The sequence below is a fragment of the Gossypium arboreum genome, chromosome 6 (assembly GCF_025698485.1).
Source record: "Gossypium arboreum isolate Shixiya-1 chromosome 6, ASM2569848v2, whole genome shotgun sequence".
NCBI classification, from domain to species: domain Eukaryota; kingdom Viridiplantae; phylum Streptophyta; class Magnoliopsida; order Malvales; family Malvaceae; genus Gossypium; species Gossypium arboreum.
The window spans coordinates 125,045,742-125,117,830 of NC_069075.1; the positions used below are offsets into that span (position 1 = coordinate 125,045,742).

General features: G+C 35.5%; 1 protein-coding gene and 1 non-coding gene across 2 annotated transcripts; one reads left to right on the plus strand and one right to left on the minus strand.

The window, feature by feature from the left end:
* Window positions 1-1,443: 1,443 nt before the first annotated feature.
* LOC108485526 (uncharacterized) lies at window positions 1,444-3,330 on the plus strand. The gene is made up of 2 exons (XM_017789376.2): window positions 1,444-1,926; window positions 2,027-3,330. The coding sequence occupies exons 1-2, from the start codon at window positions 1,610-1,612 to the stop codon at window positions 3,315-3,317; spliced, it is 1,608 nt and encodes a 535-aa protein (XP_017644865.1). The 5' UTR covers window positions 1,444-1,609; the 3' UTR covers window positions 3,318-3,330.
* A 29,059-nt stretch (window positions 3,331-32,389) lies between these two features.
* Window positions 32,390-32,495, minus strand: LOC128294526 (small nucleolar RNA R71). The gene has a single exon (XR_008284835.1). It is a non-coding gene; the product is annotated as a small nucleolar RNA R71 (small nucleolar RNA).
* Between the last annotated feature and the right edge of the window lie 39,594 nt (window positions 32,496-72,089).

A 72,089-nucleotide genomic window follows, 5' to 3' on the forward strand; every position in this document is an offset into this window, starting at 1 on the left:
ATGGTTTATATGGCATCTATAGGGTTGATTTGGAAATTAAATAGTTTTAGACATGGTTGTGAGTGATATATGCTTGTATGTATGTAATTAGTAGTAGATTTTGATAAATAAATGAGATGGATTAAATAAGTAAGTTTAAGTATTTGAGTATTTGTGATGTTATGTCATGCTTAAAACATGATTTTGGCTTGTGTTGATTGCTTGTTTGGGATGTATTGATATATTAAAATGTTGTGTATAGGTTGACATCAAAATGGGTGAGAAAAGTGGCCATGAAATGGCCTATTTTCATCCACACAGGTAGAGACACGGGCGTGTCTCAGCCGTGTTTGAAACACGACCTAACACATGGCGTGAGTTCCCGCCGTGTGTCCCCTACATCTTTAAAATTGAGAAACAAAATGTCCAGGTTTTTGCACTCGGTCTAGCACATGGGCGTGTGGTTTGGCTATGTGACCCGTGCACCTTAATTCTACAAGTTAGTATGTTCACATGGCCTAGCACACTGGCGTGTGGCTTGGCCGTGTGACCCAAGTTAGAGAGTTACACGAGCTGGGACACGACTGTGTGCCTCACATCAAATGCCCACACGGCCTAAGACACATGCCATCACTGACAATGGATAAGGGTTAAGGGTGTTACATACCATCACTGAATAATAATATGACATTTCATCGTTAAATAAAATAAAAAAATAATTGAAGACTTATAAATAAACACGAATAACTTTATCTAAACATTATTAAATAATTAATTATAAATAAATACTAACACTCGAATCGAAGACCTTAAACCTTATACACGACTCTAAATCTTAATCCCTTAAATTCAAGATCTTAAATTTGAGAGTTATTAATATTTATTTATAATAATTATATTTAATATTTAATTATATTTAAATAAAATTTTTAGTATTTATTTATATATTTTATATTTTATTTAATTTCTTGATAATGTATTATATTATTTATTGATGGTGAACACTTACGTCAAACAGTTTTTGCGTAGATATTAACAATCTTTTCTATTTTCCATGTTAATGTCAAGTAAAGTTGAAATTTGTAACTCAAATTAAATTTGTTCAAAGCGGTTAATCGAATATTTTAATCATTTAACAATTAACTGAATTAAAAAATTTTAAAATAAAATTAATCGAATCGAAATTTATATGTTTTTACTTTTTTAGTTAAAATAAGTATAAAACATATAAAATATATATTCATTTAACTGAATTAACCAAATTAAAACTACATATAATTTGTATTATTAATTATTAAATTTGGTTAATTCAATTAATTTGATTAATTATCCGATTTGAATTGAATTATCCAATAACTAAAATTTAAAAAATTATTAACCGACTTTCAACCGAATTAAAATAATTAACAAACTAATTAACTAAATTAAATTAATTCAATTGATTAATTCAATCTTTACCGAAATTTACTCAAACCCACCATTCATGAAAGGTTAGCGTATAGCACATGCTTCGCATTTGTGCTTTCGAGTCTCTTCCCATGGCGTCGCCATGTGACCTGTTGCCTTTGGGTCTCAGTCCACGCCTACAAAAAGGAAAAGCCCACCCGGCCTGCATGTACCCAGTTACTCTATGCCACGTCTCATACACTTTCTATCTATTTTATTTTCAGATGAAACCAGAAGAGGTTTTCCCGCGCTTTCCCTCCTAGAAGACGGAGGAAGCCAGCAAAAAATGGAGGCATGGGTTCCGTTGTTCGACATTTTCATGAATAGCCCTACACCTGAAATCGAAGCATCTCTTTGGCTGCAACAATGTTTCAATGCGACAACATTATCATCTTCAACAACAACTCCAATCACCGCAAGCTCTTTCCTTTCTTTGCTTACCAAACCCTGCAATCTCTTTGTCGATGACTCATCTTTTTCTTCACCTCTCACACCAAAAAGGTAAACCCATAAACTTAAGGCAGGAAAGAAACTTTCTTTGTTTTTTTCTTTTCAGATTTAGTGACTGATGAGTTTGATATTTTTTTTTATTTTGCTTAAGGATAATGTTTATAGAGACTCTACCAGGTATGGTTCAGTCAAGGGTACTTTCATTTCTTGCTTTGGAGAATGAGAGGTTTAATGGGAAGGAATTATCTAAGCTCGCACGCAGTTTGTTGACTGAAAGTCAAGGGCTTGATTTTTGGGTCAAGAAAGCAGCACGGGATCTGCTCGACAGAGTGTCTGAACCAAATCATGTTAATAAGTGGATTTCTGGTTTTAGTCTGGAATCTGGCGAAGAAGTAATCGGCCAAGAGTTTGAGTCCTTACCGGATTGGCTCAAGGACGTGGCTGCTGGTAATGATCCACTTCTCTATTGGCTTCCTTTATCTGCAGCTGATTGTGGTCCTCGTTTTTATGATGATAGCTTGGAAAATGATGAGAGTTTGTTCAGTCAAGTTGAGGAAAATGGAGAAAATGGTTTGAAAGAAGTTGGGGACGAAATTGAGATGGATCGGGTTCTGAATGTGCCTTTAGAACCTGAAATTGAAAATATGGCTGCTAGTTTGAGAGACAGGGTTATAAACTTAGAATCTAGTTTCAAAGCTGTAGCATTAGCAAATGAAATTCGTGAACTTTGCTTGGATAAAGGAATGGATCCTTTTCAAGTTCTGTGTCTGATTGAGCCTTGGAAAGCCGAGGATGAGGCTGCTTCGGTGCTAATTTCTCATCTTTCAAGTGGGGATGAAGATGAGCTTGCTTGGCCAAGTCAGGTTCTCTGCTCAATTGTGCTTCCTAAGTTCTTGGTTCTAGAAGAGCCAGCCTCACGTCTGCTACTGACTTCAACGATTGAGTACTGCAAGCTCCATCAGAGGGCTGCGGTGCACGCATTATTGTTTCCACTTGTACTACGAAAGGAAGGTATCAATAACCCCATCTGTGATGTGATTACTAGGATTCTGAGGGAATGCCTGCACCCGGCTCATGTTTCTGCCTTCTGCCAGACACTTCTTTGCGGAGGAGAGGAGGAGAAGAGATTCATTTTACTCCCATGTCATGAATACCATGTCTCGAAGGAATTGGTATGGACGGATTCATTGTTTAACCTCTTCCACAACATTTTAAATCATAATGTTCATTTAACTCAGGAGTCAGTTGATCGTCTTGTGTACCATGTTAGGAACATAGCCGAAAGATTTTCCAAATCTTTGAAATTTGGAAACTTCGTGTTATATCTGGTCACTAAATGTTCTTCACAACTTAATTCACATAAGAACGTACTGACTGAAGCGGTTGAGTCCACGAATACTCTTGTTACGAAATCCATTTTATTAAGAATAGCTAGCTTATAATTATTGTGTTTAATCTCTCTTTTTAATGTTTATTCTAGCTGAAATTTGAAATATTGATCGATACAAGCTGAACTTTTCTAATAGTATGTATAGATATAATTATTAGTTCATGAACTTTCTTTATAATTTGTAGTATATATCTTAATGGCTTGTTTGGCGTACTGATACATCTATCATTATTAAACTGCAATGGTGCTGACATCTAGAAAACTGCTTGAAATGAGAAAAACCAAAGAATGAAGCATTGGTTTATGTTTTCTTCTTCTAATGGAATTATAAAACCAGAATCTTCTTTGCTTGCAGGAGAAAAAGAAAGTAATAGCATGTTCTAATGTACGAAACATAGTAACAAAACACAAAATATAAACCACTTTTGAGCAGTACAGTGTAAGCCCAGGTATTTGATAGTTTTAGACATGGAGATTATGATGCCTATTAGCCATTGTCTTGGTGGAAATAATAGAATCAGCAGCAGGATGGAAAGTCTGCAATTCCTTTATTTTCTGCTATGCAGAACACTTTTATACCTTCCATTGCTCAATGCCTCCACTTGGTCAGAGAGAGTGGTGGTGTTGGATGGAGGACTGTTTATCTGTTCTCAATCTTTCAGGAATTCAAGGCTAGGGACCTGGTCATAGTGCAGCATGAGTACCACTACTATCCCTCCCCCGTTGATGTGCCTCTAATAAGCTCTGGATTAGGACATTGAGGGTCTTTTGCCTCTTTTGTCCCCACAGAAGGGTCTCCCGTCCTGATCCTTACGTCTAGGGGTGACCGTTCAATCGAACTGAATCGAATGAAGAAATTTTGAGTTAATCGAGTTGAAGAATCTTATTCTATTATCCTAACTCGATTTAAAATTTTCTCGAATCGAGTTGAGTGAGATAGGATTCAAATCGAATCAAACATATTTGTTTGAGTTAAATTAAAAAAATGACTATGGTCCTTATGGCTACTATCATCTACCGTAATCAAATTTGCCCATTGTGATTAAATTTGTTATTAACTTTAATCCTTTTATAATTTGTTTATTAATATTTTATATACAGGTTTGCGATTTTTTAATAAAAGTTATTTTAAAAATAATGTGAAATTGAAACCAATAGAAAATTTTAACACGAATATTTGATGGCATCATCAATAATTCAATTTTAAGAGAAATTGATAAAGATTTAGTATGATTGAACAAAATAAATATTACAAAATGTGAAATTAATTCAACAATATAAATATAAATAGTAGACATAAATTTGGGAAAAAATTTGGGGTTTAGAAGGAAGTAAAAGTTTAGGGAAAAACAAAAGGAAAAAAATTTTGGGGAGATTGGGAGAAGTAAAAGTTTTTGGGGAAAACTAAAAGGAAAAAAAAGTTTGGGGGTTTGTGGGGAAGTAAAATTGTTGAGCTAAAAGTAAAAGGGTTTGGGAGAAAGAAAGTTTAACTCGATTTGAACTCAAAAAAAAAAAATTGAATTGATTTAATTAACTCATTTAACTTAATTAATTCAATTCAAATAATTGTGAATTTTATTTTATTTTTTCGAGTAGAATCGAATTTTGTTTATCCTTACTTACGTTCTATTAAATTACTTAATGGTATTATTCCGACAACATATCACTGAAGAGAGTGTTGGCATGCTTTGAACACCTGCTAGATTCTTGTGGTGACAAAGTTTTTGAGGTTATGTTGAATATGAATTCTCCTCTTAGATTGGCTTTAAAGGAGATAGTCTCTCGATGAGCAGTGCTAAACATTTTTTACTTCCATGGTCCACGGCTCTCACCATTCATGATATTAAATAAAAACATGAACCGAAAAAAGAAAAAAAAAGAAAAGAAAAGAAAAAGAAACCCTTCATATATTAAATAAAAACAAAGTAGTTTTCGTTTATGGGAGAGGTTGGATTTATGCATAGTATTAATATCATATATAATTGTTTAGGTTTGACATGATTTAAAATAAAGTTTCAAATTTTATTCAACTTAAGTCTTATTTTTAAATGATTAACCTAGACTTATATATTTATTAAAATATCTATTAGTTTATTTAATATTTTCTTTTAATAAATTCTTAAATATAAATAACATACTTTTTAATATTTATTTTATAATCTAATAAATTTTTTATATGATATAAGTTACATAATATATTTGAAATAAAAAAATATTACAAACTTGAAAATGAATTAGACTAGATTAAATTTGGACTTTGAACATTTGAGTTAAATTTACTCAAATCCTTTTTCTAGACCTAATATTTTTGTCTCAACACTCTAAAAATTAGACGGAGTTTAAGGTTAGGTGAATAGTTTATTTGTTATTAATAGCATCAACCTCTTAAATACACGTGTTAATAATTGTTAAAAGAATGTAATTTAAGAAAATTGGCCAATTAAGACATTTTAATTTGTGACCTAACTTTGTACGGAACATGAAAGATTTAACAACCCATCAACAAAGAAGATTGGTCATGGGATATCAAAGCTCTATTTTAACGGTTGAAAGAGGGGAATGCTGATTTCTGAAATAAATATTCATTAAATTATCACTCTTTTGGTAGGTAACTATTAGAAAAATTCAACTAGTAGATATTATTTAGTATCAAACAGATTCAGATATACATATTCACACTTTTTAGACAGCCACTTGTTTCGTTTACAAGTGAACCCACCAAACCTATAATGCTACTTTCTATGGCCTATATAACCATAAGCCAATAGCTTTTTTTTTTTTTCCAATAGTTTCTTAATTTGATCACCCTCTTTTTACCTAAGTCATGTTAGGTCTATAATTATAGTATTTTCTTTTTGCACATTAGTTTCATTATTGGTCTTTAGGGGTTCATGTATGTCATTATAGGTCCATTGCTCATTTATTAAACATTTTCTCAAAGGAATGAGACACAAGTAGCGTCAACTAGTGGAACTAATTTCAGGCAGTTTTCTATGTTTGAAGGGTGGGTGGATTTTATATGGATTAGTAGTAAAGAATTCAGTCTTTGATCATTCAATAGTAGTTTTTAAACTTAGAATTGGGTGGTCAAAGTCTATTTTAGGATTTTGCATTACTCGAGTTATAAGTTTAAACAACAACAATAATAAATTTATAATTTTTTATAAGTTTAAGATTTTCAATTTCAAAAATAATATTAAATTTTAGTTACTCTAAAGTAGAATGAGTCGGATTTCAAATAAAAAGAAAAACTCATAATACTTATTTTTCCTTTCACAATATATTCAAAACCCTCATTAAAAATATCAATTTACTTATGTTTGGATAGATGAATATATATATATATATATATGTATAAAATAAAATAAAAACTTATTTTGATGGGGAGATATGATTCTTGGATAATGTTATGCAATTAATATTTTTAAATAAGAGTATATGATTAATTTATTATTGTTGAATTATTATAACTCTCATAGTTAAAATAGAGTGGTTGAAATTGAGGCACAAATTAGATCACTCCCTGGAAATGATGCATCCCCTCTTAATGATAATAACTGGTGCAAAGACGTTTTATTGTATGGCATCCAGTGTAGTCATCCAATGTACGCGTTGTTAAAATGCAGAGGCTTCACCAAAATTGAAACTTTCTTCACCTAATTTAATTAACAGTCTTAAAACTTAGGAAGACTTGTTTTTGCTTTAGAAATGGATACTCTTCTTATCAATGTATGAATCCTATTTATAGTATTGGATTGCAATAGAAAAGATAACAAACTTTGGTAACATTTATTAGTAGTAATGGTTAGTTCACGTGAAACAATAAATAAACATTAGCAAGCATTAAATATAACAATATTTAAGATAAATTTTATATATTTTATTCTTAATTCATTTGGTGATAATAAAAATTTCATATACATTTCCAAAGCCTTAAAATACTCAAATGTATATTCCAAATATTTTGAGACAATTTCAAGTCGTTTTAAAATGTTCAAAATGTTTTTAAACAGATTTGGTGCCTAAGTATCGATACCATGGGTTAAGGTACCGATGCATTGAAAGTTAGTAGTCACAGAACGATCTAGAGGGGCATTGCACCGATACTTGTTCATGAGATATTGATACATGCTCTAGAGGTATTTATACATGCCTCAAGGTATTGATACCTAGGTCTTCATAAGTATCATCTAACAACTACTTTTTTAAAATGTATCAATACATTCTTTGGAGATATTAATAGCTGTGTTGTAAGGTGATAACTCTCATATTTAAAGTTATGTTAGTATAGTTTTTATAGTAACTTATAAGGTAATTTTAAAATTTAAGTTAGTTTTATTACATTTTATAATTTTTCAGATTAATTATATTTTATTTGTTCTTTTTATCATTTTGAAAGTTAGTTCAGATTTACTTGCATTTTTCCTCTCTATATCGTAGGTTTCAAATAAAGAATAGAAGGCTTGGAGCATGGAGTAAAGTGTACTGAAGAGTGTTGGAAAAATTCGGTTAAGAAAATAATTTTCAGTTACAGTGGAAGTTTAAAATTTTTGAAAACTGAGCCGACTTGTGATATTTATAGCAATAAACTTTTCCCTGAAAATACTTATGCTTTGAGCTAGGCGGATTTAAATTGTTCCTACTTTCAATTGGACGATCTTCTCCTCTATCATCATACCTTGAACTGCTTCAAGTGTGGGCTTGAGCAACATGAACCTCCATAGAAGTTAAGAGAAACACACAAAAACACCATAGTTTTCTCCATTGTCAAGCTTTCAGGTTTTTTTGAGTTTTCGATCAAATGTTTAGATTTTCATATTCTAAGGTAACGATTCAACTTCTAATTAGTTTTTAATGTTAATTAGTCTGTAAAACTGATTATTAGCCATTAAATTACATGTTTTGATTAAAAGCCGGAAATAGAGTCGTCAATGGTGAATTTCGGGATTTTGAGTACAAATATGGTTTCAAAGTATTTTTCAATTAGTTTTGACATAATTAAGAGATTTTTAAACTTGTTTTAAAGTTTTGTTAAATATTTCTCGAGTTTTAATGAACTTTTTGGAAAATAACCATAAAACATGTCAAAAAAGTCAATACTATGAATTGGGTATTTTAGTGTAGTTTAAAGGTTGGGAATTAGTCGTAGGTGAATTATAAGATGAATAAAATTGGTTTTAGGCAAAAAGACTGAGTATAGATTGAGATATTCGAATTTAAAGCTTGCTATGTTAAATGTTTTGATTACATGTTAGGCTTATGTTTTTGATTGCTTGTGGTGAGTCATTGGTTGATTTTTGAATGTATTGTTGTGTGAACTTATTGTGTTAAAGCTTCGGATTCACTAGGATCATCTACGAGTTAGGAAAGGCTAGATTAAGCTTTCGGCTTTTTGGTGAAAGCGTATTGGTGAGTGTTTGAAATAATTTCTTGTGGAGATGATTCGATATGTTATTTGGGAATTTAGTTGTAGCCTAAACCCCTACTCTAAATTCCAACTGCAAGCTTTCTCGTACCCATGTTATCTTGTGAAATATGTGCTTGTGTTATTATAAAAATGTGAATTGAGATGAGAAGCAATTACATGTGACATGTGTTCATGATTATTGTTGTGAAAGTGCATATGTAGGCATGTCAAACATGCCAAGTGACAGTGATAATTATGCAATGATAGTGAACAGTAAATCGGTAAGTAATATATGTATGCTTAATGAAAGATATTTTGGCCTTTTGATTCTTGAAACTGCTGGATATAGCTGGTACGCTATAGAATTTTGAGTCCTCACTTATATGTAGGCATGTCAAACATGCCAAGTGACAGTGATAATTATGCAGTGATAGTGAATGCTAAATCGGTAAGTAATATATGTGTGTTTAATGACAGATATTTTGGCCTTGTGATTCTTGAAACTGTTGGATATAGTTGGCACGCTATAGGATTGTGAGTTCTTACTTATATGTTATATGATTTGGGCGTTAAGCCCCGAGGACATGTCGAAGGTATAAGGGAATGTGAGCAAAGCTCCATTCAACGAAACATGTGAGGGGAAATAATGAGATTATTAGTTTTATACTTCACTTTTTGGACATGTCTGACTCTGTAAATCTATGTGGTGTGTTGGAAATCCGTGTATCCGATGAGTGGTGATAGTACCCACTTTTACATTTCATAGCTCAACTACCAATTTATCTATAAACATGACTTTGAGTATTGTGATATATGCTTGAATGTTATGTGATTATATGAGTGTTATGATATATACTTGAATGTTATGTGATTATATGAATGTTGTGATATATTCTTGAATGTTATGTGATTATATGAGTATTGTGATATATGCTTAAATGTTACGTAGTTATATGTGTAATGTGACATATGCTTAAAAGTGAATATGATTACCGTGTAAATGAACTAGTAAATAATGCACAAGTATAATATGACACTAGAGTTGGAACTATTGAATTTGTGCTATATGGTTGTTTTGTTAATGCTTGATAGTTGTTCTAGGCATGCACTAATCTTGTTAAGCTCACCCACTCCTTTTAACCCTTGTAGAGTAGTTAAGTGTCGGTGTGAGCGGTATGGTTCCAAGGGGTGATCCAAGCAAGTCCATTTCTCTTTTCATAGGTGTTATTTTATTTTTTTTCATTTTGGGAATAAGGAAATGTGGTAGATTTTTACTGATATTTGCCATCATATTTTGGATGTATCCATAGCTTATTTGTTCCTACGTTTATGAGATTTGTTTCATATTATGTTGATTATTGCTTTAACTTATTCTTGATGCTTTAAACTATTACTATATTTTTTTTTGATGTTTATTTGATATGGTAAATGATGCATGATGATTAGACTTAAGTTGGAATGAATTATATGCTTTTATTTAATGTATTTTGTGGTATGTAGTAGAGGTATCAAAATTCAGGTTCTAAAAATGATACCTCCACGATTTTTTGATGTGCAGGAAGTCAGTATTGTAATTTTGTATCAATACCCTATCATAAGTATCGATACTCGGGGTAATTTTATTGATACCTACCTAATTGTCTTAGAGATTTTGCTAAGTGATCCTAATGCATGTTCAATTATTACTATAAGTTTATTTAAAGTAAGTTTGGCATGTTCTAATGATGATTGATATATGTTTGACAAAAAAATTTATAAGATCACTAATAAAGAGGATGATTTCTTAATAATGTGACAATTTACTATGAGTATGACATGAGATAGTAGTGTGACATCCTGATATTCGGGCTTGTTGACCAAGTCGGGTATAGGGTGTTACACTATTAATTATAAACTTATTTAGTCACGAAATCATTCTACTATAGTATCGTGACTAAGCTCTCATTAATTACATATCATTATGAAAGCTACTCAATCAGTGTTCGTCCAATGACCTTGTTATAAATGTGTTACCCTTATAGGATATCCTTAATCTCTTTGTGATAAATCTATTCTCCCAATATGATCTTATTTTATCTCATGGTAACAATTACATCTTCCTTCATGAAAAGTCAATTACTATCGAATAGTAATCAAGTCATTTATCACAAATACAAACAACTTGTGGCCATGTTTACTTTTCATTTATCATGTAATACCAATAAGAAGATATCATTTAATCATTAGTTGGGCTATGAATTCCACTATTGTGAATGATACTACATACTATAGAATTAGTATACCCAACACACTGATTTTCAATTCCTTATCTATTTGAACTCAAGTTTTTACTTACATAAAAGTGTATGAGTCACACATGCATAGTTCATCATTCGCTCAGGATTAAGATATACCACACTATGAATATCACAAGTGAATAAATTAATAAATGGGTCTAGGACCTATTTTACTCATGCCCGATGTACTATCATTCCAGTCAGTCACATCAAGGCAAATAATCTCTCCAATCGAACTTGATAGACAAAATATTAGTCTTTCAATCAGTTTGCTCATTTCTGATTAGTCTGAGGACATGTTTATGTTTATCTACTGATACAAGTTGTCTTTTCACATTACGAATCAACTACGTCATACCGCTTAGTATTAGTTAAACGTCAGATAACTAGTGAGCCAATATTTGTTTCCATTTTGACTTGTGTGCAATAACATTGAGGAAAATATACAAAGGGTATTAATGTAATTAATTGATATTTTTATTAAACCAATTTGTTCAAAAAAATACAAGTATACTTAGACAAAAATACTATATTAAAGGCACTAGATCCCGATAAAGAGAAGTATTTCACTTTATTAGACTTGATTTAGTGTTGTGGAGTACAATCTTCAATTTAGAATTTTAGGTAGCAAGTAGTCTGCTTGATTGCAATTTCTACGTTCGATCGAGTAGAACGATTAATACTCTAAAAAAATAAGGATGGCATGATTAAAAAGGAAAAAAAAATGGGAAAAAGAGGGAGAGAGCAAGTTGAAGGCTAATAAAGAATTCTCTGCCACCAAGGGGAACTTCAAGCTTTCAATGACAAGAAGAAAAAGAGACTCGAAACATTCAACATTAGTTTGATAATTATTTTTATCTCTAGATTATTTCTTTTCACTTTTTCTTAATGCGAGTTAGTTCTAAATTTCTTCTTGTGATGCTTTCTCAACTCAACATGAAATAAACTCGATTTTCTTGGAATAATGATGAATCCTATTTTTAGTTAGTTAATTAATTTTATCTTCAATTGTTTCAATCTTTGTTAATTATTTTATTTAGTCCTGTGCTTATTTAATATGCTTATTTGGCCATCAAGTTGTATTAATTTGATAATCTTGATTTGTCTTGGAAGAGAGAGATAAGGTTTATATCTCGACTGAATAGATTAAGATTAACTTTAATAGCTCCAACGAACGAGTTAATTTTTGGCTAGGATAGGAATATACCTGATGGTATAATAAATTCAATAGGTTTGTTTGTAGTGACTTCGCCCAACTTGTCTAGCATAGGAATATAGTTAGTGGTGAAGGAGGATTAATTAACTAGATACTAGAAGGGTCTAGTTAATGCCATTTAATCTTGGGTTAATAATTATTAGATTGAACAATTGAATGAGACAGTGCAACGGCTCAATTTCCAGTGATGTCGAAAACTACAATTTCGAGACTCCATTTCTGTAAATCAAGCTCATAAATATTTACGTAGTTACTATATATGTGAATTGAATCTTGGATAAATAATTTCACCGAAATTTTGTTTAATTAGTGCCTAGGGACTAAATTGTAAAATTGAATTGTTATGTATTTTTTATTAAAAAATGGCTTGAGGACCTAAATTGCAATTAACCCAAGGTTTAAAACAGCAGTTAGACTACACAAATACATATATATACTATTGGACGGTAAGAAACAAATGCTTATTAAATTGAATAAAAATTAAATTTAGTTTAATTACAATTAAAGTAAATAAACTAATATTATATATATATATAAAAGAAAGTGGAAGAAAGAGATGAACTTCATCTTCTTCTTCCTTTAAATACCAAAACCAAAAAGAAAGAAAACCTAATAAACATTTAAAGCTTTTGGCCCTAATTTGGTATGTGCATTCTAGTCCTTTTCTTGTAATTTTTAAGTTTTTTAGGTCATGAGAGCTTGATTTAGCTAGCTCCATGTACCAATTTGTAAAACTTTTAAAGTTTTAAGAAGTTTCCATTGCTGAGTTCTTGACATTTTAGGTTTTAAATTGATAGGTTTTAAGCTTTTATGTGAAAAATGACTAAATTGTAAAGCTTAATTGATAGTTTCGTACATTAGGGAATAAACTAAATAAATTATAAAATTGACAATAAGAATAGTAAATAGGAGATCCTAAAGAATAATAGTGAAATCAGATTTCAAATTGGAGCTTGTAATTGAAAGTTAGGTTAGTCCCGTTTTTAAGGACTAAATTGAATAAATTACAAAAATTCTATAAATTAATAATTGAATGTGAATTAGTTTATTATTATAGTGTTATATATTTTATGTTAATCCGTAGCTAATGCCTACTTGGATTCGTCAAGAGGGAAATGAAAATCCAAAGCCGTTGACGAATAGCTCGAAATTTTCGGTTTCTATTTCTATAATTCAGGACCTATTTAATTACTACATTTTCATGTTATTTCACATCAGAAATTGTTAACAGATGTGAAGTTTTTCATTCATTTTGAGTAATGTGTAAAACAACGCAAGTTTAAGGGCTAAAAGAGGTGAAAAACTAAATGAAGGGTTAAAATGACTTTTTTGTAAAGTTGGAGGGTCAAATAAGTTATTGTGCCATTTAAATATGTGACATTTTAATATTTAGCAGTCTTATTTAAGATTTATATAGAAAGCTACCTAGTAACTAGATTTGAGTGGACATGTATGGCATGTTTAAGTAACCAATGTGATTAGTGGGTCCATTGAATTGGGTATAATTAGAATATCCCTATTCTTGGGGGAAGAATTGTAACACCCCTCGGCCGTCTCGATCACTAGAACTGATATACAAGATGATACAGTACAAACAGAATAGGTACATATATTTTAACAGATAAATCAAGTCAAATATCATTAAATTCAATCATTTAAGCCAATCTGTACAATTTTAAACCTTTTTCAAGCTTTGTACGAGCTTCAAAAAATACAGGATCAATGTAGTGATGTGACTTCCTCTACATTGTGACATTGTCAAAGTAGTATGTCACGTCATGACGTCGTAACACTTGACATCGAGACATTACAAACTTTTTGCCAATGTTGCGATGAAGGTAAATCAACGTTGAGACGAGGAACCTGCTTTATGCAAAAATAAGCCATTTAACATTAATTTCACTTAGCTAAACATTCAACAAACCATTTAATGTTCAATGTACCACATCACTTGCATAGATTCAATTCCAAACACTTTCCAAACATGACATTAAAATACATTATCATCCAAATATCCAATATGCTTCAAATGACACCATTTTCACATCAAAACTACTAATACCATTACAAGATACCTATAACAGCCCTTTTTTGAGTTAAATCAGAACAGTGGTTTCAGAACCACAAATCCAAAGTTAAAATATTTATTTTATTATTTTAATAAGGTCTACAACATGATATAATTATTGTGTGAAAGTTTCGTAAAGAGATTTTACTGTTTGAGTGCTCAATTCGGTAAAAAGGACTAAATCACGTAAAATGTAAAGTGCATGTTATATTAGTTAATTATGGTGGCCTTAAATGATAATTAGACCAATTTAAATTTTATTGGACTTTTATGGATATTATTTAAGTGATTTTAAATGTTATAATTCAAGGTTAATTTTGGTATTTGATAAATAATGTTAATGTTAATAAAACAACAAAAGCCACCATCTTTCTTCTTCAATTCATCCACCGAAAAAAATAAAAGAAAGAAGAAGCCATTGTTAGGTTCATTCGGCCAAGCTTTCCTAGTTGATTAAGGTATGGTTTTAGCTCGATTTTTAATGATTTTTACGTTTTTGAGATCGTTGCTTCGTATTCTACTCAGCCCGTACCTTAGATTTCGAAATTGTTAAAGACCTAACATGTTGCCATTTTTGAATGCTTGAGTAATTTGATGGTTGATGATGGATTTTGAATAGTTGTTTAAACTAGTTTTGTAAAGTGATTTTTGACAAAAATGTCAAAAAAGGATTAATTTGTGAAATAGTAAAATTATGTGGGTAAAAGTGTGAATAAATGAAAATTATGGGTTGCTAGGGGGCACTATAGTAATTCAGCTACCATGGGTTAGTCTTGAATTTCATTAATTTTTAATTTTGTAAAATAAGGACTAAATTGTAAAAAATGTGAAATTTGTGAGGAAAAAGTATAAATGTGTTTTAAAGTATGTTTTGGATTAATTTGAATGAATAAATGATTGAATAATTTAATTTTGAATATAATTAGATCAAGAAAAACAGAATACAGACTTGGATCGAGGAAAAGATAAAGTTATCGACTAATCGACTCGATTCGCTGTTCTAACTTCCGAGGTAAGTTCGTATGTATTAAGCATTGTAATAATTATGCTTTTAGTGCTTTGATATTGTGTAAATTGTATAAACGGGACTACAGTTATGTTCGATGACAAATCGACTATTTGTGGCACTTAGTGTGCGAGTCAACATAGCTTCGGCTATATATGGCACTTAGTGTGCGATTTGAGATAGCTTTGGCTATGTCCGACACTCAGTGTGCGAGATATCGAGTGTGGCACTTAGAGTACGAGATATCGAGTATGATACTTAGTGTGCAAGGCATTGAGTATTCAACGGCATTCCGTGTATGTATGAACTTGTTATGGATTGGTAAAGGTATGTATATGCATATTATGAGTTTAAAATCGAAGAAGTTATAAAACTTGTATATAAGCTTATGATTAAGCAGGTGAAAGGTTTGTTAGTAATCATAAAGCACATGATAATATGTTTAGATTGATGAATAATGTATTTGTGATTAGTTAAGTTTATATCATACGAGCTTACTAAGCTATGAAGCTTATTTCGTGTTATTTTTCTATGTTTTATAGTGAATCAAGGCTAGCTCGGATCCGGGATTCGTCGGGAACATCATCACACTATCAAACAGCTAAGTTGGTACTTTTGGATTATACATTTTTTGCATATGGCATGTATAGACTAGATGTGGTAGTTTGGTTGTGATCATAGCCATGAGATTTGGCTTGTAAATGATGTTAATATTGATGTGTGTTTGGCTATTAGAAAGGGCTTATAAATATATATGTTTTGGTTTGTACATATATAGCCATGAGTGATGGCTTATTTTGTTATGTTTTGGTATTTTATAGATGCTCAAATGGTTATGTGAATTATGGTAAATGAACCATATTATTTTGATATTGTTTTGGCTAAGTAAATGGTAGTAATTTGAGAATTGGAATAGTTGAAATTATAATGGTATGAATTGTACATTTGGTTGATGATTTTGGCTGCCTAATTGTATCATGAAATGGTACCATTTTTCCTTGTGTAGGTACATAGAAGTTGGGGTGGCAAATTCGCCTTGCAAATGACCTATTTTTGTCCACACGGGCAAGGACACGGGCTTGTGTCTCAGCTGTATGTGATACACGGTCATGTTACAAGGCCGTATGTCCCGTGATGATGAAATTGAATTGAAGTTAGTATGCTCCACACAGTCTCACACATGGGCGTGTGACTGGCCGTGTGGTACAAGTCAGTATATCCCCTAATTAGCACACGGCCTAGCACACAGGCGTGTGACTTGGTAGTGTTGCATAAGTCAGTATACCCTTTAGTTTTCACACGGCTTGGCACACAGACGTGTCTTCAGCCGTGTGATACAAGTCAGTATGTATGCCCTGTTTCCACATTCCCTAAGGAACGGGCGTGTTTGGAGCCGTGTGAGACACACGGCCTGTTCACACGGGCGTGTGACCCCTGTATGGTTGAAATTTTTCTAAGTTTCCAAAATTTTCATATGTTATCGGTTTTATCCTGAACCACTTCTAAAGCATGTTTAGGGCCTCGTAGGCCCTTATAAGGGACAATGTGATTGTGTTGAATGATTTATGAGATTGAATAATTTATGTTTGATAAATGTATGCCATGTGTTGTGAATTGATTGGTAATACCTCGTAACCCTACTCCGGTGACGAAAACGGGTTAGGGGTGTTACACTACCAACTGCTCATTTCTCAAGTCAAATTTCATTCAAGCTCACATCTTCATTTATCATTCACACATAACACTTCATAAACTAAATACATGTACATATATATATCAGTTGTCATTTACAACTTAAGTCTATTAACAATTAAGGTTTCAAACCATCTTAATATTATAAGGTAACCTAACGACTCACAGTACATGCCAAATACCACCAAATTTGCAATTCAAGTGAAACTTATGCCAACTAGCAAACTACCATCATATACTCATTTTCATATAACCTGTAACGCCCCGTACCCGAGACCGTTGCCGGAGTCGAACACGAGGTGTTAATGGACTTAATTCATTACTTAAACAGCTCATACAATTCATTTTAAAATTTCCAGACAAGCTGGCTAACTGCATCACAGTTGCTTTAAAAATCATATCTCGAGTTCCAAAACTCGAAATCCAATTCCGTAAATTTTTTCCGAAACTAGACTCATATATCTATCTACTAATTTTTTTATATAATTTTTTTGTTGGGACAATTAGTACAGTTTATTAGTTAAAGTCTCCCCTGTTTCAGGGTTCGACTACTCTGACCTCTGTGTATTACGAATCAGATATCTCCCTGTACAGAGCTTCAATGACTATGCCGTTTGTCTCTAATAAAACTAAACTCAATAAGGAATCTGTACATATAAAGCATGACTTATAATTATCTTTTTAAAATTTATGGTGAATTTCCAAAGTTAGAACAGGGGATCCAGAAATCGCTCTGGCCCTGTTTCACAAAAATTTAAACATCTCATAAAATATAACTCATATGCCTGTTTTGTTCCATCCATATGAAAATAGACTCATCAAGATTCGATTCCATAACTTATTCATTATTTAATTCCATTTCTAATATTTTTAGTGATTTTTCAAATTCACATCACTACTGCTGTCTGAATCTATTTTATGGTAAATTTTACCTATTTCATGGTTTCCATGGATTAGCTAGCAATTTAGCATACATAACACCAAATATGATCATGATTAGCCATTCCAATGGCTAATCATTACCAAGCATTTCCATACCACTCAATAACCATATCATAAGACCATATACACAAAATGATTATAATGCTATACATGCCATACTCAAAATATACAAGCCATTATGCCAAGATGGTATACGGATAGTGTGAGCGTGCCTCCGACCGTTTCTGATTTCCGAGCTGGCTTGTCAACACTACAAGGAATGAAAAGGAGGGATTAAGCATAAATGCTTAGTAAGCTCACATGCAAATAGCAAGTAACATAACTATATAAGCAAACATAAAACATCATTTGGATAATCATCACCGAGACATTCATATCACATTTTCATTTATCATCTTACCATATTATTGTTATATCGAGTTTTCAACCCGAGGGTTAAGTACATACCTGTTCAAAGTATCCATTTCACAACACTTACCAATACGTCCCTTTCATCTTGAGTATTCCTCCATTTGTGTAGAACTTTACCCGTTGAACACATCGGAATATAATTCGGATACATGGAAAGTTTGCACATAAGTGCCACATATGTAGCCAAGCTACCATGTAACCCGCCCATAAGTGAACTCGGACTCAACTCAACGAGCTCGGGCGTTCGCATCCATAAGTGAACTCGGACTCAACTCAACGAGCTCGGATGCCTAGTTACATCTCTCGAACTCGGACTCAACTCAACGAGTTCGACATTCGCATCCATAAGTGAACTTGGACTCAACTCAACGAGTTCGGATGCTCAACTATCCTAGTGACATGTCACTTGTATCCTAATCTATTCCTAAGGTTCAAACGGGATTTTCCTCGAACACGTCTCCTTGCCATCTTCCATAAAATACCGAAACCAATACTCGGTAGCACTTTATATTTAACAAATAATACACTTAATTTGCATTTTATTCGAAAATAACCACAAAGCATATATTTCATGATAAGAATCAGCATATGCTATATTTAACATCAATAACTTAAAAATAACAATTATGCTACATTATTTACACATGAACTTACCTCGTATGCGAAAATGGCTACTTTTACCATTTCGTCCACAACTTGGTATTTTCCCCATTTTAGCCCGAATTTCAGTTTTCCTTGCTCTATCATTTAAAATATAGTCTAATTAGGACTCACATTATTCAAATTGACCCAAAATCTTATTTTGGAAAAATTACAATTTTGCCCCTAAACTTTTGCATATTTACACTTTTGCCCCAAAGCTCGTAAATTAAAATTCAGCCTATTTTCTTATGTTTTATGACATGCTGATCATTTTTCCCTTCTATGGCAACATCAAATTCTCACTCTAACATGTACTTATGACTATTAGGTATTTTTACCGATTAAGCCCTTTTGCTAGTTTTCGCTTAAAACCGAGTAGCACAAGTTGTCTAACATAATTTAAAACCTCATATTCTATCATAAAACACCAAAATATACAGATTTAACCTATGGGTATTTTTCCAAATATGAACCCTAGGTTGAATAATTGCTAGCATAAGCTTAATCGAGCTACCGGGACTCCAAAAACGTAAAAATATTAAAAACGAGGCTAGAACGGACTTACAATCGAGCTTGGAAGCTTGAAAAACCCTAGCCATGGTTTATCCTTGCTATATTCAGCCATGGGGTTGAAGATGAGCAAAATTGGCTTTTAATTTTGTATTTTAATTCATTTTACCCCTAAATGACCAAAATGCCCTTACTACTAAACTTTCCAAAAATTCCATCCATGTCCAATTTTTGTCCATAGACTTAGAAATTGGTAAAATTCTATTTAAGACCTCCTAATTAATATTTCAAAACAATTTCATACTAGAAGCTTCTAGAATGCAAGTTTTGCAAATTATTCGATTTAGTCCCTAATTTCAATTTAAGCACTTTGTGCATAAAATTTCTTCACGAAATTTTCACACAATCATGCAATCATATCATAGACCTTAAAATAATCATAAAATAATTATTTCTATCTCAAATTTTGTGGTCACGAAACTACTATTCCGACTAGGCCCAAAATCAGGATATTACATAACCATTTTCAAAACTCAAACAAACCATTTCATTTCCAACTAGGCCATTCACAAACTTTAACAAAAGCTGAACATGTTATCAAACATTCACTTATATGCTTAAACATTAACAAATTAATATTCAAGGATCAACCATAGATCCAATCACTATCATCTCAAGTAAAAACATATATTAACCCTACATACATGCCACATAACCAAGATTAAAATTAGCCAAAAGACTATTGAGGCGATTATGGAATAGTGTGATCTTCAAGTTGATTTGATTGGTTTCACAATCTGAAAATACAAGGCAAAGTGAGACAATGGGTAAAAATTTTGGATGCTTAGTAAGTCCATATGAAAGTTTTCTTAACTTGGCATTACACTAATTTAGAAATTAAAATGCATTGGTACAAACATAGCAATCCTTTGGCATCTTGCAAATTCATATACTTTCACAAATACATCAAATAGGTTAGTTCCATTATGTGCCATAAGCTTAAAATGCATTCATATAGTGATATAATAATCCATCATATCATATATAGTTACAAATCATATTCAATTTGGAACACATATATAATTTCATTCATATACATATATATTCATTTCAAAAATATTGATTCCATTTAGTATCATTTTCATTTCTGTTTTTCACTCGAAGAACTAAAGTAAATTGAATTGGGATACATAACACTGATCTGATTACATATGTTGACATTATTGAGCCACTAAAACTATTTCCGGGTCTGAGATGCTAACACTAGCTTAGTTCGAATATGCTAACACTAGCTTCAGACGATTAGAAACATATGTTGGATCTCCAGTCATCGAATTAATTCCCGATCACAACACCCATTTTTTTTATACAAGTTGGCATATTCAGATTGCTAACACTAGCTTCAGACTAATGTTGCTAACACTAGCTTAGTACGATGCTGTTAACACTAGCTTCAAAGAATACACAACTTATGTTGGATTTCAAGCCATCGTATTAATCCCTAATTACGACACCCATTTTCCTGTTTTTTAACCTTAATGGATAGGGGTGAGCAAAATTCGATCCGATTCCAAAAACTCGATAAAAAATTCAAATTTTGAATTAAATAGTTCAAGTTATTCTAGTTAATCGATTTATTCGGATAATTCGAATCAAAAATCAAAATTTTTGGTTTAATTAGGATATGAATTACATAATTTGTGTTATTTAAAAATCCAAATAAGAAAAGGAAAAACTATGTGGTTTTGATAAATCTTAAATTAAGATTTTTAACCCATTAGCCTTACTTTCCTTCTTGTCATTCCAAATCCCCCATTTCATTCTCTTTCTCCTTTACTCAAAAGCTTTGATTCCTTCCACAGGTTTGACGCCTCCTACTTTCAATTGTTTACCCGTTTTTGGCTTTTTGTTTGGTCCCACGACCACAGTCCCACAGGCTACAACCACCATCAATTGTTTAAGGTGAGGCTGCAATTTTTTTTGGCTTTTTCGTGTGAATGAGTGAGTGTTTTCACGTTTGGTTCTGTAATGGCATACTATGTTTGGTTCTGTAATGGCTTTGTGCTGAGAACATGGAAGGTTTTATTCTATCCTTAGTTCTTTATTTGGTTCTCATGATATTTCAATTTTTACTATTAGATAATCTAAAAACCTTTTCTTTTTAGAACGAACAATAATTGTCAAAATTTTAGGCATAAAGCTCTTCATTGTTTTCAATGTTTTCTTTGCCTTTACATTGTTTTTTCAGCAAGCCACCTGTTCTTTTATTCATATCAAACTACTTCATCAAGGAAGATGAGAATTGAAATTTGCAACATATCATAACATATAGCGACTTTTCAATATGAAATCTCACCTTCAATTAGGTCTCTGCTATGGTTTTTTGAGTTTATTTATTTATTTTTCCATAGCTTGAAAATATATTTGACTAAAGCTTACAAATGTTGAGATTCTCATCACATAGACTTCAACTTTTACTTACCAGTTTAAATATCCTTCTTTTTTGTTTGGCACTTTACGTGTAGACATACCCTTTTTATATTTACATATCATTTATTTACTTTAGATGATGCTTCATAATGTAAAAGATCCAACTTTAAACTTACTTGAATCAAGTTGGCTTAAAGCCTTTTTTCTTATTAATTATTATAAGAGATGCATGAATTGATCTTGACTAAAAGAGAAAGGCAATTTCCTGTTAATCTGGCAATTTGTAATTTACTTGGCAATACCAAAATACCTATAAATTATCTTGTAAGCGGAGATATTATTAGACTTATAAATGGCTTTTTTTTTTATCATATTAAATTCTACAATAATTTTGCACATTAAAATGAATAATAAATGTAGAAATCCTAAAATTTTGACAAATAATTGTATTGTAACCTTTGCTTCTTATGAATTATCACCTTTAATTCATTTTTAAAATTTTAATTATTAATAACTTTTGATATAGTCATTTCTTTCTCGTTTACATAGTTTGCCTATGATAGATATGAATTTTGGTGTTTATTGAAAAAGGACACATTTATTGATTTATTTATGGCTCAACTTTGTTATGGCTTCTTTCATGTTTTATTATTGATTTATTTTTATATTATTTATTATAAACTTTGTTTCCTTTTATTGTTTATGCGAACCACAAATCTTCAAATAAGAGTTTTAAGAATATGTTAATTCAGACAACTTATTTCATCTAACCAATATGCCATTCAAAGGCACCACATTTATACCAAAACAACTTTAATAAAACAAGGCTATAATGCCACATATCAAGCACAAAACATAGTCATTTTAGCTTCCTAATGACATTAATTATAACTATTCACTTGTCATTACAAACATACCAAAAGGGCCATATGTTACAAGTACCTAAAGTGACCAAAGAACATAAATTGACTAAGGCATTAAAAGTCCATTAAACAAAATATAGACTCCAAAAGCATATACATACCAAATTGATCATTAACACATTCAAGGAGTACCATTATAAAAAGGTCCTACACATGCCATTTATAACCCTGGAAAAAATAACTTAAAAACTACCGAAATGGTTGTTGGATAGTGTGATAGATCTCCGACAAGCTTCCAACAGATCGAACTTCCGATAATCTATGAAACAAAGGAAAATAACCATGTAAGCAACTAGTACTTAGTGAGCTCATATAAACTCAAACATAACTTACAACTCTTAAGCTCAAATTATAAAATGTGCATAACATCTTTACCATAATCATAAGTTTAATACAATCTTATAAGCATCACCAAACTCACAAATTAGTAGGCTCATGTATAATGCATATAGAAAATCAACCATTTCACAAATCAATCTTCATGAACATAACATTCATCACATAATCATATAGTTCCTTTCAATTCATTTGCATTCATCAAAATTTACCTTTCATAGGACTATGAACAATTATCCATTTGAACACATGCCATGCCATTAACCTTGGCTTACCTATTGAACCATCTAGAATTACATTGGATACTCAGAAATGCTCACACATAGTGTGCCTTTCCATATAACTATAAACTTTCCTTTTAAATAGTGCTCACATGAGTTGTGGGTCAAAATGTTAGCTACACGATGCTACTCATACAAGCTGCAGAGAATCCACAACAAATGTAGGACCTTAGCCATCAGTAGGACATTCAAGACTAGCACCCAAAATAAGAAATTCATAATAACATGTCATTCGTATCCTAAGAATTCTTAAGGTTCAAATGTGATTATTTATTCGAAAATTACTCAAAAAATCAATATACAAACATTTTCAAGTTAGTTTATAACTAACACAATATAACCGATAATCAATCAAACTATCAATAATAAGATTATAATTTATATGAACTTACTTCGATAACTATAGTCGTAGAATTAGAGTTGGAGACTAATCCAAAGCTTTCGTCTTTCCTCGATTTAAGTCTGATTGTTGTTTATCTTAATCTAAATAAATAGTTTCATTCAATTAAGTACTTCAAATGAATTCAAGCACTCAATTCAATCAATAATTCACATTATCATAACAATATGAATTTACCCCTCCTATTGAAACTTTTTCACAAATTAGTCCTTAAACTCGAAACTTGTGAAAAAACTTTTTTTTTGCCCTCCATACATGCTAGCCAAACTTCTTAGGGAGTCATATCAACCCACTTAAATCATAATTTCATAATATTACCACGAAATTTTACTATTTTCATGAATAAGTAATTAAACCCTAAATTCACCAAAAACCACTTAACAAAACAAGTTTGTTTAACAACCAAGATTAATAATCTATCATTTAACTTCAAAAAACATTCAAACGCAACTATAAAAAGTCCCTCAACCTTTAATAGATTTGGAAATTAACCCCTAGGCAAGTAGTTTAAGATAAAACGAGCTCAAAAACATAAAAATCATTAAAAATGGGGCTTGAATACATACCATGCAATGTGAAATGAAGCTTGACTGAAACCTAGCTTAAGAATCCATGGTAGAATCAGTTGTGAAACAACCAAATGGGGAAGATGATTATTTTAACTTAATTAATTTTACGTTTATTTACTAATTTACCATATGGCCCTTATTATTAATTAAAAATTTCAATTAAAACTTTTCCATAACTATCCACTAACTTAATTATGGTATAATTACCATCTAATTTCATTAGCTTTCCTTTCCATATCCATTTATCCCTTTTAACTAATAAAAATCCACTTTTGCAACTTTTATGATTTAGTCCTTTTTACCTAATTAACCATTTAAACTTCAAAATTTCTTAACAAAAATTTAATAATACCTAAAATTAACCCTATAAACATTAAATAAATGTTAAAATAATAACTCACTTGTCAGAGTCATGGTCTCGAAACCACTGTTTCCGAGACCACTAAAAACGGGCTGCTACATTTGATCTGAAGCAAGCAGAACTTGGATTTGCAAAGCCTAGCCAAGAAAATGTATATTTTTCAACTTGGGTGTTTAATCAAAATGATATTAGAAATGCACTGATTCATATCATTATTGTGGATGAATTGTCTTTTAAATTTGTGGAAAGGGGTTTTAAGTTCTTTATTTCTATAGCATGCCCAAGGTTTCTTCTTCCATCTCTTTGGAAAATTAGAAAGGGTTGTCTTGATTTGTTTAATTCCATGAAGAAAGTATTAAAGTAATCTTTTCAAGAAGAGACAAGCAGAATTTGTTTGACAACAGACACTTGGACTTCACTACAAAGGATACCTCACATGGTTCTAATAGCTCATTGGATAGATGATGAGTGGAGGTTACAAAAGAGAATTATAAACTTTTGCCCAAGTTCTGCTCAAAAAGGTGAGAGCATTGGTCAAGCTTTTGAGAAATGTCTTCAGGATTGGGGGATTGAAAAGGTCTTCCCTATTACTATTGATAGTCCATCTTCTAACAATGTTGCAATTGATTATTTGAGAAAGAAGTTTGTTCATCGAAAAGCTTGTGTTGCGAATGGTAAATATGTAACAACCTGTTTTCAATGAAATCGGAACAGTGGTTTCGGGACCACAAATCTGAATTTGGAAAAATTATTTTATTATTATTTTATGGTCTACAGCATGATAGTATTATCGTATAAAAATTTCGTTAAAAAATTTTATTGTTTACATGCTTAATTTGATAAAAATGACTAAATCGCCTAAAGTGCAAAAGTTGAGTTCTAATAGTTAAAAGTATTAAATAGCTATAGAACTTTAAAGTGGAGGTCCTTATATGGTAATTAGACCATTAGTATATTAGTGGATGATAATGGCTTGGCAATTTGTGTGTAATTATTAAAGATTATAAAGGTTAATTAAGTAATTAATAAATAAATGATAAGTAAAATTAAAATAAAATCAATCATCATCTTCCATTATTATCTTGGAATCAAAATTAAAAGAGAAGATAGCCATGGAAGCTTCAAAACATTCGGCAACTCTATTTCCTTCAATTAGGTATGTGTTTTGTCTCGTTTTTTATAATTTCTATGTTTCCCGGATCGTTGTAACTTAATTTGGTTCTCCTGGGGACTAATTTGCGAAACTGTTAAAGTATTTGAGTTTTTCCATTGATGAAAATGTTAGGATTTTGAAGTTTAATGGTAGAAAATGAATGGTTTTTGTTAGATAAGCAACTTTAGTAAAGGAATTTTTGATGAAATTATCAATTAGGGATTAAATCAAAAAATGTAATAAATTGTATGGTAAAATTATGAATTTGTAAAATATATGGGCTGCTATAAATATGTTTGTAATTTAGATAGGCTTGGGGAGGGATAAAATTGAATGAATTTCATTTTCTAAGCCTAGGGACTAAACTACAAAGAATTAAAAGTATAGGGGCAAAATGATAATTTTTCCAAAAAATGTGTGTTGGACTAAATTGAATATGAATTATATTGAATTGAGTTAAATTCATTCATGTAGATCCAGTTAGACTTCGTACGGAGTTAGATCGGGGCAAAGGAAAAATATTGAATTAGTCGCCTTAGTATCTACGTACACTCGTCGAGGTAAGTTCGTATAATTAAAATATGTAATTATATGCTTTGATTGAATTAGATGTATGTTATTTGCATTATCATCAAATATGAATATCGATCGCATATCTGACGACGTACGATGATTACCGAGCCCCGTTTGAATCGTAGGAATTTATAGGATACAAATGACATGTCATTAGGGTTACCGATTTTAGATCGTATAAGCTTACTAATAATCAGCTCACATGAGCTTACCATTATTCAGATCAGAGGAGCTTTCCATTAATTATCTTGGAGGAGCTTATCAATTACAGCTCGTAAGAGCATACCGATTCTGAGTTCGTATGAGCATACATGTACAAGAATTGATTGATTACAGTTTAGTACACCTTGTGTGTGCTACCCACATATCCAACTATATTCTAAATGGTTCAACGAACGTTTTTTTGTTACAAGATTACATGAGTTCAATACGAACTACTACAGGTATTTACATGAGATATATGAAAATGATTTGTACATGATGTGGAAATTATATGTACATGGAAGTTTGATTATTGTTGAGCTCATATATGTTTCTTTATATTTATATGAAATACATGACTAACATGGTTGATGAGGATATGTGTTTAGGCTTTTGGCCAAATTGAGTTTGGGTATGCTTTGTATGCTTATCTTAAATGTGACTAAGTGGTAAGTTAAATTATATGTTATCGAACTTACTAAGCTTAAATGCTTACTCTATGTTAAATTCCGTGTTTTTAGTGATTCGGAAGCTCGTTCGGGTTGGAAGCTTGTCAAAGCTAAATCACACTATCCATCGGCTCTTTTGGTACATTCGATTGTTTAATTTCAGTTATAATGCATGTATAGGTTAATTTGGTCAATGTTGGCTTATATGTGTTTTGTTGAGATTAGCCACTTGTTTGGTTTGTGTTATGGAATTTTGGATATGTGCATATTTTGCTTATTATGGTTGATTTGTGGTTTGGTTTATGATTGAATGAAGAGTGGTAAAAAGGTAGCCTAATGTGCATTTCATATATGTGTTTTGGAATGTGAAGAATTGATCATGAATTGGTGTCTTGATATGTAAGGCATATAAATTAAATATGTTGGTATGTGAAATACAGTTTGGCATCAAATGATATGTTTTGGAAGATAAGTAATTTGGTAAGAAATGATGTAAATTTTCTTAATAAATTTTGGATGCAAATATGCATATAAGTGAGCTATACATTTGGATATACTGAATATCTGAATGTTCATATTATAAGTTGTCATTTGAGGTGCCTAAGGGCATATTGGTTTTCTGTGATGATATTACATGTTTTAAGCTTGATTTTGGCTGGTTTTGGATGCCTATTTGTGACTTGGTTATATGCAAATTGTTGTGTTTAGGTTGGTACCAAATTGGGTGAGAAATGTGGCTTGGAAAATGACCTATTTTTGTCCACACGGGCATGTGTCTTAGCCATGTGTGACACATGGCTAGGTGATACAGTAGTGTGTCCCCTGTATCTTTTAAAGAATGCAATTCATTATGCTCACACGGCCTAGCACATAGGCGTATGGCTTGGCTGTGTGACCCAAGTCAATAAGTTACACGGGCTGGGACACGGTCGTGTGTCCCTATTTCGAATGCCTACATGGCCTAAGACACGGGCGTGTATCTTGGCCGTGTGACCCCTACAGTTTTGAAAATTTTATAAGTTTCTAAAAATTCTCTAAATTTCTGATTTAGTCTTGATTTGTTTCTAAGGTGTATTTTGGGCTTCAAGGGCTCGTATTAGAGACAATATGCATGATTATGATTGGCTTCTGACATGAAGGCTATATGTTATGAAATGTTTGAATTTTCTATCCATTTAAATTGTGAACTTTGGTAATACTCTGTAACCCTATTCTGATGATGGATTTAAGTTAGGGGTGTTACAAAATATATACATATGATATGTGTGACACGCATTATTAATCTCATTGTTCAAAAAGGGGTTAAAGACGATTCTATATCTATGGGTCGAGTTAGAAGAACTGTGAGATATATTAAAGCATCATCATCATGGTTGTCTAAATTCAACCATTGGGTAGAAGAAGAAATGGTAGGAACTAAGACTTATTTATGTCTAGATCCTATTAGATGGAATTCAACTTATATGACGTTAAATATGGCTAAAAAATATGAATGTATGTTTGAAGCATATGTTCATGATTGTAACACCCTTAACCCGTATCCAACGCCGGAACAGGGTTACGAGGCATTACCAATCAATACACATCATTCACGTGCATTTATGCATTTATATATATAACCCATCCAATACATTCACATTGTCCCTTATAAGGCTCTACGAGGCCTTAAAACATGCTTAGAAGAGGTTCGTAGCTAAACTGATAACATTTGCAAACTTTGGGAAACTTATAAAATTTTCAATCATTCACAGGTCACACGCCCATGTGAACTGGGAAAACTGGAGAGGTTACTGACTTGGGTCACACGATCAGCTACACGCCCATGCGCCAGACCGTGCGTCTAGGCCGTGTCAAATCTATAGGGTATACTGACTTAATCCAAAAGGGTACACCAAGAGACACATGGCCGTGTAGCATAACCGTGTGTCGCACACGGCTGAGACACACGCCTATATCTCTACCCATGTGGACAAAAATAGGCTATTTGCAAAGCCAATTTGCCGCCCTTTTCTCAATCACACCTAGCAACCAATATGGTACCATTTCAATACATTTATAGGCAGCCAAAACAAGCCAATTCACACACATTTGATGCCATTTATAAACCATTCTCTTAACTACTCAAATATATAAGCAAAACATACCAAATCAATATGCCAAAATCATCAAACTTACATAATTTCTAAATGCATTTCCTCATCATCTTATCATCTATTTCATGCTTCAAATCATACCATTTCATCATCTCAAAACCAAGCCACAACATATCATCATTCAAGCATTAACTCACCAAATGACAACTAGTTAATTGAGCAACCATATAACCATAACAAACAAAATAAAACATATGACAACTTATACATCATGAATTACTTACCAAACACCTAATTCAAGCCAACTTGAATGGCCATACACACCAACATTCACATCATTTCACAAACCAATACAAATGGCTAATATCATATCTCAAAACTTATCATCAAACTACTAGCCTATACATGCTATATACCATATTTACAAAGCTCCAAAAGTACCAACAAGATGATCGATAGTGTGATGACATTTCTCGACGATCCTCGAGTCCGAGCTAGCTTTGATAATCTATAAATAGGGAAAGAACACACAAAGTAAGCTTTAAAAGCTTAGTAAGCCATATACAAATAAAGTCATCATATGAATATTTGCATATCAATTCAAATATGCTAAGCATAGCTAAACATATACAAGTTCACAAACCTTTCTCATCGTACACATATTCAATATCATAATTGAATTCATCAAATTCTTCCCTTTTCAATACTCGAATGAATCTCGTACGTACCTGAGTCACTTAACTCATTCACACATTCTTTCTCGACTTGACTTTGCCTATTGAATCGTTCAGAATCCTTAAGTATACTCGGCAATCACATATAGCTCGTACAATGCCATATCCCAGATATGGTCTTACATGTTATCACATATCGATGCCACTGTCCCAAACAGGGTCTTACACGAAATTGATTAACGATGCCAATGTCCCAGACATGGTCTTACACGTAATCACAATACAATGCCAATGTCCCAAACATGGTCTTACATGTAATCACATCTCGGTAACCTAATGTCATGATATTTGTATCCTATACTATGCCTAAGGTTCGTACGAGACTTTCGGTATCGTAACTTCGTTGAATCTTGCTCGTTGATAAACTGTAATTTATACATATTTTTACCCCATGCTTAACACATTTTATGGATGATTTTTCCTTAGAATTGGTGAATTCAATGCTCCTAATGCCTTAATTTCATGTTTTATACTTAGGTGAGTATAGGAGAGCGAAAAGAACGAGAAACGGGCCAAGAACGGAGAAAATCAGCCAACGTACGAAATCAACATGGCTTGGACTTCCTTATACGAGTAGACTACACGGCCGTGTCAATTTGGCAGAATCGAAGCACGACTCACACGGCCTGAAGTAATCGCACACGGGCGTGTCACACAGGTGTGTACCTGCCGAGCCCAAGTTGAGTCCAATTTGGAAAAGGCTAATTTTGAGGGATTTTAGGCATTCTAAAGCCTATAAATACACCCTAAAGGAAGAGGAAAGGGAAAAGGGAGAAAAGGAGGCAGGGCTCAAGGGAAGCTGATTGATCTATCTCAAAAGCCAGATTCACCATCAAGACTGAAGATCTCCCCTCAATTTCCCTTCAGGAGTTTTGAGTTTCCTTTATGTTTTGTATTCATTATTCTTTTGAGATGTTTTCCTTTTTAGTTATGAACTAAATCCCCTAAATATCTAAAGGGAATGAAACCTAAGACGAATCTTGTTATTATTTTCTGAATTGTATGATAAATATTTAACTTGTTCTTAATTATGTGTTCTTAATTCTTGTTTTGATATCCTAGGATACTGATTCAAGATAAGCTCTTATTCAGAGGAGGAATAGACCCTGTCTAAGAGTACATTTGTCATAATTAAGCGGAGTTGATTGCGCACCTAAAGATAGGGTGACAAGATTTTACCGGATTAGGGTGAAACCTAATAAGGGGATCCATAGATTGAGTTAATGCAACCCTAGGGTGTTAATTAGAGAAAAGTATCAATTATTCAGTCTAGGGATTAGACGTTATTAGTCTTGAATAGGGATAATAACATAACTTAGGGATCTCTACGGAACAAGTTAAATGAATAAATCGTCCGATTTGGAGTCAAAATAACAAGTGAAGTCTAGGTGGATTCTTCTTTAGGTATTGTCTTAATTCAATCATTTTTCCACAAGTAATTCCCCAATTCTATTTTCTATGAATTCTTAGTTTAGATAATTTGTTAGTCAAAACAAAACCCCCTTATTCTTAGGCTAGAAAATAAAAAGACAATCATTACTAGTACTTTTAGTTCGTTTGGGTTTGACAATCTGGTCTTGCTAAAACTATACTACTGTTCGATAGGTACACTTGCCTACATCGTGATAATAGTTAGTTATAGGAACGATTAATTATAAATATATAAAACTTACCTGTTACGAAAATCGCGATCAAGTTTTTGGCGCCGTTGCCGGGGAACTAAGATATTAGGAACACTCAATTTTTATTACTTTAGCCATTTATTTTTCTTGCAAGTCAATTCTATTTTATTTTTATTATTATTTATTAATTTACTTTTTCTTTATCTTGGCAGGTTTTAATAGTTTATGATTAGAAGAAACCCGTCAGGACCACTACTTTTTGATAAAGAAATCGATCGCACGGTTCGCAGAAACCAAAGAGAAATAAGGCGAAGCTTAAGATACATAGAGAACGAGCAAGAGAACGATATTCAAACCCCAACCGAGGAGATGGCTGAAAACTAAGACAACCAGCTACCTCCTGCGATACCCGTTGAACTAGCAAATCAAAATTCTGCTCTTCATACTATGTATGATTATGCTAAACCTACTTTAACAGGAACTGAGTCAAGTATAGTTAGGCCTGCTATTGCTGCAAATAATTTTGAACTAAAACCTAACACTATTCAAATGATACAACAATTTTTTCAGTTTGATGGTTTGCAGGATGAGGATCCAAACACTCACTTAGCAAATTTCCTGGAATTTTGCGATAGATTTAAAATTAATGGCGTTTTTGACGATGCCATTCATCTTCGGTTATTCCCTTTTTCATTGAAGAACAAAGCTAAACAGTGGTTGAACTCAGCTAAACAGTGGTTGAACTCGTTACCACGAGGGTCAGTTACTACTTGGGAAAAAATGACTGAAAAATTTCTATTAAAATATTTCCCGCTGGCTAAAACAGCCAAATTACGTAATAATATCTCTTCGTTTGTGCAGATGGGCTTAGAAACTCTTTACGATGCATGGGAGAGATACAAGGACCTACTGTGAAGGTGTCCTCACCATGGACTACCTCTATGGTTGCAAGTTCAAACATTTTACAATAGTGTGAACCCCTCGACAAGGCAAATGATTGATGTAGCAGCCAGGGGAACCATCAACAACAAAACACCTGAAGAGGCTTATGAATTTATTGAAGAGATGTCACTGAATAACTATCAGTGGCAAGTCATGAGGACTAAGCCGACTAAAACAGTAGGCGTTTATAACGTCGAGTCGGTTACTATGCTGTCAAACCAGGTAGAACTTCTAAATAAAAAGATTGATGGTTTACTTAGTTCTACTCAAGTACATCCAGCAATGAGGTGCGAGACGAATGGAGGAGGAGCATGCACAGAGTATCAACCCTTCAACCCTAGCATCGAGGAGGAACAAGTCCAATATATGGGTAACAATAACTCTAGATCCCAAAATAACCCATATAATAACACTTATAATGCAGGTTGGAGGAAGCATCCCAATTTCTCATAGGGCGGTCAAGGAAATCAAAGACCACAACATCCTCCGGGTTTTCAACAACCACCCTATCAACAGGAAAAGAAACCGAACCTTGAAGAGATGCCGTCTAAATTTATCTCGGTGTTAGAAACTCATTTCTAGAACACTGAGACAGCACTTAAAAATCAACAAGCGTCGATCCAAGGGCTCGAAACTCAGATAGGCCAGCAATCCAAACTAATTTCGAAAAGACCACTAGGAAGTTTACCTAGTAACACCAAATCAAAAGAGCATGTAAAAGCAGTTACACTAAGGAATGAGAAAGTGTTAGCAGAATCTGAAAAGAAGCTAACGCAAGAAGCCGTGATAAGCGAAAGAGGGGAAGAAAAACCCGAAAATAGTGACAAACCAGTGCCGAAGGAATATAAACCACCAGTTCTATACCTAGCAAAATTGAAAAAAGACCGCATTGATGCACAATTCAGTAAGTTTCTTGAACTTTTTAAGCAATTGCATATCAACTTACCTTTTGCTGAGGCCATCTCGCAGATGCCTACATACTCAAAATTTTTGAAGGAGATTCTAACAAATAAAAGGAAGTTCGAGGACTTATCTACAGTAGAACTCAACGAGGAGTGCTTAGCCATACTCCAAAACAAACTTCCAACCAAACTGAAAGATCCAGGAAGTTTTACTATCCCTTGCTTAATTGGTAGTCTGAATGTTGAGAAAGCACTAGCTGATTTAGGCGCTAGCATTAATTTGATGCCAAATAAAATGTTCAAACAACTTGGTCTTAGGGAACCTAAACCCACTAAGATGAGTATTCAATTAGTCGATAGATCTGTTAAACATCTTAGGGGTATTATAGAAGACGTACTTGTGAAAATAGATAAATTCATATTTCCTGTTGACTTTGTTGTGCTTGACATGGACGAAGATGTGGAAGTGCCCTTAATTTTAGGGCTCCCATTTTTAGCCAATGCTAGGGCTGTAATCGATGTAGGTGATGGTAAATTGGTACTTAGATTAGGTGACGAGGAGATTATCTTTAAAATTTATGATGCTATGAGGTTTTCTAGGGAATAGGATGATTCATGTTATTTTATTGACTCTATTGATCATACTACTCAAGACTCTTTTCATGAAATTATACAGAAGGACACAACGAAACTGTATCTAGCTCAAGAAGAGAAGACAGATGATGAACCTAATGAGCATTCTTCAAGACAAGTAGAATATGAGGGCATTAAGATAAACGATGAACTTAAGCAAAAACCCTCTATTGAAGAGCCTCCCAAACTGGAACTTAAACAATTACCAAACCACTTGGAATACGCATTCCTTGGAAATAATTGTACTTTACCAGTTATTATTGCTTCTAACTTGCAACCCAAGGAGAAAGAGGAATTAATCCAAGTATTAAAAGAACATAAAAAGGCCATAGCTTGGAAAATTTCTGACATTAAAGGAATTAGCCCTTCTTTTTTAACCCATAAAATTTTGATCGAAGATGAATACAAACCATGTGTGCAAGCTCAAAGACGACTAGACCCCAACATGAAGGAAGTTGTTAAAGATGAGGTAATTAAACTTCTAGATACTGGAATTATTTATCCTATTTCTGACAGTTCTTGGGTAAGTCTAGTACAGGTTGTCCCTAAGAAAGGAGGCATGACGGTTGTGACTAACCAGAAGAATGAATTAATCCCAACAAGGACAGTCACATAATGGAGAGTTTGCATTGACTGTAGGAAACTAAATGATGCCACAAGAAAAGATCACTTCACTTTACCATTCATTAACTAATTGTCGGAAAGATTATCCGGGCACATGTACTACTGCTTTTTAGACGGACTCTCTGGCTACTTCCAAATCCCAATAGCTCCTGAAGATCAAGAAAAAATGACATTCACATGCCCATATGGTACGTTTGCTTATCGTAGAATGCCTTTTGGATTATGCAATGCTCCTGCCACTTTTCAGCACTGTATGATGGCCATCTTTGACGAACTCGTGGAAGATATCATGAAAGTATTTATGGATGATGTCTCGATATTCGGTAACTCTTTCCATCTCGGCCTTAAAAATTTAAAATGAGTTTTAATAAGATGTGAGGAAACAAACCCTGTGCTTAACTTGGAGAAATGTCACTTCATGGTTCAAGAAGGTATTGTATTAGGGCATAAAACTTCTAGTAAAGGGATTGAAGTGGACAAATCTAAAATAGAAACAATCAAAAAATTACCCTCTCCTAGTTTGGTTAAGGCTATTAGAAGCTTTTTAGGACATGATGGTTTTTATAGAAAATTTATTAAGGATTTTTCTAAAATAGCTAAGCCTTTGACTAAATTGCTAGAAAAAGATATACCTTTTAATTTCAATCAGGAGTGTTTAGAAGCATTTAATAATTTAAAGTATAAATTAATTAATGCTCCAATCATAATTGCACCTGATTGGAACTTACCATTTGAATTAATGTGTGATGCGAGTGATTTTGCAGTAGGTGCAGTATTGGGACAGCGAAGAGACAAGCATTTTCAACCTATCTATTATGCTAGCAAAACTTTGACAGCTGCACAAGAGAATTATACTACTATGGAAAAAGAATTGCTAGCTATGGTTTTTGCATTTGATAAATTTCGATCATATCTCATATTATCTAAAGTTGTTGTTTACACTGACCATTCCGCCCTTCGCTACCTTTTAACTAAAACTGATGCAAAACCTCGACTCATTCGATGGATTCCTCTATTGCAGGAATTTGACTTGGAATTTCAGGATAAGAAAGGAGCTGAAAATCTCGCGGCTGATCATCTGTCCAGGCTTGAGAACTCTAATACCAAAGAACTAGATGAAGTTGAAATAAATGATTCGTTTCTTGAAGAACAATTTTTCACTATATCTGACTCTGAGGTCCTTGGTTTGCAGACATCGTGAATTTTTTAGCCGCTAACATTATCCCCAAAGGGTTAACACACCAGCAAAAAAAGCGATTCTTTAATGATGTGGAAAACTACTTTTGGGACGACCCTTTTCTTTTTCGTAGATGTGCAGATCAAGTCATTAGAAGATTTGTTACAAGATCAGAAACATCAAAAATATTGGAATATTGCCACTCAGGGCCAACTGGAGGACACTATAGTGGAACTAAGACCATACATAAAATACTTGAATCAGGTTTTTATTGGCCCTCGTTATTCAAAGATTCTAACAGGTACGTTACTTCATGTGACAAATGCCAACGGATAGGTAACATATCTAAACGTGATGAAATGCTTTAAAACTATATGCTTTCATGTGAAATATTTGACGTTTGAGGTATCGATTTCATGGGCCCATTCCTTAGTTCATTTGGGAATAAATACATCTTAGTAGCAGTTGATTATATGTCCAAATGGGTGGAAGCCCAAGCTCTACCTACTAATGATGCTAGAGTGGTAGTACGTTTCCTTAAGAAACTCGTCTCGAGATTCGGAACACCTAAAGCAATTATCAGTGATAGGGGCACTCATTTTTGTAATACCCAATTTGAAAAAACTCTTAAGAAATACAAAGTTCATCATAGAACAGCCACCCCATACCATCCTCAAACTAATGGACAAGTTGAAGTGGCAAACCGAGAAATCAAAGGGATCCTTGAAAAAATAGTAGAATCAAACAGAAAAGATTGGGCAATGAAAGTAGATGATGCCTTATGGGCTTATAAAACTGCTTTTAAGACCCCTATAGGGACATCACCTTACAGACTTGTTTATGGAAAAAGTTGTCATTTACCATTCGAAATAGAGCATAAAACTTTTTGGGCTATTAATTTTCTAAACCTTGATCCCGAACTTGCAGGAAAAAAATAGGTTGATGCAGCTGAACAAACTTGATGAGTGGTGAGCCAATGCATATGAAAACTCACGCCTATACAAGGAAGCAACAAAGCGGCGCCATGACACTCGTTTAAAACAACAAAAACAAATTGAAGTTGGAGATCTTGTCCTACTATACAACTTAAGACTTATTGTTTCCTGGGAAACTTAAATCACGATAGTCAGGACCTTTCGTAATTCAATCTGTTCTTCCATATGGCACAATAGAGGTAAGTCACCCATCACACGATACTTTCAAAGTAAATGGACATCGTCTCAAACTTTATAATGGTGAGAATTTTAAAGACGATGGAGAGGAGCTACGACTCCACAAACCACCTTGAATAAACCAACAAGGTAACAGTCGAGCTTAGACTATAAACAAGCACTTATCGGGAGGCAACCCGAGTACTAACGGTTTTAAATTATTTAAATTTCAATTTTTAAACATCTAGGTCACTAACAGCGTCTTTGAGCACAGGTTCCCAACTCCACAAGGCCGATCATACGGCCGTGCTTCAGGCCGTGTGATAACGAAAGACGGAAACACGGCCGTACTATACGACCGTGCGAAAATAGGGTAAAAGTTATCTTTCCCAAAATGGGATGTGATAAGTGGCCACGGGTGTGTGACCTGGCCGTGGTCACTTTTAGGAAAGCCACCTGCTATATCAAAAAGAAGGAAAGCATATTAGGGGAGGGGCATATTACATAGAGTCTTCCTCCAAAGCAGCCTATTCTAGGAGTGCTAAAAGTAAAGCATACTAAAGTATTATTCCCTAAGCCCATTAGAGTATTCCCCCATCAGTGCTTATCTCTTTTCTTTTTCACTCACAATCGGGAGAAGCCTACTATAAATCTGCCATAATCAACTCCTTGCTAGTCAGATATGGGGATTAGCATGGGGAAAAAAAGCCCTTATTTATTACCTCCTATTGACCTCCTTCGAAAAGAACTGTAAATATGCGGAAATAGGATATTGCACTGGAAATCTCCTAATACAAAAGGAAATATGAACTTCCAATGACGCTGACAAGGGGCTTTCTCGACCACAGCATACGGTGACGATGAAAGAGATACTTATATATAGTACGGAAATCTAGTCCCTCTTCCGTTGTTGAGCTTTCTCCTCCCTCGAATACTTTTTAAACTTAGGGAGACGATGAAAGAATAATAGCCCATAATCTTATCTTTCCCTTGTCTGATCTCACTGGCTAAGTCTCTTTCCTTGTAATACGAATAAGTCCGTCCATATCAAAGTAAGTACAGTCACTTCATTCCTCTATTATATTGTTCGAGTCATTTCATCCATCTCCTTATTAAGAAGAGTTATTTCATCCCAAGAATTGCTTTCGATGTCAAGAGTTCCTCTTCATCTTCCTAAGACGAGGATAAGGTAATGGAATTAGAATGCCGATGCTTTTCACAGACGGAGATGGACGAGAGAAGTTTTGTCACCAAAGACGAGACGAGGTAAGTAAGAACGCTAGTGTTATGGACCCAATCAACACAGCCTCCATCTTAGGCCTAGCGGATGGGGACTCAGGCAGCTCACTTAAGGCTTCACGAGTTTCTTCGTTTTTCGCTCTTTCGGCTGCTTCGCCTTCTTCCAAAGCAGAAATTAGAACTTCGACAGTCTTTCTAAGCCCCTCCATAATCTCAAATCCCGTTGGTGTTGTTAGAAGCTGACTGAGACTGACCTCCGGGGGCAAAGCCCACCAAATACTAAACCCAATATATAAACAAGATAAAAGAACATTAAAAATTTCTGCTAATACTTCCGTCGAGATAGAGAAGAAGACAGGATTCTTGATGGAGAAGTAAGAATTCGGGGAGATTATCAATTCTTTCATTTTTATGCCTGGCTTTTTTGCTCCTTCTTCCATGATATAGCGCAGCTCCCTGTTACTTTAGATAGCGGTATTTTATGTATAAGATTGGCATCCCCATTTTAAGGTTACTTAGGTCGTGTCGTGTGTTCCGATCAACATCTTGACGATCTTAGTCGCCTTTATTCCCAACCCGCGTAAGAACATTGGGTTTTTTTCCCTCTTTTTCTGCTCTCCTTGCTTTAACTAAGGAACTGCCTTGAAGTAGGACTCTAAGAGCTCTACCTTAAAATGAGTTAGATTTCCTTCTTTTTCCTTCTTGCTAGCACAGGAAAGAGGGGAAGGAGAAGTAGTGTTGTTAAGTAAAGGTAATAGGCTAGGCGTTAACGTGGTGCTCTTAAAGCCGATAGCCGCTTCACAAAGTACACCTTGTTCAATCCTTTCTTGAAATAGATGCTCATCCGCCCTGGTTAGCTCGGTAGAGTGGCAGGCGAAATCCGTCTATCTTTATAGATATAGAGTAGGCGGCTAGTAAATTCTTACTCGTGTAGTGAGAAAAACCTTATTCATGGCCTCATTTCTTTAGTTCAATCACGAGTTTAAGGTTTGCGATAGATGTTGCCTTTCCGATCTCAAATCGGCTTTTTTTTTATTTTAGCAGATCTGTGCAAATAATCGGGTTTTTTAAGTCATTTGACCCTGGCATCTTATCTTCCGGTTGGAAGTGCAAGGCAGCAATCATCTGTAGCGGGCTAGCTCACTGCCTCACACCACTCTTAAGAATTGGCACCGCACCCTAAACCTCTGGTCACTTCACTTGGCTTTCATGCCTGACTTGTTGTTATTTATACCCCGGTTTCTAACGGTTCACTTCGCTAGCTTCGGTCCCCTACTTCGGTGACCCTTTCCGTGCGGCTTGGCTTGCTTGCTCGCTAATCATTGGCTGACTCAAGACTCTTTTTATATCCTCTAGCTCGGAAAGCTATAGCACCAGTCCAATCCTTCCTTCTGTCTTCCCTTTTTTCCTTCAAATTCAATATCTCCTGGGGAGTCATCAACTGGCATACTCATTGGCTGGCCCAGGGATTAGCTCTAAAAGCTTTCTAGCTCTATGAAGAATCCCCTTACTCATTAGCGTACTCAAGACTCTCGCACCTGGGTTGCCTTAAGCCTTTTGCTCTCACCTTGCTTACCTGGGACTAGCTTACTTATTTATCTACTGGGATTAAGAACCTCTAGCACCTGGGTTAGCTGATTTGCTTAATGCCTCCAGAACCTGGGACTTCCCAACTCTGACTCTATAACCGATAGCACGAGGGAGTAATCCCAATCCTTCCTCTAGAACTGGGGACTGTAAAATATAACTATACCCTCCACCCGCTTCCTTAAAATAACATGAGGCTTACTCGGGCAGGGAATTACGTAAAATAGCTCCTCTTTCTTCCTTACTTGCTTCCTCCAGCTCGGAATTACTCTATAACCTTGCTCACTCTAGAACCAGGGGGAGACTCACTGGCCGACTCCTACTCCTACTCATACAAGGCTAGCTTACAGGATAGCTTTCTCTAGCTTACTTTGAATCACCTTACCCTACTTCCGAAAAAGGGTGACCATAGAACGATGGATTAGCGGGCTAGGGATATGAGTTTGTGGCTTCCTTGCTAGCGGGATAGAAAGTAGGCTAAAGGAAGGGTTAGAGGGAATTACTTACAGCGACGAAAGGTTAGAGCGTTAGATGAGGGTTAGAGAGTGGACTGGTTCTCCTACTACAACGAGGGGATACGATAGCTCCAGGTTAGAGGGATAGACTCATATACCAGCACTAGGGGTTAGAACGTAGCCTGACTCTATACTTTTGGGTTATAGGGTTTGAGCGTGGGATTACTTAAGAACTACGCCTACAAGGCGGTTAGCTGTCTTCCCTTCCTTCAACGGTAACTGCAGCTAAGACTGCTTATTCCTTGTTCACATTCAACTTCCTTACCTTAAAACCATGAGCAGAGTGCCGCCGAGAGGAATCGGACTTATTTAATCATTCCCATTGATTGCTAGTCGTTTAGTTCCATTCGTTCGCTTTAGAAAGGGTGGTTACCCCTGGTCTTTCTCACCTTGGGCTTGAGCCAGTAGAAATGACTTAATCAAGAGAGAGAACCCCTTTTAACGGGATCAACTATATCCACTTTAAGTCGGCCTTACTCGGGTGAATTTCTACGCTTATCTCATCTGCTAGCTCGCCTTCTTCTTTAACTAGTCTTTACTTTAGCATTCTCTTTCTCTTTCTCTTTCTGGCTTAGCCTAGCCCGTGAGAACATACTTTTCTTTTTCAATTCATTTCCATCGGACTTATCCGGGTTCTAATTAATAAGTAGCTTGCCTGGGGTGAGCTCCTCCTACTGATCTTACTCCAAGAGATTCAATATCACCGGAGAGAAAGCCTAGTCACAGGAACTGAAACAATTGAATTACCCGAGGCTATCCCAGTTCCAGTTTCGCTAACACGAGGAAAGTCTGTCTTTTTGGCATAAATCTGTCTTCTTCTTTAAACCCCTAAACTATTCCTTATAGTATAGTCTACCTACGCAACTCTTTTGAAGTTAAGCAGGCTTCAAAGCTTTAAGGGCTAGGCTTGCTGCTGGGGTTTCATTTTTAATATTAAAGAGCTCGGCCTTGAGCCTTTACCTACCTAAATCAATTCCCTTTTGCCTAGGTCTGGGATCGATCCTTTCTCTTCCTCTGGTCTAGTTAGTGACTTCGCTTCCCGCCCTTAATTAGGAGTTCTGGCTTTGTTAGCCAGGCCTTTGAAACCAAGGAAAGCAGTCATCAAGCCAGAGCTAGTCTAACAACTACCGATTCTTCTGGGGCACTGAACCTACCTTAACCTAGGAAAGTGACTTCGATAGGCCTCCTTCCCCCTTTGCTGCTTGAAACTAAGGGTCTGGCAGACAAAGCTAAATGTGCGATTTTGAGCTGTCGTCCCGCTTATGAATACCTGCTTCTTTCACTCTTTAAGACTGTCGGATGGTACTTGGTTGTTCCCTAAAGCATTTCCCGTTCGCCCCTTGGCTTCGTTCAATCAAAAAGCATTTCTCGCCCCAGGTCTGGGATCGAGCCCTTCTATGGCAAATTCGGTATTAAGTCATAGATGCGCCTTTCGACTGGCATTCACTCCTCCAACACCAACTGATTCAATGTCACTTGGGATCGGATCCTTCCAAAATTCATTTCCCCTGGAGCTGGGTTCTTTCCCTCCGAAATCGATGATTCTTGGCTACTTGATTAGGCATTTCCATCTCTCAAACTAGAAAGCGCTTTAGCTTAGGAAAGCTCCTTACTTCTTTTTATACCGCGAGTGACGAACTATAGCCATTCGCGGTCACCGCTGTCCTACTTTACTTTTTTATTAAACCTCACCCAAGGCAAATCTCGCCCCATCAAGCATTTTCACTCGAGCGGAAACAGCTGACCAAGAGACAAGAGCTACCTCACCAGACTCCATTGCTCCTAAGGCTTCTAGAGAGTCTTACTAATGGCATACTTCTTCAGTCGAATGCTCCTGGGCAAAAGGAAGATGACATAGACTATGCCGTTTATTCAAAAGAGCCATCACAGCTTATGAAAGAGCAGCTTGGAAATGGCTAATTAGTTTAAGGTACTAACCAACTGAGCCGCAGAGAGCCCTTTTTTCAGTGTTGGCGGAATAGGACCTGTTGGTGGTTTAAAGGGCATTACATTAGGATATGGAATAAATACGACTTTGGTTCCAGAGATAGCGATTCGGCTTAGTGAAAATAGAACTAAAGAGAACGGGTTCAACTTATCCCAATCCTCGCTCTGGACCAAGGTGCGTAGCCTTTTAACATTCTCTTTCTCTCTTTCTGGCTTAGCCTACCAGGGAAATGGCTCCTTCTTATTGATAGCACAGGTGAGAACACCCTTAAGGGGCAAGCTTCACTAATATCCCAGGAATGGGGAATGAAAGAACTTCTGCTATCTACTCACTCTTGCCACTGAGAGGGGATGAGTGAATACCTGGAAGATAAAGTTCTCTTATTCCCGGGATCAGGGCATCGACTGCTTAATTTATAAGTTCATACCCGATAGCAGTAGCCAATGTCGGAGTCGGAAGAGGAGCCGTTGGTGCTTTAGTTCCGTAGCTCTTGCCTGAGACGGAAAGTTGGCAAAGGCTTCAGACGCGGTCTCCGGTCTCCCTTTTTGGGCACGTGCCAATCGGTCTTAAAGCCTCGATGTCCGCTAAAGAAGATAGAGATCGAGAGATGTGGCACTCTTCATAATGATTTAGAAAGACAAGCAATAGCTGTTTTAAAAGGCAAAGGTTGACTTTAATTAGCAGGCTCAAGGTCAATTTCTTTTTGAGTTCCCGGCCCAAGTCAAGGCGATGCAATAGTCGGGCGATAAGGAAGAAGCAGTCCCAGGCCTTAGGTCCAGATCTGAGAACTTTCGAGATGTGAATCATAGCCTAGTCTAGTTTCGTACCCAACAGCTAAAAGTGATGTCATATTAAAACTTTATAGAGAATCACCCATCGGCCTTAGGATCCGAGTTTGAATTGGCTAGGGGGCATGAGCGGTAGTCAGTGTCAGTGCTTTTGCTCTTACATATGCCAGTCTTTTTTCTGTTGATGCGAAATAAGTGGTCTTAGCCTTGAGGTTTGGATTGAAGCAGGTCTAATAGTCGACGAAAGGACAACAGTTTTCAGGTTAAAAATTATTTTATCCCCATGCCTTTCATCCGAGAGGATGTGGTAGTCTATCTGAAGAGGTCTCCCTATCTTTCTTCTATCTTTAAGATCTAATCTAGTTAATGTTAGAACTTTCTCGAGCATTCTCTTACGTTACGGATAGAGCAGTCTTGTCTACCTTTGTTTGGTATGGAATGAAGGTAGGTGTCTATCTAGTCAGAGTGAGGTATTGTTTTTCGATCGAATTTGCTAACTTTCCTTTGAAATGAAGTCCGGTCGATCACTCTTCCCTTGAAGTCTCCAGCATTGACCCCTCTTGGCCTCTTTCATTAGAAAAGGAAAGCGGAAACTTATACAAAAACAAATTAGTCATCACAGAAGGAAGTCTGAATCCGTCTAAACCCGATTTCCTTCGTCTTGTCTTCATTTCATGACTTCTCCCTACACTCCTCTTCTTGCCCATCTTCACTCCTAAACCTGGACTTGGACTGGCTCGCTTGAAAGAAATGTACGAATGCAGCTCGAAAGAGCGGTCTTCATCTCGTGCGAAAGACTCATCCCAGGAAAGTCAAAGAAAAGGTCCGACAGAGCAGCGCCTTCGAAGGGCCAGGGCCTAGAAATGGAACTCTTCGGGATGCTAAAGTAAAGAGTCGGTCTTTTTCCCTCTACTCCAGTCGATTTGAAGAAGAGCTGGCTTCTGACTGTAAGCTATCAACATATCTGGGAATAACCTTTATCGAGTCGCATCGAGAAAGAGTTAAAAGATCTCTCCGTCGTTACGCCCCTTTGATTCTCTTGTTTCGGGTGTGGGATCTTTACCATCTAGCCATTGAAAGCAGTCTAGTTAAGCCTTTGAAACCAAGGAAAGCATTCCAATCACATCTGATGAAACAATAGGCAGATTAAAAAAAAAAAGAAAAAGATCAAGGCTAAGAGCAAGTGCCACAGATGATTCGAGAACTGCCTACTTTGCTACTGATGGCATGGCATACTTCACTAAATCAGTCTAATTTGCGATGGTTGGAGCAGACTCAAGGCTCGTAACACTCGTAGACATCAGTTCGCGGAAACCACCCGAGGAAGAGCACTTGTTACCTTACTAACCCTATCTATAAAGCTGCTCTACCTGGCATTCACTGCTCATTGCCTTCTTTCTTGTAGACCGGTAAGATGAACGAGAGCCTGTGGCTTTTCGACTTTCTCGGCATGATCTTGCGACTTTTTGAGTCTACCTTTGAGCGCCTGAATCAATTCAACAAAAAGAGGTAAAATCCCCTAGTTGGGCTGTCTTCGAGCAAGCTCTTAGCTTTCATCGTGAGTGAGAGAGGAATTGGGGCTGATCCAGCTAAGGTGAAAGCCATTGTGAATCTATGCCGTCACCTCGTAACCTCCAAGAGTTGCGTAGTCTGCCGGGGCGGCTCCAGCCTTTGATCTCAAAAGCTAGAACTCGATGTCAATCCTTTTCCCGTCAAGACGCGAACTTTGTTTGGACGCCAAAGCAAGCACAAAGAAAGAGGTTTTTATTCCTTCTGATCTTATTCCCGAACACAAAACTATCGAAGAACAGATGCACTATACTATATATGAAAATGAAATGATCTAGTTGACTCAAGCAAGACAGGAAGTATCATCAGCTCATTAAGGAGAATCAATGAAAATAGCGGATTTTTTCTCAAAACAAGGGATGTTAAAGCGATAGACATTCAATCAATGGTTTCGGGAAGCCTGGTACTAGCGCACCGAACAAGCCGTAGCGTACCATACTGAGTGAAAGCGTGCCGAAGCAAGGGTAAAAAAAAGTATCGGATGCTAAATCATTACTGTCAGAAGTCGTTTTCCAGTCGTCGGTGCAAAACGAAACTGAAGAGCTCTTCCGCTCAGGTATAGTTAGAAGTGTCTCCCTTGTGTATGCGTCTCATTTTGTAGTACTTTCCTTTCTTTCACGTAACACTTCTTTTATATCAAGTTCTTTTCTACCCCTCGATATGAATATGGATTGGACTAACTAAAGCCAGGCGCGTAGCGGTCAGGTTTTTCCACTTCCAGGCAAGAAAGCCGGACGGACCAGTTGCAGGAAGCCCAGCCCTCCCGAACCGCATAAAAGGAAATGATTTGTGAACCAGTTCCAGATAACGAAGATTGAATAGAAGAAGTGCGATCGATCCCTCTCCTCTGCATCGTAATCAAGGATATGAATCCACTGAGGCATCCCTATCTCCTTCCTCAGAAACGGAATCTAGGGCCAAGGGGAATGTATTAGATTGAGTCTTTTCAGCTTCTATCGACTGTCCTTCTCTATGTTGACTGGGGAAGCCTCTCAATGTGCAATCTTACTTTGCTTAGCTAGCCCTATCTTTATTATTTTGGCCTTATCTCGTAAAGAAAGGAAGGCTCATGAATGACCAATCCCTGGAGGAAGACTATGATTCTGCTTCTGTCTGGTCGTACTAGGCCATTAAAGTCTCACTACTTATTTTTTATGTGAATCTTTGTATCCCCAAGGAAATCCCATGCATTGAGATAGCAGGTTGGATCATCATAAAACACAGGAATGGGTGCTCAATCAATGGAATGTTTGCTTTTAGATCTCTTCCAGTGCTTATCAAATTAAAATATCAGGTTGAGGTCGAAACAAGGGCTTTAGCGCCTGTGTACATGTTGCGCTGAACCTCTCTTCCTACCGCTAGGAGTGAAATACATTGCGTGGCTGCCCGATCATGACGTAGTCCGAGATATAAGATTGAGAAAAAAAGGGCAAGTGGGAGATGTTCCACGAGCTACTTGTTTGAAGTCTTTTTCCATTTCTAGGTAAGAGAAAGAAAGGAGAGACTTCCCAAGCATGGGTGTTTGATCGATGGAATGCTTGCTGTCAGCATCTGTTACTGGACATCTTGCTTTAAACAATGTTCCTCGCACCAAATCTTTAGCTTTCTTTGCTTTTCCTCTGTCCTTTGCCCTATCAGAATCAGTATCGGTTGATTCCTTCCGAGAGGAGGAGGCTTTTTTGTTCGCTTGCTTGCTGGCTGGCAAGCTCTATACCGACCTTGGCTATTTGAGGCAATTTCTAAAGCATTTAGTCTCGCTAGCTATGCTAGCTTCTTTGGTATGGCTAGCTTGTTTTTTGGTGAGGTATTGCCCTGCTGTCGCATTCTTCCTTTGCGCTGTGCTCTCTCTCGTAATTTCTCTGCGACCTCTCTCTTTCTACTTTGTATTAGCTTTGTTAATTGGAATTGCCCCATGCAAGCGATTATAGCTAGCCTCTCCTTCATCGTTACCAGTTTCCAAGGCTGATGTCACTGATAGCTCTGCTTTCATTCTGATTGGCTACCAGAAGGGATAAGAACTATGCTTTGACCGGAAGGCACCTCTGCCGCCGTTACGTTGGGGAACTCTATCCTTTCCCTTCGAAAATGCTGAGACGGTAAATATTGGTGAACGGGGAACGTGCTTAGTGATGATACAGAAGAGAATTCCGAAGTGCTCTATGGATTGGCTCTGGGGTAGCATTCGATGACAATTACTGGCTTCACTACCGATTCCACGTTGAAATCTCTGCCGACTTATCCTCGGCAATTAGGCTAGCCAAGTACTCTACCCGTATTGGTGCTATTAGCCGATGACAGATGGATAGTGGCCTTCTCTTGGAGCGAAGAAGATGATGCCCCAAAGGTATCGAATAAGCTAGCCCCTCATTATTTCAACAGCCGGTTTACTAATTACTACAAGGCGGTGGTAGACTCATTTTCTTACTCATACAGGGCTGTTTTAGGGTAGGCTTATCCTTATTCTAGCACACAAGCTAGAAACAAGGGATTAGATAGCACCTGGGATACATATCCTTTGAAAGTCATCTTCCTTACTCTATGGCTTTTCAAGTAAACTTCTCATCTCCCTTTAGGCTTACGGTAGCGCTTACTCGAACTCGGCTTGCTCTATAGAATATCCCGCGCTTAGCTTCCTTAAGCTAGGAAGGACAGTCTAACCATCCCTCGTCGATAGCGGTTAGAGAGTCAAGATAGACCGAGGAAATCCCGATGAAAGCTCTCTTCTCGGCCAGGAGGCTACGGCTATACATATCATCGACCTCAAGCGAGTCGTTGGGAGCATTCTTATCGCAGAAGAACGGGATGGTAATGAACAAGCAAGATATTATTTTATTTGAGTAGGGCCTGCAAGGACTAGAGAAAACGATTCCCGAAAAAGTGAGGAACCCATAAGATTCATAAGCGGACGTGTGAGTCTTGCTTTCAATTAGCGAGGAAGGAAGCGAGGCAAAGCAAGGCTTTCTTCTTTCTTTCGAGTGAGAAAGGAAACCAAGCGAATCAAGTAGCACCCTTTTTCAATTTTCCTAGAGTAGCAATCGATCCAATGTGGATTGGCAACTTATTATCCGCCCGACCAACCAAAACCTTTATGTCTATAGGGGCTCTATCTCGCACATATATCATGCGTCTCTTTGTGATCGATTGGAAGAGAGTCGAGCCTTGCTTGATAATGGGATTGCGAATTTTCTTTATCCGTGACCTACAAACGGAGGCTGAAAAACTCTGAGGACCTCGCCCATTTATTGGATTAATAAAAAGGGAGAGAAACAAAGAAAGGAAAAATGAGAAAAGATATTCGGCAAGCATTAGCCCATATTCTACCAAAGTCTTGTGATAAGTACTGTGGGAGGAAGGGAGGGCTACCTTGTTCTCTTGAAAAGCTCTCATATCATATTTAGGATAAATTTTGATTGATTTATGATTTTGATTGATACATCTTGAATTAAAACATAGGCATTTATGCATTGATTGTTTAAACTTTAAGACATTAGAGAATCAAACATGATAAGTTGATTTTTAAGAATTTAAAATTTTAGGTTGTTTCCCCAAAGTTTAGGTATTACTTTAAGTTGGAATTCACAAGTTTTAAACATCAAAAAGCCATAATTTTTGTGAGATTTTTTTGAGCCTTTTGAGCATCTATTAATTCTTTCATGCTCACTTTTATTATTGCTTTGAGTGCATCAGTATTGAACTGTTATTCTAGAACTTGCTTGATTATGCATGTCAAGACCACACCATTTGATTTGATATGTCAAAATGATTAAGGCACTTAGGATTAAACCACTCATGTCATGAAAAGCCTACCTCCACGATTAACCCTTAGTAAACCCCGTTGAGCTAACAAGCCATTTCTTATATTACCCTTAATATTAACCCTTAACCCATTATTGTTGAAATACCCTAAATTAAAATTGATCCCTATTTTTGTCGAGATTTTAATTGAAATAGTTGCTCAGCAATGTCTTGTTCTTAATAGTTAGTCTATATTATTTAACTTGTTCTTAAAAAAAAAGTGTATACACATTAGTAGTAATCTTTTGTTTTTGAGCTTAAGTAGTTAAATTCCATATTTTGAGAAGAAGCCCTGTTGTACGCGATTAATGACTAGTCATTTTTCTAGTTAGATAATTTCTCAATTCAATCTCGATTCTAACTTTTTCTTTCAGCTTGTGACCACACCTCCTAACCAAGCCTCATTACAACCCTCTAAAGACCTTTTGGTTGATGTATCATCTCAATTTATAGTGGGGGAAATTTGATTTTCATGCAAGCCTATAGTAATGACTTTTCATTATTGACTGTTGAGTGCTTCATTTATTGTCCTTAAACACCTCGAGTGATTTGAGTGAATATTTAGTGAGGATGTGACACTCTGTGACATTTTGAATCAAAGGTAATTACTTAGACAAGGGGAGACACCTATATTTTCATGATAAAGTGCTCAACTTGGAATGTTTGAAGCTCTAATGTTCTTTAAGTTGAATTCTTAATGTATGATTACCTGTGGATTATTTTAAGATATTTTCGATAGAGATTATAAGTTGAGAAGAATTTATTTTGATTATGAGTTGAGGATTTTGCTTGAGGACAAGCAAATGCTTAAGTGTGAGGGTATTTGATAATCCGTAATTTATACATATTTTTACCCCATGCTTAACACATTTTATGGATGATTTTTCCTTAGAATTGGTGAATTCGATGCTCCTAATGCCTTAATTTCATGTTTTATACTTAGGTGAGCATAGGAGAGTGAAAAGAACGAGAAATGGGCCAAAAACAGAGAAAATGGACCAACGTACGAAACCAACACGGCCTAGACTTCCTCACACGGGCAGACCACACGGCCATGTCAATTTGACAGAATCGAAGCACGACTCACACGGGTAGAACACACATCCGTGCCATTCTACAAGGCTTGAGCACGGCCTGAAGTAATCGCACACGGGCATGTCACACAGGCTTGTCCTTGTCGAGCCCAAGTTGAGTCCAATTCGGAAAAGGCTAATTTTGAGGGCTTTTAGACATCCTAAAGCCTATAAATACACCCTAAAGGAAGATGAAAGGGAAAAGAGAGAAAAAAAGGCAGGGAATTTCTCAAGGGAAGCCGATTGATCCATCTCAGAAGCCAGATTCACCATCAAGACTGAAGATCTTCCCTCAATTTCCCTTCAGGAGTTTTAGGTTTTCTTTATGTTTTGTATTCATTATTCTTCTAAGATGTTTTCCTTTTTAGTTATGAACTAAATCCCCTAAATACCTAAGGGGAATGAAACCTAAAACGAATCTTGCTATTATTTTCTAAATTGTATGATCAATATTTAACTTGTTCTTAATTATGTGTTCTTAATTCTTGTTTTGATATCCCAGGATACTGATTCAAGATAAGCTCTTATTTAGAGGAGAAATAGACCCTGTCTAAGAGTACATTTGTCATAATTAAGCGGAGTTGATTGTGTGCCTAGAGATAGGGTGACAAGATTTTGCCGGATTAGGGTGAAACCTAATAAAGGGATCCATAGATCGAGTTAATGCAACCCTAGGGTGTTAATTAGAGAAAAGTCTCAATTATTCAATCTAGGGATTAGACGTTATTAGTCTTGAATAGGGATAATAACATAACTTAGGGATCTCTATGGAACAAGTTAAATGAATAAATCATCCGATTCGGAGTCAGAATAACAAGTGAAGTCTAGGTGGATTCTTCCTTAGGTATTGTCTTAATTCAATCGTTTTTCCACAAGTAATTCCCCAACTCTATTTTCTGTGAATTCTTAGATTAGATAATTAGTTAGTTAAAACAAAACTCCCTTATTCTTAGGCTAGATAATAAAAAGATAGTCATTACTAGTACTTTTAGTTCCTTTGGGTTCGACAATCCGGTCTTGTTAAAACTATACTACTATTCGATAGGTACACTTGCCTACATCGTGATAATAGTTAGTTTCAAGAACGATTAATTATAAATATATAAAATTTACCTGTCACGAAAATCGCGATCACTCGTATTGACTCGTTCAACATTCATAGCAGTTCAAGGACAAATAAACATATATAATTTAATTTAAAGACATTTATTTGCATATTAACTTACCTCGGTCGTAGAAACAACGAAACTAGCCGATTAATTGAGTACTTTTTTCTTACCTCGATTTAAGTTCGATTTCTTTTGTCCTTGATCTATATATAATCAAAATTAATCCATTTAATCACCAACTCAATCAATTTCATCCACAAACACATATTTAAGCCAATTTGCACTTTGGCCCTAAACTTTCACATTTCTTACAATTTAGTCATTATTTCAATAAACACAAAATTATACCAATTCATTAAAAACCTATTGTGCCGAATTACCATAGTACCCCTAGTACCCATATTTCACATTTCAACCACATAATTTATACTTTTCACAATTTAATCCCTAAATAGTATTTTTTACAAAAAATCACTTTACAAAACATGTATATCAAACACCAAGCTTTATATTTCATCATCAACATCACAAAGCTAATAGATTTAACAATGGAACTTCATAAAATCATCAATAAATTCTAAAATTAAGGCACAGGCTAGCTAGTACTAGATGCAACGATCACAAAAACATAAAAATAATAAAAAAACCGAGCAAATACATACCTTAATCAGGCCACACAAGTGCCGAATGGTTTAGGCATTCAAAACCCTATTCTTTTCTTTAATTTGGGTTCAAATATATGAGAAATAATGAACCATTTTGTTATGTTTTGTTATAATTAACTTAATTATATAATTACCATTTTAACCTTAATGAAATAAATGCATAATTCACATATTATAAGGTCATTTATGACCGAAACTACTATCATTGGTCCAATAACATAATAAGCACCTCACATTTAACTTATCAAAGCAAATAAGCACTTAAACAATTAGAATGCAACTTTAGCATTTTACGCGATTTAATCCTTTCATCAAATTAAGCAGTTAAACACTAAAATTATCTCACGAAATTTTCATACATATAGATTCCCATAATATAAATGCCAAAAATAATATTAAAATATTTTTACGACCTCAGATTTGTGGTTCTGAAACTACTGTTTCGATTTAAATAAAATCGGGTTGTTACAACTGTCCCCCCTTAGGGATTTTTCTCCCCGAAAATCTTACTAGTGAATAGGTTGGATATTGTTCTCTCATAGCATCCTCGAGTTCCCTCGTAGCTTCTTCAATCCCGTGTCGATGCCATAATACTTTCACTAATACAATTTTCTTATTCCTCAACTCTTTGATCTCACGAGCTAGAATCTGAATCGGTTATTCACTATACAACATATCTGATTGAATTTCAACCTCAGTCGGGGAAATTACATGTGAAGGGTCGGATTGGTATCGTCGAAGCATCGACACATGAAATACATTATGTAACTTTTCTAACTCAGATGACAATGCTAGCCGATAAGCAACTGGTCCGACTCGCTCGATGATCTCATATGGTCTGATAAATCTCGGACTTAATTTGCCTTTACGACCAAATCGAAGTATTTTCTTCCACGGAGATACTTTCAAAAACACTCTATCCTAATCTGAAATTAAATATCTTTCCGTTTCAAGTCTGCGTATGATTTCTGACGATCTGATGCTGCTTTCAGACTATCACGAATCACTTTCACTTTCTGTTCGGTCTCTTTAATCAAAATTGACCCTATGAATCTTATTCTTGCTTAGCTCAATCCAATACAACAGTGTTCGACACTTACGATCATATAAACCTTCGTACGGTGCCATTTTAACACTCGATTGGAAATTATTGTTATACGCGAATTCAATCAATGGAAAATACTTTTCCCACGTATCTTCGAACTCAAGAATGCAACATCTCAACATATCCTCGAGTATCTATATAACTCGATCAGATTGACCATTTTTCTGCGAGTGAAATGCGATACTAAAATGTAGTTTTGGACCCAGTGCATCTTGCAATTTCTTCCAAAACCTTGAGGTGAATCTCGAATCTCTATCCAAAACAATAGAAACAGGTACTCAGTGTAATCTCACAACCTTGGAGATATACAACTCAGCTAACTTTTCAAGCGAATAGTCCATTCATACCAGAATGAAATGAGCCGATTTTGTCAATCTGTCAACTATAACCCAGATCACATCTTTCTTTCTCGGAGATAGGGGCAATCCTGACACAAAATCCATAGTCACTCTATCCCATTTCCACTCGGGAATCATAATCGGCTGCAATAAACCAGACGATACCTGATGCTCAGCTTTAACTAGCTGACAAATCAAACATTTAGAAATGAACGCTAAAATATCTCATTTCATACCATGCCATCAATAAATTTTTTTAAAGTTGTTACACATTTTTGTGCTTCTCGGATGAACAGATAAATGACTATTATGCTTCGTTCAAAATCATCTGAATCAACTCTGAATTTCTCGAAACGTCCCTGAATATTAAACAATCATCAGCATCAACTTGGAATTCTGAATCAGGTTTCGAATCACATTGGGCTCATTTTTCTAACTTTTCATTATTAACTTTCTGGCAAATCTGTTGTAAAAATAACGGTCTTGCTTTCAACTCAGCTACAACTGAGCCATCCTCAGATAGAGCCAACTGAGTATTCATTGCATGAAGAGCAAACAAAGATTTCTGGCTTAATGCATCAGCAACAACATTTGCTTTTCCCGAATGGTAGTCAATCACTAGCTCGTAATCTTTTAGCAATTCTAACCCTCTCCACTGTCGTAAATTCAAATCTTTCTGAGTAATTAGATATTTCAAACTCTTGTGATCTGAATAAACATGACATTTCTCACCAAACAGATAATGGCTCCAAATCTTCAACACAAACACAATGGATGCTAACTCTAAATCGTGCGTCGGGTAATTCTTTTCATGCGGCTTCAACTGTCTCGAGGCATAAGATATAGCTTTGCCTTCCTGCATCAAAACACAGCCTAGACCATTCAACAATGATCACTATAGATCACAAATTTTTTACCCGATTTTGGCTATACTAACACTGGAGCTTTAGTCAAAAGAGCTTTCAGCTGATCAAAACTTTTCTAACATTTCTCAGACTATTCAAACTTTACATCTTTCTGAAGCAATCTCATCAACGGGGTCACAATCATCGAAAAACCTTTCATAAATCGTCTATAATAGTTGGCGAATCCTAGGAAACTACGGACTTCAAATACATTTCTCTGAGGCTTCCAATCTATTATTGCAGAAATCTTTCTCGAATCGACTTGAATACCCGATGCTGACACAATATGTCCCAGAAAACCAACCTCGTGCAACCAGAATCGACATTTACTGAACTTTGCATATTTATCACACAGAGTCTGCAATATAATTCTCAAATGCTTGGCATGCTCAGTTTCATCTCGTGAATATATCAATATGTCATTAATAAACACAACAACAAATCGATCTAGGTAGGGTTTGAAAATCCAGTTCATTAAGTCCATAAAGACAGCAGGTGCATTTGTTAGTCCAAAAGGCATAACTAAGAATTCATAATGACCATACCTAATTCTAAATACGGTCTTTGGCACATCAAAATCTTTAACTCGCAACTGTTAATAGCCCGATCTCCAATCTATCTTTGAAAACACTGTAGCCCATTTTAATTGATCAAACAAATCATCTATTCTGGTAGAAGATATTTATTCTTAATCGTCACTTTGTTAAGCTATTGTAGTCTATACACATTCTCATCGTGCCATCTTTCTTTTCCACAATCAATACGGGAGCACCCTAGGGCGAGAAACTCGGTCTAGCAAAACCTCTATCTGTCAACTCTTGCAACTTAGCTTTCAATTCTTTCAACTTTTTCGAAGCTATTCTGTACGGAGCTATTGATATCGGCGTTGTTCCCGGCACTAACTCAATGCCAAACTTAACTTCTCAGATCGATGGTACACCCGATAATTCTTCAGGAAACACATTCAGATATTCACACAACTTCACTGATTCTATCTTCTTTTCAGTCACTTTTGTATAAAGCACATTAGTAAAGTAAGCTTTACAACCTTTTCTCACATATTTCTAAGCTAACATTGAAGAAATCACTGCTGGTAAACCATTCAAATCATCTAACTCAATTCGTTCTGACATATCAGATCAATCATCTTTCGTTTACAGTTCACAATAGCATTATGTAACGTTAGCCAATCTATACCCAGAATTATATCAAATTCATCAAATGATAACAACATCAGATCAGCAAGAAAAAAGAAATCTCGAATCATCAACGGTCAATTTTTGCACACTTTATCAACCAACACTCACTTGCCTAAGGGGTTGATCTTAGATACTAAATTCAGTAAATTCTACAGGCAAAGTCTTACTGGATACTAAATTCACACATACATATGAATGGGTTGATCTTGGATCTATCAATGCAATAACTTTAGTATCATAGAGAGTAAAAGTATGGTAATAACATCTGGAGATGACGCTTCTTTGCGAGCCCGAATAACGTAAGCTCGTGTCGGTGCTCTGGCTTCAGATCTTACAGCAGAGTCTTTGGTCATTCTCTGACTACCACTCACATTAACAGCATTTCTGGGTGGTCTACCTCTAGTTGCAGTGTTACTCGGCCTCATGTTTTATACTGTATCTTGCTTAGCCAACTCAGGACAATTACGAATAAAATGATCTAATGATCCATATTTAAAACAAGCCCAATCATTCAATCTACAATCACCGATATGTTGTTTTCCACAATGTTTACACTCATGTCAGTTTTGTCTCACACTGCCAACACTAACCATAGATGTAGCTTGAGCTTTAGAACTCACATGTTGTTTTTCACGATCCCTATTTGAATGTCCCACAGATGCATTAGAACGATTAAATGAGTCTCAAAATTTCTTCGATGCAGACTGATAAGATTTACTAGTTGATTTTTTTCACGAATCTCTCGCTTCAAAATCAGCTTTTCTCTTTTCTTTATTGAGATCCTTGGCTTTACAAGCCCTTTCAACCAAAACGATGAATTGTTCCAATTCAATAATCCCGAATAACAATTTTATATCCTCGTTCAATCCATCAATGAACCTTTTACACATGATCTCCTCAGTAGAAACATATTCCTGGGTATACTTGCTTAAACGTCTGAATTCTATTTCGTACTCAGTGACAGTCATCCAGTCTTGTTTCAATTCTAGAAACTCTTTATTCTTCTGATCGAGGAATCGTTGACTTATATACTTCTTTCGGAACTTAGATTGGAAGAACTCCCAGGTAACCCATTCACGAGGAACCACAAATGTCAACGTTTTCCACCAATGGTACGCATTATCTCTAAGTAAAGATACCACACATTTGATACATTCTTCAAGAGTACAGGACAATTCATTGAATACACAGATAGTATTCTCAAGCCAAAACTCAACTCTCTCAGCATCATCATCAACAGTAGCCCTGAACTCTTTAGCCTAATGTTTACGTATCTTATCTACTGGTGGCTTAGTCAATCGAATCAGATCTATTACTTGTGGCACAGCTGGGATTTGTTGAGGAATAGACGGGGGTAGAGGTTGTTGAGTAGCCAGATTCATTCGAACGAACTCCGTAAACCACTCACTCATCATTTGAAAGAAGGGTTGCTTAGCCTATCCTCCCTGACTACTTGAAATTGGCCTAAAATCAGTCGGCGCTGCCCCTCGAACGAGAGTGGGCGCATTACTTTCCATATTATCAGCTAAAACTCGATCGGGATCTATTACTATACGAAAAACACATTTTAAATGTCAGGAATCATCACACTATCACAGTTTATACATATGGCATGTATAGCTAGACTCTCATTTGCAACGTTAGTCCTAGAATTGACTAAACCGTAGCTCTGATACCAATAAATGTAACACTCCTAACCTGTACCTAACGCCAGAATAGGGTTATGAGGCATTATCGATCAATACACATCATTCACATATATTTAGGCATTTATATATAAAACCCATCCAACACATTCAAATTGTCCCTTATAAGGCTCTACAAGGCCTTAAAACATGCTTAGAAGAGATTCGGGACTAAATTGATAACATTTGCAAACTTTGGGAAACTTATAAAATTTTCAATCATTCACAGGTCACACGTCCGTGTCGCAGACCGTGTGAAAATAGGGCATACATATTAACTTGCACCACACGGTTGAGGACACTCCCGTGTACCATGGCCTTTGGAAAACTGGAGGGTTTACTGACTTGGGTTACACAACCAGCCACACACCCATGTGCTAGCCCATTTGTCTAGGCCGTGTCAAACCTGTAGGGTATACTGACTTAATTCGAAAGGGTACCCCAAGGGACACACGATCGTGTAACATGACCATGTGTCACACACGGCTGAGACACACGCCCATGTTTCTACCCGTGTGGACAAAAATAGGCTATTTGCAAAGCCAATTTGCCACCCTTTTCTAAAGCACACCTAGCAACCAGTATGGTACCATTTCAATCCATTTATAGGCAGACAAAACATGCCAATCCATACACATTTCATGCCATTTATAAACCATTCTCTTAACTACTCAAATCCATAACCAAAACATATCAAATCAATATGCCAAAATCATCAAACTTACATAATTTCTAAATGCATTTCCTCATCATCTTATCATCTATTTCATGCTTCAAATCATACCATTTCATCATCTCAAAACCAAGCCACAACATATTATCATTCAAGCATTAACTCACCAAATGACAACTAGTTACTTGAGCAACCATATAACCATACCAAACAAACTAAAACATATGATAACTTATACATCATGAATTACTTACCAAACACCTAATTCAAGCCAACTTAAATGGCCATACACCCCAACATTTACATCATTTCACAAACCAATACAAACGGCTAATATCATATCTCAAAACTTATCATCAAACTACTAGCCTATACATGCCATATACCATATTTACAAAGCTTCAAAAGTACCAACAAGATGATTGATAGTGTGATGACGTTTCTCGATGATCCCCAAGTCCGAGCTAGCTTTGATAATCTATAAAATAGGGAAAGAACATACAAAGTAAGCTTTAAAGGCTTAGAAAGCCATATACAAATAAAGTCATCATATGAATATTTGCATATCAATTCAAATATGATAAGCATAGCTAAACACATACAAGTTCACAAACCTTTCTCATTGTGCACATATTCAATATCATAATTGAATTCATCAAATACTTCCCTTTTCAATACTCGTATGAATCTCGTACATAGCTGAGTCACTTAACACATTCACACATTCTTTCTCGACTTGAATTTGCCCGTTGAACTGTTTAGAATCATTAAGGATACTCGACAATCACATATAGCTCGTACAATGTCATATCCCAGATATGGTCTTACATGTTATCACATATCAATGCCATTGTCCCTGACAGGGTCTTACACGAAATCGATTAATGATGCCAATGTACCAGACATGGTCTTACACATAATCACAATACAATGCCAATGTCCCATACATGTTCTTACATGTAATCACATTGTAATCACATCTCGATAACCTAACGTCATGACATTTATATCCTATACTATTCCTAAGGTTCGTACGAGACTTCAAATTGTCGTAACTTCATCGATTCTTGCTCATATTTACTCGTTCAACATTCATAGCAGCTCAAGGACAAATAAACATATATAATTTAATTTAAAGACATTTATTTTCATATGAACTTACCTCGATCATAGAAACAATAAAACTAGCCGATTAATCAAGTACTTTGTTCTTGCCTCGATCTAAGTCTGATTTCTTTCGTTCTTAATCTATATATATTCAAAATTAATCCATTTAATCACCAACTCAATCTAATTTCATCCAAAAACACATATTTAAGCCAATTTACACTTTGCCCCTAAACTTTCACATTTCTTACAACTTAGTCCTTATTTCAATAAACACAAAATTACACTAATTCATTAAAAACCCATGTTTTTCGAATTACCATAGTACCCCTAGGAGCCCATATTTCACATTTCAACCAAATAATTTGTACTTTTCACAATTTAATCCCTAAATAGTGTTTTTTTACCAAAAATCACTTTACAAAACATGTATATCAAACACCAAGCTTTCATATTTCATCATCAACATCACAAGGCTCATAGATTCAATAATGGCACTTCATAAAATCATAAAAAAATTCAAAAATTAAGGCACGGGCTAGCTAGTACTAGATGCAAAGATCATAAAAACATAAAAATCATCAAAACCGAGTAAAATACATACCTTAATCATGCCACACAAGTGCCAAATGGTTTAAGCATTCAAAACCCTATTCTTTTCTTTAATTTTGGTTTAAAAAGATGAGAAATAATAAACCATTTTGTTATGTTTTGTTATAATTAACTTAATTATATAATTGCCATTTTAACCTTGATGAAATAAATGCATAATTCACATAGTATAAGGTCATTTATGACCAACACTACTATAATTGATCCAATAACATAATAAGGACCTCACATTTAACTTATCAAAGCAAATAAGCACTTAAACAATTAGAACACAACTTTTACATTTTACGTGATTTAGTCCTTTCATCAAATTAAGTAGTCAAATACTAAAATTATTTCACAAAATTTTCACATATACATATTCCATAACATAAATGCCAAAAATAATATTAAAATATTTTTACGACCTCGAATTTTTGGTTCTAAAACTACTGTTCTGATTTAACTAAAATCGGGCTGTTACAATGATGATCATAATTTTTTTCTAAACCTTAGTGTTGGATATAGAGTCCACATATGTGATGATTTGGAAAATGTTTGAAGAGTTATGAAAGTGCTTAAGTCTTTTCATGAACTTACATTGAAGGTGTCTAGATCATTGGATGTCACCTCTAATTCATTTTTTGAAGTAGTCACCGATGCACATTGTCTTTTCGATGGGTGGAAACATTGTGGGGATTAAGACATAATGTTAATGGCTTCAAAAAAGAATGACAAGTACAAGAAGCATTGGGGGATTCAAAAGTAATGAACTTGCTTATTTTCTACTAGTTATCTTTGACCCAAGATGCAAAATGGGTTTTCTTGCATTTGGAGTCAAGTTTTTTTTCCTACTATTGTAGATGACACTATAAGGATGGTCAATAAAGAATTGCATTGTTTGTTTGGTAAATATTCTGCAATTGTTGAGGGAAACCATCACATGAATACTGAAGTTGAATCTAATTTTCCTAATAGAGCTCCAAGTTCAAGTGAAAATGAAATAGATCAAGTGAAGCCGAAGATAGGCTTAGTCATGCAATAATATATGAAGAAAAAGTAACATGTTGGCTTGGAAAGTAAATCTGGTTTGACAAATATTTGGGAGAAGATTGTGAAAATAATTCAGATACATTTTACTTCTAAGTGTGGTAGAAAGTTATAGTCCAAGATTCCCAATTTTTGTGCATATGGCTTGAGATATGTTATTCGTTCCTATCTCAACTGTTGCATCTGAAAGTGCTTTCAACACGAGTGGATGTGTTCTAGATAATTTTAGAATTTCTTTGACTCTTTCTATAGCTGAGGCTTTGGTTTACACACAAGATTGGTTTCGAAGATCAAAAGATCCTATCAACCTTGAGGGGTATGTGGAGGAACTTCAAAATATAGATGATGGTAAGAGATCTAAATTTAATCCAAAAATTTAATTGCTTATTTTATTTATTTTATGAACATTCTCATAATTTAACTAACATTTTCTCTTTTGATATTTATTAGAATTGTAACGTTTCAACCTATGAGCTTACTAAGCTCGTAAAAGTTTACTCGTGTTGATTTCTTGTTTTCTTGTAAATATCGTTTAGCGAAACCAAGTGATCAAATCTGTAACACCCCCTAACCCCAAACCGTAGCCAAAACAGGGTTACGGAGCATTACCGAACCTATCGGACAATTTACATAAAATACCTATGTTCAACCAATCTAAACACATTTAAATATGCTCAAAACTTGCTAAATTTACACATTTTATATATTATCCAATACTCAATTCTAATTACTTATCAAATATTATCAAATAAATCAAATTCATCAAGTCCTATTATATACCATTACCACAATCTAAATCTACTTATTTCACTTTTACATTCACAATTCAAAATGACACACATAAGACACCCTAGGTACATGCCATTATCAACAATTAACACGCTTTACCTCGTTGATTTCGAGATCGGCCTGGGATGCTGATTCGACATTCTCACTTTAACTTAACCTGCGCATGGAAATAAACCGTACGCTGAGTATGGGTATACTCAGTGGTATTTCTATAATCCGAACACTTAATAAAATAAAAATATAACAAACACTTGAAATCATATAACAATCATAACTATTCAATTATTTAATTCATAGATAAATTTATTGTAACTTATTCCATTCTTTTCACTTACTAACCTATATAGCTTTCCACGATTTATTCACAAGTCATTAAACAATTATAATATTCACTTTTATCCAATCCAGAGCTACATAATTCATTTGTCTCAATCATACTTTAGTTCACTGTTTAATATCAATAAACTATATTCAACTATTCACTTTTCAATCAGTGTTCTGTACATATCCATTTCAATAACAGTCATTACCATTCATATCAAATCAACTTGCTATCCCAGATAGCTTTCACTATATAATATGATTCGTGTGTTTCAATCCACATTTCAATTCTTCATTCAGTATTAATCTGATCACTGTTATATTTAATAACCCCTATTAACATGACTCGGACTTAGACGGATACACAGATCCAACCAAACACACTAGAATGGCACCCAGTGCCTCATGGATAGTTTGAAGCAATATAGTGACACCCAGTGTCTCATCGGCCTAGCATAAGTAAATTGGTACCCAGTACCTCATCGAATCTATCCGAAGAAATATAGTGACACCCAGTGTCTCATCGACTCGAGGTCGAAGTATCCTTGAACTCTTCCAATCCTATGGCATGCCAACTATATCTGACCTAGCCCGATACTGTTAATAGGGTTTCCAATTCACTTTCCAGTTTCCAATCATTATACACTTCAACAATCACTTTTATTCCCAATTTCGATATAACTCAATTCACTTTTCAATAACAAATATTCAATTTCACAATAGTCGCTTATTCATATTAATTTCATCACATACTAAATCAATTCATTTCAATTATAAAAAAAAACACAATACAAATAATTCACATCTTAATTATTTATCATAACATTTACCCAAAATTCAATTATCATAATTGCACAATATCACATTCACACACATATATATATATTTATAATATATATATATAATTCAATTCAATATTAATTCAATAAATTTATAACATACCAAATCAACCCTCTTCCATTATCAAACACAATAATTCTCACTTCAATATTCACTAAAGGCATTGAATAAAATATAACAATTAATAACTTGGTTCGGATTATATAAATACAAACCGTGATTTCCGAGCTAACCCTCGTTGACTTCATCTTTTCCTTTCTTAACTGAGGATTTTTCGGCACCCCGTTAGCTACGAAATTAATACGATTTATAATCATTAATATAGTACAATTTTCACATTGAATGTTTCAATTTTTATTCAACTTTTGTCTAAATTCCAATTTAGTCCCAAATCGAGACTAACTTTTATTTTTCACATTTAACTCAATATTTTCATTCAATTTTCACTTTAAACTAATTTCATCTCTCTAATTTAAGCATAAAACCATAATTTTTAAATTTTTTCAATTTAGTCCCTACTATTCAAAACTTATGAATTACTTTACAATTCAATCCTTATCTCACTTCTAACTTGAATTTCTATCAATTTAATCCCTAATTCATCATTTTATTCAACATAAACAATATTTAAAAATCTAATAACTTTCAATATATCAATTTAATTTCATCAAAACATTATTCCAAAGCTTCTAAAACATCAAAATTAAGTAAAAGGGCTAAATTGACTTACCTATTTAAGCTTCAAGCATCAAACCCCCAATTTTCCCTTTTCTTCTTTTTTTTTCTTTATTTCTTTCTTTTTCTCCCTTGCTGTCTGTTTCGTTTCATTCTGTTTCTTTTCTATCCTTTTCATTTCTTTTTTCATTTTTTACTTTATATATATATATAATAAGTTAACTTAACAAATATCTAATTAATATCAAATATTTATTTTACATTTGTATCCATTTATATCCACACACTTGTCATAATTTAACATATTTATTACATAAAAATCTTATAATATAATATAATAACAATAATAATATACTTATATAATAAATAATACTTTTATACATGTGTACATTGTTAATACATATGTATCCATATATCACCATGCATTTGTCATTCTTTTCTTTATTTATCATATAAATATCTTTTATAAATATCTTTTAATAATTAAATACATGTATTACAATTGTATGTATTTTTATTCATACACTTGTATCAAATCATATTCACACATTTGTCTTTATTTAATTTATTCATCACATAATATCAATTGAATAATAATAAATACATTAATATTTACTTAAATAATAAGTAAATACATACATGTATTACAAATGTATGTACAATATCTATTACACATGTATTTTATTTTTACCATACACTTGTCTTTCTTCTATTTATTTAATAATAATTAATATAATTAATTTAAAACTTTAAAAATATAAAATCCAATAAAAATCTTAGATTTTATCTAAGTTTGCCGCCTCATCTATAGTAAATTGGCTTAATTGCCATTATCATCCTTTTATTTTCTTTTAATCTACAATTAAACTTTCACACTTCATTCAATGTAATCATTTTTTCCTAATTATCCTTAATTTAAGCTAATTCACTTCATTAAAATTTTATTAACCACTCATTTAACTTCATAAATATTTTTAATAAATATTTACGAGTCCATTTTTCAGAAATAGAGACCCGAAAATACACTTTTCTGATAACCGTAAAGCTCGAGTCATTACAATTCTCTCCCCTTAATAAATTTCATCCTCGAAATTTGCCTAAAAAGATGTGGGGGTTCAGTGATCTCACTGTTTCTTTCGGTTCCCATGTGGCTTCCTCAATATTATGATTTCACTTCTCAAGTTAGTATCTCGATCGGTTCTTCTTCTTTATACAATGAATCAGTTCAAATTTCAATATCCCTTGCCAAGGTAACATGTGGAAGATCTGATCTATGTCTTTTGAAGACCAAATCCCGAAAATCTCATAAATTTTTCTGTAATTGTAGAAGTAAAACCAGTCAATTCATTACCAGTCCAACTCTTTCTATAATCTCAGATACCCAAACAGAACGAGAACTCAATTTCACTTTTTCAATCAAATCTCAAGATTTTCTTTCAACATGCAACTTAAGAAATACCTTATCACTAGCAGAATACTTGATATACATAATTTCCATATGTCAAAAGCTGCTTTCAATCTATTTCAATCTAGTCCACTCTTCTTCAGTTTCACGAATCAAAACAACTTCACATATTCTGTGGTGTGTAACGGTTGGGTGGGTCAAGTAGTCTCCCCACATGGTGTAAGGCTGGTACGGGGGTGTTATGGATGAATCTGGGTTGGGTTTCTGCATAAACATGTAATATCATTACGTTGCTCGTTATGGGCCTATGGGCTTTATTCTGAATTTTTGTTCTGGGCTAAGGCCAACTTATTCTGTTTCTGTGGGTTGAGTTGATTTAGACTATGGTTGGGTTATTTTACACACTGAGTTTCCCCAAACTCACCCCTTTTATTTTCATCCACGCGGGTAATCCCCAACCATAGCGGGCTTGGAGCTGTGAGGGAATTCGGAGTGGCCACCCGTTCTGAAAGTTTGATTTTCTTCTGGTGAACTGGACATCCTTTTAATTACGTTTGAGGTTTTGGGCTTTTAAATGTAATAAGGCCGCTTATTTATTTTTTATGGTTTTTATATGTTTTATTAAGATAGGTAATATTTATATTTAACTGTTGAAATTGGATAGCTTTAGGGCATGTTTTCAAAAACAGTAATTGATTTCAAAATAACACGAAAATAGGCAAAGCTTCCGCAATGAAGATATTTTCCAAAATTAATCACTTTTCCTAAAAAAGACTTAATCAAATCGGTTTCCTAGAAATATACATGACGTTAAGGTATGGCAATGGCGGTTTGCATGTCTAGGATTGGATCCGAAGGGAGTTTGGTACTTAAGCAGTCCAATGGACTCACCTCCTCTTTTCCGGTTTCCTACCTGGTGCACAGCTTCTATTCACTTTAACCTATAATGAAATCATCTTTTAAAACACTCAGTAAGTTTTCTTTCTGGATCGGAAATGTTTTGAATGCTTCGATGTGGCATGTCGGATTCGGCCATAACGTCTGGGCCGGGTAAGGGGTGTTACATTTAGTGGTATCAGAGCCTAGGTTGCAACAACTCGGCTGTGGAATGGGTTTACAAAAAAAACAAAGATTTTCAAAAAAAAACAAAAAAAATTATAAAGATTGCGAAAAACGCGATTTTCAAAATTTAAATCTTTAGAAGGTGGCATTCAATCTCCTACCAAGCACGTAAGTATTACTTTGAACTTTTCGAATATTCTCTCAATTATCTCGTCTGCATCAAACCCTATTAGGATACTCTAGATAGGACGATACTGAAACCATAGGAAAATTTGATAAGTGACTGAAACTGTAGCTAGACTTCGATTCTGTGAAAACAAACTCTGAATTTCTGTCTGATTCATAAAACATCTATAATAAACACTGGAATATTAATTGATGCATAAAAATTCGTAATCAAGATAAGACGATATGAGTACAAGAGGCCGTGGACGGAGCCGAGGAAGTGCTCGAGCGAGATCTTCGTCTTCGAGACATATGCCGGCGGTGGATGCACCGGTACCACCGACAATAGAGGTAGAGTCTCATGACCGCAGTGCCGAGGATGATGCCCTGTCACATGCAACGGTTCGTATTCTGGAAAGGGTTGCCAGGGTAAGTACGGGCAATAGAGTTTGGGGATCTATTTCTGAACAACTTCGGGCTAACGGAGTGGAGATCTTTAGGGGCGTGTCTGGTATAGCCCAAAATATGGCAGAATATTGGTTGGAGGCCACAGAACGGATTATGGATGACTTGGACTGCTCTGTGGAGTAGAAGCTGAAGGGAGCCGTATCGTTACTGCGGGATGAGGCCTATCAGTGGTGGCTCACTGTGAGAGAAGGAACTCCAGCTGATAGGGTAACTTGGGAACTGTTTAAGATGGCCTTTAAAGGGAAGTATGTTGGAGCAAGTTATGTGGACGCCCGCAGGAAGGAATTCCTGAATCTGGTGCAAGAAGGTAAAACAGTTGCCGAGTACGAGGCCGAGTTTCTGAGGTTGAGCCAGTATGCCGTGGGCATAGTTGCTACGGAGTATGAGCAAAGTGTGTGCTTCGAGGATGGTCTTAGAGATGACCTCAGGGTGTTGATCGATTCACAGAGGGAGCGAGACTTCGCGGTCTTGGTGGAGAAGGCAATGATCGCTGAGGAGGTTAAGCGTGCTGAAAAGCAAAATCAGGAGAAGGATCGAAACCGTTTTCGGAGGGATTCAGGACCCTCGGGTGGTGCAAATAGGATTATTAAGAGAGCAAGAGTGGAGGAACCAGTTCGAGTAGTGCCGATGAATGTGGTCAGACCATCAATCTGTGGGTAACTTGGGAACTGTTTAAGATGGCCTTTAAAGGGAAGTATGTTGGAGCAAGTTATGTGGACGCCCGCAGGAAGGAATTCCTGAATCTGGTGCAAGAAGGTAAAACAGTTTCCAAGTACGAGGCCGAGTTTCAAGGTTGAGCCAGTATGCCGTGGGCATAGTTGCTACGGAGTATGAGCAAAGTGTGTGCTTCGAGGATGGTCTTAGAGATGACCTCAGGGTGTTGATCGCTTCGCAGAAGGAGCGAGACTTCACGGTCTTGGTGGAGAAGGCAAGGATCACTGAGGAGGTTAAGCGTGCTGAAAAGCAAAATCAGGAGAAGGATCGAAACCATTTTCGAAGGGATTCAGGACCCTCGGGTGGTGCAAATAGGATTATTAAGAGAGCAAGAGTGGAGGAACTAGTTCGAGCAGTGCCGATGAATGTGGTCAAACCATCAATCTGTGAAGACTGTGGTAAGGTACATTTGGGCCAGTGTAAGAAACGCTCTGGTGCTTGTTTCTGATGTGGATCTATGGAGCATAGAGTACGGATCGCCTCGAAAGTCGATCAGTTCAAGTTGTTGAAAGCGAAGATTGTTCAACCCGTAAGGGGTAGACCCCAACCACCGAGAGGACGTGGACAAGGTAGGGGTGGAAATAGAAACGGTCGAGGTCGGGGGGCACCTGGCAGGGGTGTCAAAAATGTTGAAGCTCGACAGCCATCTTTGGTGTATGCAGCTCATCGTCGAGAGGAGGGCGACGCACCTGACGTCATAACTGGTACGTTCTTGGTTTTTAGCATGCCATATACTGCTTTGGTGGATGTTGGATCTACTCATTCCTATGTTGCATGTGCTATATTTGGGTCGTTGGGTGTGCACTCTGAGGAGATTGTGAGTGGGGTATCTGTACTAAGTCCTTTGGGTCACTCAGTTAGGGTAGACAAACTGTATAGGGATGTACCCTTAGAAACTCAAGGTAGGATTTTCCCTGAAGATCTGATGGAGTTACCGTTCGGAGAGTTTGATCTCATTTTGGGAATGGAATGGCTTGTTAAGCATAAGGCGACTCTGGATTGTGCTGCTAAACGAATGGTGTTAAGGACCATAAAGGATGAGGAGGTTATGGTGATAGGTGAGCGAAGAGATTATTTGTCCAATGTGGTGTCGACTTTAAGAGCTAAAAAGTGGATTCGGAAAGGTTGTGAGGCCTATTTGGCATTTGTAAGTCAGTCAGAAGAGGAGGGACTGACAGTGGATAAGGTTAGGACCATAAAGGAGTTCCAAGATGTTTTTCTAGAGGAGCTTCCAGGATTGCCTCCGAACCGAGAAGTTGAGTTTGGAATAGATTTGTTTCCTGGAACGGCGCCTGTGTCCATCGCATCGTATAGGATGGCACCGAAAGAGTTAGTGGAGTTAAAGGCTCAAATTCAAGAGTTGTTGGATAGGGGCTTCATTAGGCCAAGCGTGTCTCCATGGGGAGCACCGGTGCTATTCGTGAAAAAGAAGGATGGTACGATGCGGATGTGCATTGATTATCTCCAGTTGAACAAACTGACGATTAAGAATAAGTATCCACTGCCAAGGATTGATGATCTGTTCGACCAGCTTAGAGAAGCTTCTGTATTTTCCAAGATCGACCTTCGATCTGGATATCATCAGTTAATGGTCAATGAGGCAGATATCCATAAGACGGCATTCAGGACTCGGTATGGTCATTACGAGTTTTTGGTTTTGCCATTTGGACTGACGAATGCTCCTGCAGTATTTATGGATTTGATGAATCATGTGTTCCAACCATTTTTTTTGATCAGTTCGTAGTCGTCTTTATTAATGATATCCTGGTATATTCTGAAACTGAAGCGAAACATGATGAGCATCTCCGTATAGTCTTTGCAAGTGTTAAGGAGAAAGAACTCTTTGTGAAGTTCAGAAGTCGAACTTTGGTTGAGGAGCTAACCTTCTTAGGACATGCGGTCTCGCCGAGGGGATTAAGGTGGACCCTCGAAAATTGAAGCGATTTTGGAGTGGAAGCCGCCTAGGTCGGTCGTAAATACGGAGTTTCCTAGGATGGTAGGATACTCTGAAGGTTTGTGGAAGGTTTTTCTGTGATGGCAGCACCTTTGACAAAACTCATAAGGAAAGGAGTACCGTTTGTATGGACTAAGAAGCAGCAGGAAGCTTTTGAGAAGTTAAAGAAAGTTCTGACTGACACACCTGTGTTAATTCAGCCGGAGTCTGGAAAGGATTTTACTGTGTATAGTGACGTATCACACGTGGGTTTGGGCTGCGTGTTAATGCAAGAGGGTAAGGTGGTTGCATATGCATCACGATAGCTTAAGCCTCATGAGAGGAACTATCCGACTCATGATTTGGAGTTGGCAGCAGTGATATTTGCACTTAAGATTTGGAGACATTACTTGTACGGAGAAAGGTGTATTATATACACTGACCATAAGAGTCTTAAGTATTTGTTGACTCAGAAGGAGCTGAACCTTAGGCAAAGGAGATGGATTGAGTTGCTTAAGGATTATGACTATTCGATCGAGTATCACCCAGGCAAGGCTAATATGGTAGTCGATACTCTAAGTCGTAGAACTGTATCTGATCTGAGAGCAATGTTTGCTCGTCCGAGTCTGTATGACAATGGAGGTCTGTTGGCTGAGTTGCAAGTGAGGCCAACCTAGGTGGATCAGATTAAGAAAAAGTAGTTGAACGATGAGTCTTTGGTCACTCGTTTCCAACAAGTTAAGGAAGGGGAAACTTCTGAGTTTGGGTTAAATGGCGAAGGAGTTTTGTGTTTCCGAGGAAAAATTTATGTTCCAAAGGACTCTGATTTGAGGCAGACAATATTGAAGGAAGCTCATGGAGGACTTTGTGCCATGCATCCTGGAGGGAACAAGTTGTATCACGACTTGCGAGAATTGTACTGGTGGCCTGGACTTAAACAAGAAGTAACAGAGTCTGTAGGGAAATGTCTGACATGCCAGCAAGTGAAAGCTGAACATCAATTTCCTTCTGGATTACTGCAACCGGTGAAAATTCCATTGTGGAAGTGGAAGAGAGTCACTATGGACTTTGTGAGTGGGCTACCTTTGACACCCACCAAAAAAGATTTTGTGTGGGTAGTGTTGGATAGGTTAACAAAATCTGCCCACTTCATGCCAGTTCGTACTGATTACTCCCTGCAAAAGTTGGCTAGGTTGTATGTGGCAGAGATAGTGCGACTACATGGAGTGCCAGTGTCGATTATTTTCGACTGGGATCCTAGGTTTACATCTCGGTTCTGGAAGAAGTTGCAGGAGGCATTGGGTACACGTTTGATTTCAAGATCGCTTTTCACCCACGCATGATGGACAATGAGAGGGTTAGTCAGATTTTGGAGGATATGTTAAAGGGTTGTATCATCGATTTTCATGGGAGTTGGGAGGACTACTTGCCATTGGCGGAGTTTGCGTACAATAACAGTTACCAGGCGAGTATTCGAATGGCACCATATGAAGCACTGTATGGACGAAGGTGTCATACACCTAGTTGTTGGACTGAACTAGGAGAGTGACAAATTCTTGGACCAGAATTGGTAGCTGATACTGAGGATAAGGTTAGAATAATTAGGGACTGGTTAAAAGAAGCATCTGATAGGCAAAAGGCGTATGCAGATTTGAAGCGTAAGGAGATTGAGTACTTAGTAGGTGATATGGTTTTCTTAAAGGTTTCTCCTTGGAAGAAGATATTAAGGTTTGGTAAGAAGGGCAAGTTGAGTCCGCGGTTCATTAGGCCTTATCGGGTTTTGAAGCGAGTAGGCCCAGTGGCTTATTAGTTGGAATTGCCTCCAGAGTTAGACAGGATTCACAATGTTTTTCACGTCTCTATGTTAAGGCGTTATCGTTCTGACCCTGCTCATATCCTGCCAGTTACAGAAATTGAAGTTCAAACTGATTTGACCTTTGAGGAAGAGCCTGTGTAAATATTGGCTCGAGATGTTAAGGTTCTCAGAAGGAAATTTGTCCCGTTAGTGAAAGTGCTTTGGCATAATCATGGACGGGAAGAAGCTACTTGGGAATCAGAAGAGACTATGCCTCAACAATACCCTCAACTATTTGGATCAGGTAAATTTCGAGGCCAAAATTTCTTTAAAGGAGGTAGAGTTGTAACGCCCCAATTTTCGGGAATTCTGTGAATGTTGGCAAAATTTCATGCTTTGATTTGTCATTTGTGAGTGAAATTATGAAATAGGACCTATGTGAAAATGTTTGAAAATGCTATAGGCTAATTTGTAGTGGCCAAATAAATAGTAGTGCAAAATAGGAAGATTTGCATGTCAAACCTCCCATTTTACATGAAGTGGCTAGTCATCATGTTGTTGTAGACAATATGAGCACTTGATATCCATAATTCATGGTACAAATTGATAATGGGTTAGGTAAATGTTCCATGATAATGGATTAGGTAAATATTCCATGATAATGGGTTAGGTAAATGTTCCATGATAATGGTTTAGGTAAATGTTCCATGATGGGCATTTCATGTCTTTTGTATTAAAGAATTAAATGGATGAAATATGAAATTTTATTAAAAGAAAAAGGGGTGAAAAGAACAAAGTTTTGTCCATCTTTGTTCATCATAGCCGAAAGTTAGAGAAGAGAAAGGAGAGGAGAAAGCTCTTGAATGTTTGGTCACTTGAGGGAGAAAATTGAAGGTAAGTTCATGGTAGTTTGCTTCTATCTTGATGTTCATGAGTTCTTCTTGATTCTACCTTAACTCTTAAAGCATATTTTGGTTTTGAGTTGTGTTGTGAGCATTTAGTCATGAATTAAAATGAAGGAAATGGTTGTTGTTTCATGTTCTTTTGATGAAAAATGGAAGATAGGTGAAGTTGAGCCAAACAAATGAGCATGCATGTGCCTTAGATGCTAAGGGGAAAAATCGGCTAACATGTTGTGCTTTAAAATGATGAAATGGAGATTATACTTAAGTAAAATCATAGATATGTGATGATTGATTGGTGATATACATGTTTAAATAACAAGCATGCAAGTTAGGTGTGAAAGAGTGATTTGGTAATAAATCTGCTTGGGACAAAGAAGATAATGTGACTTTGGAAAATCACCATAAATTGTGGGAGATGAGTTAGAAGCTGCATAAATTATGTAATTAAATCTTAATGAGTCTAGTTTCAAATGGAATAAACGATAACATATTTTGAATTCTGTACAATGAGAAATTTGATTCGTAATGAAGAGTGGTCAGATTAGTCAAACAGTGAAACATGGGAAACTTTGAGAAAAATCTGGTATTGATTGGCTAAACCAAAATTCTGAAAATTTTATGGATAGAAGATATATGAGTATATTTTCAGAGAAAATTAACTTCACTTGATTTGGAGTTTCGTAGCTCCAATTATAAATGATTTAGTGACTGTTGCTCAGGAAGACAGCCTGCAGTGAAATTTTGATTATGTGGTAAACATTGACAAAAAAATTGTTAATGAGTTGCTTATTGATTTCTTATAAGCCTACTATGATCTGTAGATGTGGTTGGCCGAATATTGCAAGGGGTTAATACGTAGTTCGTATTTGAATAGTTAGATTAACGTGTTAGTAATCCAATTGTAGGCAGTTCGTGTGTGGATCTCGTCAGCATATCGTCGCAAACAGGTGTGTAACTGACACCTCTCATAGACTAGATTGGCAAAAGCCGAAATGCCGAAAAGTCGGTAATTTGGGAATTTGTGAGTGTGCGAATGCTCGTAAGATAGTTGGGTTTGTATATTTGGTAATCTAAAGTAATAAACTGC

Coding starts and splice junctions, on each gene's coding strand:
- LOC108485526 (XM_017789376.2), top strand. CDS start 1,610: ATGCCACGTCTCATACACTTTCTATCTATTTTATTTTCAGATGAAACC. Junction 1,927..2,026: donor TCACCTCTCACACCAAAAAG/GTAAACCCATAA, acceptor ATTTTGCTTAAG/GATAATGTTTATAGAGACTC.